Source organism: Ascidiella aspersa, chromosome 2 (assembly GCF_963924565.1).
Source record: "Ascidiella aspersa chromosome 2, kaAscAspe10.2, whole genome shotgun sequence".
Classification (NCBI taxonomy): domain Eukaryota; kingdom Metazoa; phylum Chordata; class Ascidiacea; order Phlebobranchia; family Ascidiidae; genus Ascidiella; species Ascidiella aspersa.
Window position 1 is genome coordinate 19,996,075 of NC_139448.1, and position 56,563 is coordinate 20,052,637.

The following is a 56,563-nucleotide window of genomic DNA, read 5'->3' on the forward strand; positions in this document are numbered from 1 at the left end:
AAACTCAGAAAGGTTGCGACGGGCTGTAATAAATATTGTTCGACAATTTGTTAAAATGTTTAGTTCTTTAACATCTTATTATAACAGTTGTTAACCAGGGGCGGACCCACGATTTTTGTGGCAATTAAAATTTATTTGGTTTAAAATTCCATTCTACATGGAAAAGTGTAGTAAAAACACTCGGGCCTGATAATTTTTCTCATGAAGGATTCCTTTTCAAAAATTTACAGAAAACACCAAATGGCTGTTACTTTTGCTAAATATACATAATTATCCAAATAGTGCATTTTTTTTGTATTCTTCTCGGACAAAATTTCCGTCTTTTTGTGCAGTAGAAATATGGTAGGCCTAATTCAAAGTTAGGTATTGAAATATTTTTATGAAATTACTCGAATGCAACGATTTAATATATGACGTGAGAAGTATATAAAAATATTACTTCCGTTTGGATAACTGAATATACTCAATAAATTTAAGATAACTTAAGTAAAAAGAGCCCACTGGTGAGCAACGTTCTAAAAGTAAAGGAATGGCATAGTGTTTTTAGTGCCCTGTTATAAAATCACTTTGCAGCAAACGGGTGCTCGAAATAGATATACTCGAGAATAAAGCGAGGTATATTACGTTAAGCGCGACTTTCACATCAGGCGGCCAAACCTTAAACACGATTGAAAATATAGTCCTTTATAAAACAGCAATTATCAAACTTTAATGTATTCAGCGCCTACATCAAATTAATAAAAATAGTTGAGAGATAAATAACGCAAAGTAACTATGTTTATATGATAACCAAATAATAGTAAAAAGTAAACTTGAAATATTGTTAAGTGTTTTAAATGTTTTCTACTGCAGGTTGCTTTGTTTTGAGACAAATGGGGTAAAAGTGTAGCGATGGCCCGGTGATCCCAGGACTGTAGTCGATTGTGATTGTGAATGAACAACCTTTGATATATGACGCTGCGGGTAGGCTACGTTAGCCATAACAGCTTGTCCAGCGCTAGATTCCGAAGGTACAAACATAACCGATTCTTTATTGGCGTTGCTAACAACCGGCGAGGATACGGCTGGAACCATTTGCACCGGATGCATAACCGGTATTGAGCTTGTGGGCAAAACGATTACTTGCTGCCTCTCTTGCGCAACACCAGACTCAGACCGCCCAATATCACCAACAAGGGTTGTTGAAAGCAAATCTACTGGTTGGCTAATTGTTTGTCCGTTTGACAAAGGTTCAGTTTGAGGTTGTGATCTCTGCGGTGGGTCTAGGAAAGGACTTTTTGGGTTTAAATTGCAGGTCTGGTTAACCGCAACTGTTTGTTGGACTGACTGCACTGAGTTACAACATAAACCGACTGAGTTTCCATCTGTGCGGTCGATTTTGGCAGAGGACAATGCGTTTGAAATGTGCTTTGGGTAAGTTCTTGTGAGGGAAGGGCGAGTGAGTGTATCGACTGTTGGTGCCGGGGAAAGCAAACGTGGATTAACTTTTACCACGAATTTTCCCAGATTTTCAACCGCCGGACCGACAAAATTTGTAGATGGGTTTGATGTTGTTAGCTGTTGTGAGATTCTGCTTGGAGACAAAACAAGGTTTATCATTTTACTCGAAGATACAGCTCTGTATGGGGGTACACTGGTTTTGTTCACTTTCGTAATGTGCTTATTCAAATCCTCTTGATTTTGCGTTAACATTATAGGTACGTGATTGGTAGTGACCGTCGCTTGAGACACATTTTTGCGTTGTACATAGCTGCAAGAACCCTTAACTAACGTTGTTTTGGTGTTTAGGTTGTTTCCGAATTGGTTTTGGTCGATTGACATTTGATATCGCCGAACAGTTGGCGTTTTTACAGCCGATGGCTTATTTAGGATAGATGGGACGGCTCGTCGCCGAGTTCCACTTAATGAAATATAGGGAACCTTATTGTTAACAATCCTTTGTTTGGATTTGCCAATACCTGCGGTTAAATCGTCAAAGCTTGCCGCAGGCTTCGCATCGCTATCGACCCGAACGATGGGTGCAATGCGACCATCTGTGAAGCGCAATGCCGGGCACACCTTTCCGTTCTGCAAGCGTATAACAACATTTTCAACAGCGTTACCGCCAGCAACGCTGCAGTTTGTAGAAGTTGCAACATTGGTAACGCTGCTCCGCTTTGGCGAAGTCCACATTGACTCTTTTGTAGCAGATTTTAACACTTTGCTGTTGCTTGCGCTTGGTACTCTTTGGTCAAGACGTTGTCTTTTAAGTTCTTTTTTACGTTGTTGTTGGATTGCTTGTTTCACAGCAAGCTTTCGTCTTTTCTCTTGTTCGCGAACTACTTTTCTCTGTTCACGAATAATCGCCTCATTGGCCAAAACGCGGTCTACCACATCTGTGATCTCCACTTGGTCGGACCTAATAAGAGGAAGCAACGATGGACCTTCCTCTGTGCAACTCTTATGAGCGAGAGCAAGTATTCTGCGAAACAACTGAAACATATCTTTAGGGTTAGAATCTAAAATACAGGTATGACCCTTTGTGGAAGACATATATAGGACTCAAACGAAAAAACGTTACGATTTTTATAAGTAATAAGAATAATTTTATAGGACCTTAATTTGTTGCTTGCTTCGCTGACGCGTCCGCCTGTCATTAAGCGTGGCGCTACCCTTGTCCAGTAGGTCACCCAAACGTCCGCGCGCCATAAGTTTCACAAGAGCAGCTGTTTGGTCGGTGAGTGCCAGCTCTAGCTGATAAAGCGCAGCGGGCATCAGACGCTTCCGTCCTGCATGTAAGCTCACGTACAGGAAATCACGCGACAGTGGATGACTAACGTGTTTGCATATACACTAGTGACACTTCTCGGAAAACTTATACGTGACAGGATGCAGGCCAGGGTCAATAGCTTTTTTTTGCCAACGGTAGTTTTTGTGGTGATAATTTGATATAGTTATCGTTAGATATCTGCATTTTTACGGATGAGTAAGGTATGTACAGTATTAAAGTTGGTATGGCTTCGCCCTACATTGATATGTAGAAAAGGTGCAGGGTGCACTGAAGGGTTGAATTCTTATGATACACTTACCTTCATTAAATTCGTCATACATAAATTCATTCGGAAACGTAGGTGAAGAAGCATCGTTATCAGAGGAGTCGCAAACCACGTAATCCTCATCCACTTCATACCTTCTGGGCTTCCTGCGGCTTCTCCTTATCTCAGGATCACTTTCCTCTTCGCTTTCCTCAACATACAGCGAATTGGGAGTCGGGACACGATTCGTAGAACAGTTCTCACTCGTGACGAGAGAAGACTACAGTAATAAGTGACAGAAGAATTTTAGTAATTAATGGTAAAACAAAATAAACGGTAAAATCCTAATTTGTTGTTTTTTAACTAGTTTGACTAAGCATTAAAAAAAAAAAATCGGTCGACCAGTGTTAGTCCACAATATTTTTTTGTATATGGCCGAGAGTAGCAGGGCATGGACTTTGTATCACGCAAGACGATTATAAAATCATTTTTAAACCTTTTTTTAATGGTGACCGCTACAAACGACCCTTTGTGGTCTTAAAGCCTCTTGTTCCTTACATGGTAACCAAATTTGACTTCAAACTTAAACACTACAAAGTAACATGTTACTTTTGATAATTGACATTTCTTTTAAGCAACTTTATATTTAAAACCTTTTTTAAGAAGCAATTTTCGGCAAGACGTCGTGGTTTGACCAGGACGCGTAAAAATAATAATAATGTTGCTTGCAGTTAGTACCTTTTGTAAATTAGTTGAAGAGGGCCTACCCTGATGGAAATTAATCGTATAGAAGTGGCTAAAAAGGGCAAAATATAGTTTTGTTCAACAGTTTATTACGAAGAGCGTTCGGTGTCATCGGCGATTTAAATAGCCGAAACGTTGGTTAATAATTACAATTGGGACACCACAAAATTAAACTTAACAGCAAGCGGACGGCACAAGACTATTGAAATTTTTAGCAGAAATCGTGCATCCAACGATTGTTAGCGCCACCTATAGGTGAGCGCGTAGGTTAAGAAACACTGATATAGCAGAACCGTGAGGCATATATATATAAAATATAGCAGAAATATAATAGAATTTAGACAAGTTAATTTAGACAAGTTAATCTAGCCAATGGAATCAGTTCGGGCAGCTTGCAACTGCACGACTAAAGCAACTGTCATAGGATTGTTTTTTCACAATCGTCGTACAACACATATTTTTTTTGTAAGGGCGTTGGGAAACTTTTTTTACATCATTATTTTTCATGTGCGTGCAGGTATGCTGCCGTTTGTTATTGTTCTTTGTCAGACTGTAAATAAGAAAAAGTTAAATAATTTGACTTTTATGGCTTCTTAATCTTTCTAATGCTAAAGCATTTTAAACTGCTCCGATGAAAACTACGTAACTGCGCGACTGAATAAACTTTTGAAAATTTACAGCTAAGGAGCCGCAGCTTCCAATAAATGAGTGGTCGGTGGCTCCGGAACCGGACCAATTGGCTTAGTGTTTGAGTTGCACAGTCTATGTTTTATTACAGTGGTTCCCGAGCCCACATCACTAACTACATTAAAATTTTGAACCCATAACCCACCATATCCCTAAACAAGGGCAAACTGTTCGATGCCTGAACAGACGAACGACGGCACTTAAACGTAAATGCCAGAACGGCCGATGCTAGAATGCGGCGCCACCATCGTCTCACACAGCTTCCTACTGTTTTAGGTGTCATCAAGGCAATATATATATATATATATATCGATCGGTTTAGGACCTATGCGCCAGGTTTAGGTATTATTTCGCTGAGTTTATGTCATTATTCTTTCGTGCTTTTCACTGTATTTGGTTTTATTATGTCGTTGATCTTAATGCTAGGGTAGGGCTTAGTTATTGATTTGTGATAGATATTGTTGCAATATAGGTGTAATTGTGTGGTATATTTATTTTGGCAAAAATAATTCTAATTCTGGTCTAAACTAAGTTTAAAGATCTGTCCAAATCCACATTCTGAACTGTTTATGATATCGTGTAAGTAACGTACATTATAGTACATCGAATTTTATCCGAGATTAGTACATTTGCAAGACCTTGTTTGCTATTTCTTCCTCCCAGGGGTTAGAAATCGCATCCGGAGATAAAACAGCATTGCCGGTTGTTGTACAACGCAATATTTCATCATGTTCCTTCTTCACTCGTATTTTGGCATCAAACCTCGATTTCTCCAGTCTTAATTCCCAAGGTTCGAGCTCGATCAATAACCACTTGAGACGTTCGATTAGGTTTTTAACGTTCATCACCACCGACGAAGGCTGAAGGACGACAATATTACATAAAAGTTTTTCGTATTTTTATAGTACAATAATATAGGATAAAAAACAGATATTTCAGTAGATTGGTAAGTTTTTTTTCCAGTGTCAATAAAATTGGCTACATAATAAGGTGGACCCACTCAACAGGTAACCGCCATCCACGACTCTATGATTTAGCTTTACCAAGTTAAATACACTGACTTACTGAACAAAAAGTTTTGAAGAGGACACATAGCATATTGTTTAATAGTTAGCCAAGAATTAGTAAGACAAAAAAATGAAATGGCTCGTAAATCTTGCATAAAACACAGGAGCTCAATTTATTTTTAAAACCATATCAAAATTGATTACACAATTTTAAATTATGTAGACAACCTTGTAGGCAGTTGGAATAAAAAATGTTGTTAAAATACCATTTTAGCAGATATTGCTTTATCATTTTCTTCTTGCATTGAAGAAATAAGTTTCCGTAATTCTTCCACACTGTCACACACCATTTCAAACTTTACTGTTCCAAAACTTGTGACCATTCTCTAAAAAATATATATAATTTTTTTTAAATATAACTTAAAACACAAGCACACACAATTATGACAACATTAATTCCACATATATATTTTATTTTTCCATTTGTCAGCCTAAACTAATTTAAATTAATGTGACATTAAAAAAGAACAAATACCTCCTAAAACATGTCGCCAACCGGCAGCCTACAAGCCACATTTGGTTTCTGGTCTTGTCTAATTGAGTTTGAGATTCATGTACAATTTAGGTGGCAAATTTTAGTCATTAATAATTTTTATTGGAAATAACTCTCAACTTTTTTGGAACCCAATATTGTTGCTTTGCAACCTTTATAAAAAATGGTTATGTGTTTAAATGAGAAAGAAACAGTATGATATTGATTTCCGTATGGTGTTGTCTTTAGCAGTAAAAACAGCAAGTTAATCGTAAAGAAATGGTCGCTTAGTGGCCAGCTCTTTGGCCATTCCTGCTCTAGTACAGTACAAGATTCTGTATGTTCAGAAATATGACATTTGTGATATTTTTGTTTTGTTCAGTCAATATACAGGTTTAGCTTTCAAACCTCAGTTGTGTTCTTTGAATGTTTAAATGACTTCTGTTTTGATCGTGGCTTTTGTGGTGTTTTGCTAGATTTATCACTCTCAACTTCTTCCCCATCTCCCTCAACCATCATTTTGCTGTAGTTTACTGTTGTCCGCTTTCTTGAACTTCGACGCACGCTTGGTGTTGTTTCTGGCAGTAGCTGGCTATACATTAAAAAGATAAAAACTTTAATGTGCATCAGTTCCAATCGAAGGTTTTTCAGGTGGTATGTGAGTAGTTTCCATTTTTTCACTAAACCCTAGAATGATTCACAACTTTATATTTTGTTTATCTAGATTGATTTACATTAAAAAATTGCCCCCCCCCCCCCCAAAGCCCATTCTTATTGTTATGTAACTATTCCTGTTGTTTCGAAACAATGCGATCTTCAAAATACAGGCCATGTCAATTTCGACAAGGAGCACTGTTGCTTTGTAAAGCCGTAGAACGCTGTGGGGCAGTGGGCGTTAATTATGTCAAATGTTTGCTCTTGATAGATATCATCTACTGTTTTATAGCTTAAGCTACAAATAGCGCTGAATAATGCTGGTTGTAAGCTAAAAATAGAGAAAAATATGATTCAATTAAATTAGTTGTTCTGCAAGAAGTGGAATGCCTGACACTATAGAGTGTCCAAGTGGTACGAGATCGTAAAAAGGTTGGGAATCCCTGGTCTAGAGCAAAATTAAACATAATTGACTGCAACATGAGTCATTAAATCAGTAAGCACTTGCATGAAACTATTGGTTGAGCTTACCACAGGAAAACAGAAATGTCATTCAAGTGCTGTATTAAAAAATGAACAATATATTTTGTTTTTGTGTATAGAAATGCCAGTTGTAAATCCATTAAATTTATATTTTTTTCTTTACATTGATGGGTATTTAAAATAAACTTATAGTTAAGCCAAAAGAATATGATTTTCTGCTTGGATAATTTTTATTAAACAAACAAATATTGTTTATTGAGTTTACAGGTGATGCATTAAGGTTAGGTAATATCTCATAATATGAGACATATTATGTAGGGCAATTAATTTTTGACTTTGAAAAATTGTTGTTCAGTTAAAATTTTATATAACAAATTTAGTTACGATTTATATTTAACAAATTTTTAACTGTATTATTTGTATATGGCCGTATTTGTCCTAATTCTAAATAGAGAAATCAGGTGGCACTGTATAAAGACAAATTGTATTTGATTCTCGACAAGCTTTCGCACAACCGTGCTTCATCAGGTCAAAGTATAAATGAAAACAATTAAAATGCACGTAAAAGCACAGGCGCAAGTAAAAGGCGATAAGAATGGTGACGTCTAACATATCCACAGGCACATGCTCGCAAAAGCGTGTTACTGTACACTGTGTGATCCTTTTGTACACTGTGTGATCCTTTTTTTTACACTGTGTGATCCTTTGGTTTAACATTTTAACCAAGGATCACACAGTGTAAAAGACCTTAGAGTTTCGGTGATCAAAAAAGTAAGTAACGGCACCCAAGCGAGGCTCACAGTCGAACAAAACATAATTAAAAAGTTCGATGCCATTAATGTGGGGCTCAATCGGGATTTGGGCTTTATGTCACACTACACCTCATAGCAGGCTGTACTACACCCATCGTGCCTTGAAGCGCAGGCATCGTAGCATAATTGTTTTTGCGTCAGTAACACGCTTTTGCGAGCATGTGCCTGTGGATATGTTAGACGTCACCATTCTTATCGCCTTTTACTTGCGCCTGTGCTTTTACGTGCATTTTAATTGTGCCAGAAGAGCTCTACAAATTTGACAATACGGTATACGCGAGCCGGTAGAATTAACCATTTAGGCCTAGTTTATTGAATTAGGTTCAGTTTGAACTATGTTTCGACAAAACTGTTGAACCATATTTGCTGTCATTTTTCGCTTGTGATTTGCAATTATCTCATTTACTATTTTGATAATATGCTCGGTCTTTGTTAATTTTCTGCAATTATTTTGACCTTAAATTTCAACTGTTCACATAACATTTTTCTAAAATAACCAACGTCTTGTTTTGTTTGGCATTTTTATAGTGCTTTGTCTTTTTTAAATATCAAAAATAACTACCGGTAAGCATTTTCTTTGGTTTTGTATAAACATGAAAAAATAACTGATTTTTGTTCAACTGGTAGTCAATAAAACTAAAAAAAAAAAACGTGTGGTTGACAACGCCAAGACAGTATTTTAAACCAGTGGTTCCCAAAACGTTTTTAAGGCGACCCATTTAAAAAAAAAAAAATTATTTTGTATAATCTTGAGACTCAAGCAAATTGTTGTAATATCATACAAGATTGCGTTGCAAACAAACTGCACTACAAAGGTAGTTAGTTTTTACGAAAATAATACGTTTATTAAATCACTAATGAAATAGTTGTACTCGCTGGCTCTCAGCGAGTTTTTGAAATCGAGGCGTTATTTTGTTTGAGCATATAGAGCAGGGGTTGGCAACCTACGGCCCGCGGGCCGGATCCTGCCCGCCAATGTAATTCATCTGGCCCGCCGCCTTTTTGACAAACTAGACACGAGTCCATTTCAAATAGGCCTACTTTTAGACTATTTTACCTACGCAAGTGGGAAATTTTTTCGTGCTGCGCGTGAATGATCTATCTACGTTTGGTTCGTTAACGCTTGGAAGCTAATCGATCAGCGCTTCTTTACTGTTGCGCTGTGGAAGGCTGCCAAGTGCGTTGCGGACAAACGGAAAACGTATATAAAAATATTGGGCATATAATTTTTAAACTTTTTTTATTTGCGGCAAAACAAAAATTTGCAAGAAATTCCGTATACCCCCCAAAAAAATCGCACTCGCTTCGCTCGCCATTTGCGCCCCCAAAACAAAAAGATTAATAACGTTGAACTACATTAACTACAAAGGTTATCTCGTTTCTTTAAAGTAGTTTAATTACACTATTCATTAGTAGTATGGATGACGATCTTTGGACTCGAATTTTAAACCAAACAAACGCTTTTTGTAACATTTTACTGCATGCTCAAGTAATTAAACCTGTTTTTAAGTGCAAAAAAAGATACAAGGCCCGCTTGATTTAAAATTGTTCTAACATTTTAATAACACAATTCTTAGTTAACATTTTGTGCGGCCCGCAGAGACCTTTTTGTGTTTGGTTTTGGCCCGCGACTAGAAAAAGGCTGCCAACCCCTGATATAGAGTCACGCATGTCAGCTTTAACTTCCAGCCGGTTTCGCTGTTTAATTTTCATAATTTGTGATTATGATTTCCAGTTTTGTAAAAAGATACAATATGCCTGAAAACAAGCGACCCCCAAAAATAATCAGGCGACCTAAATTTGGGTCGCATCCCATGCGTTGGGAACCACTGCTTCAAACAATAATAGGATGTTCAAAATCAATGTATTTCGAATAGGTCAACATTTTGTCAAAAGATATTTACCTTTTACATTTTTTTTTTCTTTGGTTGTTTTGAGTTTGTTGCTTGTTAGGTAAAGGAACCCTGTTAAGACCATTAGGCTTGGCATGAGTGCAACAAGCATCAACATTGTCATGATTTCTGGAACCTGCATTTATATATTACCATTAATTGCTTGCACGTGTTCATTTAATTTCCTTATATTTATCACTTTTTCTATTACCTTTGATGGGACAATCAAAATCCAAGATACTTTCAGTTTTATCGAATATAATGCTTTCTTGCTTTTTAAGAGCGGGAATATCTAAATTCCTGCATGCCTTTACAACACAATCTAAAATTTCCTGAAGTACTACTTTGGAAATCTCAGAAGTAGTTTCATTTGTAAATGCATGTTTTTCACACAACGCGTTTTTGTGTTCTGCAGAATTAGCATCCTTTGTATTCGTTTTGTTAGAAATGACTTCTGGCATAGGACAGTCAACAAAATCATAGACTCCATGTTGAAGATGACGATATATTCTGAAATCCTCTCCACAAAATTGAGGAAAGTAAATATATTTATTTCCATAAAGATCTTCTCCAAGATTCATTGGTCGCATCTGTCAGGATATAGTGAAAAAAAATTTTATATATTTAATGTTAATAGAAAATATATGTATGGTTACCTGGTCAGCACTGCAAGACACCAAATTATTTTGAACACCTTGTAGAGCAGTCTGACTATCACAAAGTGCCTAAGACATAAAAGCCAGTTATATGACAGTATATTAGTGAAACCTCATAACATTATAATATGGTGAAGTATGATATTTACTTTTAAAATTTGTGCTCTTTGTATGTAGGAAAGTGATAAAAATGTATTATTATTAGTGTCAAAGGGATTTTTCCAACACATAGCTTGATAAAAATCAACATTTATAAAAAGCTTGTCAGCAGCCACTGAAAAGGAATAACACTTTGAAGCTGTTTCAAACCATTTGTCCAACTTTTGTTTCAGCCGCTTGTTCCATATACTAAAAAAATAATTCAAAATAATTACAGAAAGTCAATCCCTTTATTTTGACCTAAACTAGAAACAGCAAGTTTTAGCTTCATAATTCCTTCTCATCCACTGCTAGCCATGAGCAGTTTTTTAAATTTTACATTTTTTAAATAATTTTTTTTAGTTGTTTGTTGGAGTAATGTCATTTTTTGTTATATAATAGCATGGTTGACATTTTGCATTAGCCCGCTAGAAATTTGCTATTCGCTACTTTTAGAGTGCTAATTGACACACACTCGCCTGACTGGCAAACTTAAGCAAAAAAGGTTGCTGATGGTAAATTATTAGGTAATCGTTATGTTAAACACTTGCCCAAGTGCAAAAAGAAATATCTAAAGGCATCACATATGGCAAAGTTCCTAGGCATTCAACAGGCTGGTAAGCATTTTGAAGCCGACCATAAGAACTGTGGTAGCATTTTTAGGGAGCAGTATTTCCATCTGGAGTGTTGATTGATAGAAGCTGGCAAGTGTGATATATGACCAACTGTTTGATCAAGCAAAAAAATCTAAAACTCACCAAACAGGATCCTAAGATTTGAACGTATTAACTTAAAACTAATATACAAGTTTGTTAAAAACCCTCAGAAAAACCTGTGCTTGGTTGGTTCTTTATTGTTTACATACCTAAAAGACATTGGTGGACGCTGTGCAATAAGACAACGTTCATAGTATGTGCATAGAAATGAAGTCATGATCCTTGCAAGATACAATGAATGTTCAGGTATAAGGAGACCCATTTCCAAATTGTACATTGTAAGCTCGGGTAAACGGAAGTACGTCTCATTTAAATGCAAAAACAAACCTAAAAGTTACCGAGCAAAACTTTTTTATCAATAAAGAATTATGACAAAATTTAGTTTTTGCAAAAAGCAAAATAAATCATACCAATTTCTGGCAATAAATGGCAGGTTTTGATCACTTTCATATCATCTTTTGCTTCAAGGGAACTTACAAACACTGCAGCAATTCTTTGGTAGAGGGCCTGTTGCTGTTTACGCTCCCTGCAACTAGTCAGCTTTTTGTCTTCAGCAACAGCTGTTTCCTCACATCGAACAAAGTCATAGACCAAACGAAGTTGATCATTAAATTCAAAAGAATCGTCAAAACTTCCATTGTTTAAAGAGCAATTTACATCTCTTGTTCTAAAACAATGTAGTTTTTATTTAGGTAGATTTTAAGTTGTATATTACCAATCTAAAGCTATATTTCAATGTTTAAAACTAAGCATAACAAACAAACCTACTTCGCAATAGTGTTGTTATCTAATTTTGTTGCGAATCTCCCATTTGAAGTTTTGGCTATAGTTGATTTGTCTTGAATATCTCTAAAACATATCAAATTTGTTCTTTGTTGCAATTAAAATGGCACCCTTTTGGTGTACATAAAGTTATTATTGTGGTTTCACCAACATATAACAGCTGACCTCATAAGGGTAAATATATAAAAATGGGAAACGTTAATTAGCTTATTATATTTTGTTTGGGGGAAGAATTATTCATAATATACCATACAGGACCTACAGTCACAGCACTAAATAGCAAAACAATTTGTTAACATGTGTATATTCTATAAAAAAATAAGTTCCAAAACGTTTAACATTCCTTACAACTGTCATTTGAAGCAGTTGTAAAATGTAATACATGTCCAGGTTGTTGCAAAAACTTAATATTTTGCCAATGTAGTTAGTACAATGCAACACTACACTACAGAGTACAGACTCCTGCTTTTAAAACGCTTTGGTGTTTCAGTTCTACTTTTCTGGAATAACATGATCTGGTATGCAGTCAGATAATGTACTGCCAAAAAAACAACGTTACTGTTGCCAGTAATGCATTTAAACAATACTTTTACACTGTGCATAACCTTGCTGAATATTAACCTAAAGTTGACCTTAAGTAACCCTGTAGCGCATTTCGTTCAAGACCAACATATTTTTTCAGAGAGAATGTTACTTTTGCAACTTAACACATTTTAGGAAATTGCGAACTCTGCACCTGGCATTACACATTAGTCGCACACACAATCGCTTAACTGACACTTAATATTAGTTGCAGGTTATCGCAAGATGCAAAGTAATTGTTTTGGAAAAATTTAATTACAAATGTTTAACATTGTAAACAATTGCCATTTAAAGACACCTTTATGGAAATTGCAAAATCTCCACAATCTGGCATTACATGTTAGTCCACTTGCACAATATAATTTAATTAACACTTAATGATTAGGCGAAGGTTGTCAGCAATTAATTGGTCGCCTGAAAAAATGCTGATACTACATCACATGGCAACATTTAAAGCAAGTATTGTAATTGTTTCGCTGTTGCTACAGCCGGAATAAAAACTTAACACTGATGTGTGTACAATTAAGCACAACTTTCCGTCCTGTAAAACTATGAAATTATATATAAATGGCAAAAATGGATTCAAATCTTAGGTTGAGAACCAGTTCGCTAATGGTAATTTACTATGATAATTGGTTATTTTAGATTAAGGGTATTTTGTTCTGTTGGCTTAAGCGAAAAGACAAATTTCCCTTTAACTTGACACTGGCACAAGTTTAAATTTAGCAGTTAATAATTCATTGTAAATCTGCCTATCAATTTTAATAACGTAATAGCCAACTAACCTTGTTAACAATGCTAATTTACTCTCAAAAATCATCTCCAGTCTTTTAGCCTTTTTGGAAATTGGATGTTCAGTTGTGTTATACCTGAAAAAGAAATACTACACAATTTTCACAAATAGGGCAAAGTTAGTAACTACCTAGTTTGTTATTCTAACACAGTCGTTCCTAATACTTTTGTTTTTGCGATCCCTTTCAAGTTTCACTTACTTGTGCGACCCCCCAAATATAGTGTATGATACATAAACCAAAAAACACAGTTTAAAATTGGCAAAATTTAAATTGGGAAAAAGAATCTAGACGGATTGTATCAAAATTTGACTAAAATGTCCGGATTTAAGTATGCACAACAATCTAAAGTTACAGTTTGAGCGTCAAAGCATTTTTATTTGACATTGTTTGACTGAAGCTATGCTTGATTCATTATTTGAAAAGTGTAATGGTGACGTCATAAACACGACTGGTTCACTGCAGCAAAAGCCACATAAACAGAAATGGTAGACTAGCGGTTGCTTTTGCTACTTACAACTAAACTTTTGATTCATTTTGCTTATTTCTCATAAAGCTTTTTTTCAAATACTACACTGTGACCCCACAGACAACCCCTTGGGGTCGCGACACCCTGGTTGGGAACCACAGTGCTAAATTCTTATATATTGAATGCCTTAAATTGCTTTGAGCAACTTACTCTGGTTTCGATTTACATTTCTGCTTATGCCATGTGCAATATATATCCCTTTCTTGAACATTAAACCAATGTAACCGCAACAGATTACTTTGCAGAATTCTCAGTTTTGTCATTTGTAACATCTGTGATTGCTAAAATCATACAATGATTTTGATCTCCAAATCACAGGTTTTGAAATTATAGTTTAAGCCTGCTGGATACTGGTCATTACATATTGTTCCTTGCAATGTTAAGACAAATTAGGCATTACAGTTTTCCCATAGTATTTTGTTAACCTTTTTATAAGATCGTGCACAGTGCCAACCAGCACTTCACCTCATTTCACATGACTAAAAAGGATGGGATGTGGGCATTGTTTGACTAAACTGGTTTTGGCTATGCCCTATGCTGCATCCAGTGGATGCATGTTGGCATTTTTTTTTCTTAAAATGTATGCTGCTGATTTTAATTTAAATACTGTGAGAGAATTCTTTATTAGGTGTTTATTTAATGCATTCTCCATAATTTTCGTTTTGATCACAGCTGCTTATTGCAAATCTCCCTAATTAAGTTCTGATAATACGTTTCTCTTTGCATATTATATATTGCTTTATTGAAGCTTTGCTGTGGACATTTCCACAAAATATCAAGCATTTTTTTAAACACAATGATCATAGCTGACAGTGTTTTAGAGGATGTATCAGTGTAAAACACTATGTTGGCACAATTATTTCAGTAATTAGTTCTCTTTTACAAAATAAGGTCTTAAGAAATAAATTTAGTTGGAAGCATACTTTATAGGCCATGCCAAGCAGTTGTTTGATAGAGACTCTTCTTAATAAATATTGCACGTCACTGGCAAACATGTGTCCCCAAAGTTATATGCTCCTAACTTCTTTTTAATACTCAAGCAGATTGAAACATAATAGAAATGTATAATATTTCTGCAATAAAATTCGACTTCAATCTCACCATGACAAACAATGAAAACAAATCATGCCAAATGACAACAGTGGACCAAAACACCACATGTTCATATTGGCCCACCACATAGGAGGGCATAGATTTTTACCAGGGTCGCATGCAAACTATTTTAGCTGGAAGGGACTGGAGTGCAAACAGACACTAAATGGGGCTATTTTAAAAGCAAGTACTTTCAGTGTTTCACCACAGCTACAGGCATTTGTTAAAACCACTTGAATAGATACAAAGTAGGTGCAAGAGAAATGTCAAAACAGTGAATTTTGCCAAAAAAATTACAGTTTCAAATGCCAGATATAAACACTTGATATGAATTTAAATGAGGGGTACTAAAGAAACAATATTTTGAGTGAACATCGCCAGAAGTTAGATCTGCAAATTTTATTTTACTTTATGTAAAACTTTTAAAAGATAACCTTACCTGTAGCAGTTTTCTACCATAAGTCTAAAATCACTTGCAACATCGCTGAAAGATCTGTATTGATTATTATTAAATTTTTCAAGAATCATATTGAGGCACATTGCATGTTTGATTTTGACTTCATAATCCCACAAACCCAGGCCTTTAACATCGACAGGATCAATAAACGGCCAGCATGCAGTTCTAAATAAAAATATATATTATATGCTTCAAAAGGGTTGTTAAATTTTAAACACACAACGACACTTGGGGTGAAAAAAAAATTGCTAAAGTTGGGTTAAACAACACAATGCCATCACACCTAGGGATGTTCAAAGTAGAATCCCAAGGTATTCTAGAATAATAGGTTTCGAATCTAGAATAACGAATCCAGAATATCGAATCCTAGTATAATTTTATTAAATTATTTAACCTCGATTTTGTTTGGGGAAGGGATTTTTTGCTAACATGTGTACATTATAATAAAAAAAAAATCTCCCATATGTTTAACATTCTTAACAACTGTCATTTGAAGCAGTTGTGTAAACTGTAATATGTCCACTGTCCAGGTTGTTGCCAAAACTTATATTTTTGCCAATAGTGAGTACAATGCAACACTGCACACAGAAGTCTCAAGCAATTCGGTCCTGTTTTTAAAACATTGTTGGGTTTTTGTGCTTCTTTTTTTGACTAAAATGATCTGTTATGCAGTCAAATAATGTACTGCAAAGAATACAAAGTTACTATTGACATAACGAATACTTGACAATTTACGCTGTGCATTACTGTATAACCTCGCTGAATATTGGCCTAAAGTTGACCTTAAGTAACCCTATAGCGCATTTGGTTACATCCAGCACCTCTTACAACGTAATGTTACGTTTGCAACTTAACGCATTTAGGGAAATTGGGAACTCCCCACCTGAAATTGCACGTTAGTCGCTCGCCCAATAATACTTGAATGACACCTAATTATTAGACGAACGTTATCGCGAGACGCGGTAATTGGTCGCCCGAAAAAACGCTGACACTGCACTACCAGGTTACATTTAAAGCAAGCACTATAAATTGGTCGCCGCAGCGACCGGCCAACTTACCACACGCATTTGTACAATTTGGCGCGACGGTCGGCGGTAAAACATCAAATTATATCGGTTCCAATTACCCGAAATAAACGGCAGAATTGGATTCGAATCTCATCTGGATTCGATATTCTACTTTGAACATCCCTAATCACACCTAAACTAATTTTTTTATTAATAAATTTTTTAGGTAAAAATTACATTCTTAGCCTAACCAATAAGCCATCAACCATCTTCATTTTTTTATTCTTTACCACATTAATTGCCACATGAAGGTATTACTATGCTCAAATAAGCAGAATAAATTAAATTATAAAGTTCTGTTACGGTTATTCTTTTCAGGTTAATTGATTAAATTTGCCTTAACATTAAGAAAGTAATTACCTTACCCTTAAACCCTAGAAAAATATGTCTCATAATGTAATAAAGTGCAGATCACAGTAGGCTTGAGCAAGTATTTTAGACTTGTCCATAACATAAGGAAAAGTTCTGAAGATTTTTGTAATAATGAGGATGAAGTAAAGGCAAATTAATAATTTTCTTCACAAAAAAACAGAAAAAGCAGATAATTCCAGGCAGGGCGTATTAACGAAATCAAAAATGGGGGTCCTGAATTTCAAACTTAACAAATTCCCCTATACGGACTTGTATTTTTAGCTGCCCTGGCACACAGTCCGCGCAGATGTTACGCTAATCATAGCATAATGACACCTGAGAAAAACAATTTTTAACAGCATTGCAGGTAGCAAAAGACAGGCTTGTAATTTGGCGCAATTAGTCCCGTACATGGAACTTGGGTAATTGCGCTGTTGATTGTCAAAACATGATTCTAGCAAAATAATCAAACATAATTCGCGGTCTTGGTTTAGTTATTCTGAAGTTAACGATTGCACACTAAGCGGTTTTGCAGCTGGTGCCTGGCAGGAGTATCGGCGACGCACTAATTAATTGGTTATAATATGTAGGGCGATTATTTTTTGACCTAAAAAATGAGAAATTTAGACCGGAAACTTTGAATTTTTGACCTAAAAATATATTTGTTTGACAAAATTTTGACCTACTAGAATTAAATTGAATTAAACATCATATTTTTGTTTGACGTATTGTATTAGTGTCTTGGCGTCGTCAAACACACGTTTAAGTGTTTTACTGACTACCAGTCGAACACAAATCAGTTATTTTTTTGAATTTATTCAAAACTCATGAACATGCTCAGTGGAGATTTTTGTCACCTGAAAAAGACAAATAAACTGGTTATTTTAGAAAATGTTTTGTACACAGTTGAAGTACCATAGTTTTTTAATTTTTGCAAACGATTTATGGGCATTTTTATTCGATTTTGACTTGAAATAATTTTGACAAATTTTGACTTTTTTTGACAAGTCAAAAAATAATTGCCCTAGTTATATGTGTTTGCTTTGCGTCTAAAGGTTGCTTTGCTAGACGTTTATTGGCAATTTCCATTTAGTTTTTTCCCATGTATGACATCATTACAAATCACTATTTCATGACGCCATAACCGTCACTATTTTATGACTATCATTATTAATTAATGTCAGACGTAAAATCGGGGAATTTTCTTGAAAAATCTCCCCCCCCCCTTTTTTTTTGAATTTTTGTGTCCTTGGACTACTTAATTTTGGCACTCCTTGGTTCCAGACTTTGGTTCACACCCAAATAAAAAGCAATTTATAAACTTTGATAGGCAAAAATTGGTTTTTAAAGTATTTTAATTAAATATCTATGCAAAATAGATATTTTATGGGATGCCTACCATTATAACTTTTAAAGAATATTGTTTTTATTTCATTGGGTCGGCGGATTTTACAATTTCTGCACCTGGATTTGCAGATAACAAAAATACATGTGGAACCCTGCAACCCTCAAAAAAACAATTCTATTCCCAAGATTCAATTTATTTTTGTGCATCTTTGCAAACAATGAAAAAAGAGCATAAAGAGTAACGCAGAACAAGGAAAGGCCTTAAGGTCATCAAGTCAAGCTCCTTATTTCCTGGTTGTGAACCGCTGCTCTAGTTCTTTTAAGAGGACTAGAGATAATATTTATAATGTAATAATGTTTTATCTACACATGTGTGTAATTTCACGCTGCAGGTGTCAGCTGAACCAGAATATTTAGAATTATGGTTGTAACAAACAATGTCACAGATGTAAGTGGTTAAGTTCTTTATTACTTACAATTTTTGATATTTTGAGTCCTTTTAAAACAACCAAACAAGCACAAGGATATTTTGTCATTTTTACAATTGTTTCGTCATAGTGATAATTTTTGTGGCCGGTTTTACGTATTTTATTTTTTACGTATTTTTATAATATTTATATATTTTTTTTTTTGACGTAATAGTAAGATTTTTCTTGTATACGCTAATGGCTAGCTTAGCTATTTTTCCATAATCAGTTTGCTGTTAGTGTTTATTTTTGAAGGTATTCTTGGTGGAGTCGAACTTGTATCATCTTTCAGTTAGTGATACAAGTTCGTATCGAAACGTCTTAATCAAGATGCTGTCGATCTACTAGATCTTTTTGGCTTTGAAATTTATTATTAAGCTACATTACAGATCCGTGCATAGTGTACCTAAAAGTGTAGCAATTTTCTACAAAACAGATGTGTTTTTTTGACAAGACAATTTTGAGAATTTTCTACTTACTCTCTTTGGGTATCATTTTGTTAAGCAGCCAACAATACTAAACAAACACTGAATATATATCACAAACATTAATAAGAATATTTAGTTGTACAACATTTTATTATATAAACTGTTTAACTGCACTAATTAATTGGTTACTAAATTATAAGTTTTATCAATTATGAAAAGAAACTTGATAAACTTACTTATTCTGTTTTATGATTTCAGATATTATTCTGTAGGCAGAAGAAATTTCGTGTTCTGTATCCGCATTTGAAATAACTAATTCTTCATTGGAATAAGATTCTAGATCATGTTTTTTGTCGTCTTCTTTTGACTTTTCCGTCTCCATAACAAAAAATCAATTTTATTTGCAAAACCTCATTCAATTTTTTACAACCAATTATTCCACATTCTAAATAAATAAAACAAGTAATAACACTGGTCAACATAAATGTTTATTATGGGGGGCTAAATATGAAAATCAGAATATTTTTGTTAGTTGTGCAATATTAGCAACTGTAATAAATGTTAAAACATATTTTACAACTTGGGTGTGTTGGCTAGTAAATGTCAAATGGAGGACAATCGAAATGATGAATACATACTGCACTGAATGACCCAACTGCTTTATCTTTAATATATTAGACAACGTAAGGTACTCTCTTAACTTTGCACTACAAGGTAGTACAGTACATTTTCAAGTGGCACATTAAATAATTTGCTTTAATTTAAAAAAACTTCCATCCATTTTCTGTTGCTTTTAGTATTTATTTTGCAGAGGAGGTTTTGAGGTTTAGTTTGTATATGTCTGGCAATATAAGCAAAAAAATATTTTATCCCACTATGCTAGCCTGTTGTCATATATAAAAGATGTATAAAAAATGTTTGATGTAGGGGGATCGAGTTTTATCGCTATCTAGGTTGGGAAAACTGTAATTGCAATAGCCATCAATTAATCAACTATACCATACTGTTCGGACTAAACATAAAAGCTGAATCAACATCAAACGTAACATGAAAGAGTTAAATATTGGAGTAGCTCTAGTGCCCCCTAAGAATTGGTTGACAACCCCTTAGGGGCCTTCTTAGTAACTTTAGCCAGTTATTTTTACCAACCAACTTTGTAAAAAATTGTTATTTCAAAAAATTGACTGAACTTTCATGTTTTTAATTCTGACACCATAAGGTACATATTTGCAATAATCGTTGATTCACAACACACACTAGTTGGGTTAGTGTTTGGATATCGATGAGTCAAGCATTAAATTAAAACAAATGATGTTGCGGAGCTGGTCTAGAATCCTACCACATTAATGGGCGCTCTTTCATTATTGTTCGGGGTTTATATTGCTAACAATATTTTTGTTAGGGTGCGAGTTAGCGTTTGGGTTTGAGTGGGTCAAGTATTATTATTATATTTATTCCTACACATATGCCAAGAAATCAGATTTCGAAATTCGGCGTCAAAAAAAAACACCGAAAAATAATATGGACAACCTGAGTTAGGAGTGCGACTGTGCGATATTACACCACGACGGATATTACAAAAGGTATTGATCTAAAGCAGAGGTCGGCAACCTACAGCCGGATGGCCCCTCCAATGTAACTTATCAACCCCTTAGACCAGGTCTGTACAATTTAAAATGGTATACAAGGGCCGCAACAAGCAAAAAACAAAACAATCACGCGCGCCGCATGTTTTTACGTCATAACATGACGTCATAAAACATCTAATCTTAAAAACGCCTGTCGTTCTCGAGCGGCCTCGTGCGGAAATGTTACGAGATTCGCATATTACTAAAAAAAAATGGAATTAAAAGTCTAATCAAAGAGATTTAAATCTGATTTCAATTAACAAAGAGTAAAGTTAGCAAAAAAAAGTAGCTTGGAAGACCTTGGCCTGCTGACTCCGTGTCCTGGTGACCCCTTTTCTTTTTGTGAGAATGTTTTCACAATCTCACTAATCCACGTATAACTCTGTCGTGGCAAAAATTATCCACACATTTTATATGCGATTTTATTGAACTGTGGTATTGATTAAAAACGGGACTGGTGAGCTGAAAAGTTTGCCAACACCTAAATTTGTTTTTCACTAAGTTATTATACGCCTTCAGTCTCTTTAACTATCATGCGGTTATTTCTCGCCAGTTTACTGAACATTATAAATAGCCGAGGTGCCTTGAAACTGTCTATGTCCCGCGTCCAATGCCGCGGCCACAAAAGACACTCGACCTACTTGTAACCCAACCTTTGTACCGGACGTATAGAAAAAATTATGGAATAGATGCTTTTCTAACACGATAACATAACAGACTCTTATTGTAAAACATTCCGAGTGACACACAATATAACGAAGTCGGTGTTCATTAGTTACGCAAACTTTAGCAAGCTATTTTTACCAACCCACTTTGTTAAACAAATTGTTATTTTACAAAAATTTAAACTTTGAAGTTTTTAATGCTGACAGCATAAGGTAGAAATTTTCAATAATCGTAGATTCACAACACACATAATTTGGATTAGGGTGCGGTTTAGCGTTTAGGTATGGGTGGGTCAAGTTTGCATAGGGTCGGATCCATAAATTCTCTTTGGTGGGGTGATTGTTTACTTCCTGAAGATTTGCAAACCTGATTTTTTGATTAATTAGGCCTACCTTGGCTTTAATTAGCGTACCCTGTGAAGAAGGCAGTTTGAAATTTACTTGCGTTTGATTTTCCGCTTTAGATGGCATAATTGCGTTATTAGTTGGCCTTGGCCTCCAAAAGGCAATATGTTTTGTCTGTCAAGAGCAAAAATACTGATCTCCTTCCACGGTATTCTTGTATTACTTTTTTGATAAGACTCCTGTGTTTTTAAAGAAGCTTTCCAGAAGAAACATAGAAGACCAATATTTGCACATTTTAATGATGGTCTTCAGAGTTTTTCATGTAATTCAAAATTTCCTTCATTTAGGCTAGAAACTGTTTAAAAGTAATAGCAAATGGATTTGACTATAATTTATTGACTTTAGTCGATGTAGATGTATTTGTCAATTTGTGAAGGAATTCGAAGGTGATTACAGTCTTGTTCGCGTGTTTTTGGTCATCGGCCTATATAAGTATTTCAAAGCTCCACCTAGCCTACGTAGGCCTATGATTACGCTTCCCTTCCACTATAAAGCGAAAGTGGCTCACCATAATGGTCTTTGAAGACCCCAACTGAGCCACGGCAAACAGTTTGGGAACCACCAGCCAAAGTAGTATATGCTGCGCTATAAGTTTCAAACGAGAAAAGAGTTCTTTTTAATGAAGTCGTAAGCATTTATCGTGTAATACCAAAAGTTATAACTATGTATCGTGTAATACCAAAAGTTATAACCACTTTGATCAATTACTACATTAATTCAGTTCAATTACGATTATTCCCTTAAATGTTACAATTACGGTACATTAAAATAAAAACTGTAATCAATTACACCAATTAAAATTTTTGGCATTGAAACGTCAATTTTCTCAATATCAATATGTATTGAGCCAAAATTTTAGCAAATTACAATTACAAAGAAGGAAAATGCCTCAATTACGTTAAAACCTGTACAATTACAGTTGATCCAACTCTGCTATGCACCAATTTTTTGCTCACGCATAAAACATATTACGTATTGAAGAAATTTCACACATTTTATTTATGAAAATTTCACACCAGTAAATCTGAACAATTTTAATTTAGGCTTAGCTCATAAATATAAAGGGTTGCCCGTGCTAAATAGGGTATGTTCAATTGTTTATCTTATATTATGATCAGGGTTTTTTGCGATGCCGTTTCGGTATGTTTGGACTTCGAGGATTAACTTAATTCCAATTAAATTTCACAAATATCGTTGAATTAGTTTTATAAGTTCGGAGGCCAATCCAAGTTAACTGATTGTACATCGAGATTAATAATGTCAACTTCAGCTCCAAGTAATTCACCTAAACTAGGAGTAGTGCGCCCGAAGTCACCATGGACAAACTCTTTTACGTATGTACCAGCCTGCGTCGACAAATTTAACTTGAAAAGACGATTGTCATTTTTTTTGCCGGTCTCGGTTGTCAACGAATGAACCATTCGAATCCTGGTTGCCAGAGGTCGACGGTGTAAAACGCGAACGGGCGTTTTCTGCTTGAGTACGATATTTTTAGTACTAGAAATTTGCTGCAGTTTATCAATTTGTTCACGTGATGGCTGTTGAACAAAGCAGCATAGCGCGGTATATGACTTCGTCTTTTGCTCCTCGCCTTCTTTCAGCTTCTTGCTTTGCTCTTTGTTTACGATCTTAAATATATTAAAATATAAATAGCAATATTGTACAACTTCTTCAAAACTAAAGTATCATTATTGTAAAAATAAGTTTGAAAATAGGATTACATTTATTTATGATAATCAGAGTGACAGAATATGTTCTAGCGGAATAAAAATCTAACCCACTATTAAATAAAAGCAAGAACATATACCACACGGACACTTAGTACGCTAGGAAACCAAACAAAAGATAAGAACATACTTTAATGGAACTAATCGAAACGTCGGTAGTCTGTTCATTTGTAAAACTTTGTAATGCAAATAACTTGTCATCATTCATCTTAGACTGTTTCGGATTGATAAGTTCAATCAGAAAGGGGCGTCCATTTCCAAGCATTCTAACATCAACATCTTCACGCCCAGAACTTGAAAAGTTGTAACTATCAGCACTAAATGCTTTTTGTATTGGTAACGCCACATATTCCTGAAACCAAAATAACACAAACTCTTATTTAGTTTTATTATGGTATTTAAAAGACAAGTTAGGCATAAATAACTAAAATAAAAGGTGTACAAAACGTATATTTTAATTGTTGCCTCATGCCAAATATAACGTAATATTTAACGCTATTTTTCACTGTTAAATTGGTTCCGGATTTTTTCTATGATGGACGTCGTTTATGCGTTCGTTTCAAAAATCATCCAATTGCTGTTACACGGCCCTTATCATTAGGAGGTTTTAGGTTTGTTAGCGATCTTCGGAAATGCTAGTATATCAAAAAAATCGCGCTCGCTTCGCTCGCCAGGTGCGGACACAAAAAGGTTAACAACGCCCAACTATTAACTTTTTTCGCGTTTGCGCCAAAACTTTACTGCCTCCTTAAATGTAATTAAACACGTTTCTAAGTGCCAGAAAGATAGAAGGCTGCCTGATTAAAAGTTGTTCTAACATTTTAATACCACAATTCTTAGTTAACATTTTGCGCGGCCCGTAAAGACCTTTTTGAGTCTGGTTTTGGTCCGCGATTAGAAAAAGGTTGCCGACCCCTAATTAGATCAACTTATGACACCATAGTGACAACACCAATGTATTTTTTCACATGTTTTGAAGGTACAGTGTATAAGAGATGTAAACCGCAGTGTATAGTAGATGTAAACCCGTAGCTGTTGCCAAATAAATGCTGGCTTAAGATATTATTCACTATGTCTGTTACTCCAGTGCTTCCCAAGCTTTTTTATTTCGCGACCCACTTTTTAATGAAAGTTTTACCACAATGACATATGACCAAACAAATACAGTTGCATAAAACCTGCGTCTTTACTACTGGTGACGTACTGAAATAGTTAATGCGACACAACACGTCTAATTATTACGTATTTGTGATGTTGTTGCATAAATTTTACGTAATGAGAATAATGCAATAATTTCCCGATCTAATCGCAAACTATAACATTTAGATATGCTTCGCGAACCAACAATGGGTCACGACCCACAGGTTTAGAAGCACTGTTAAATAATCGATATGGATGTTGTATTTAGAGTCCAAATGAGCATTCAAAGCAATTTATACATCAATTTGTCAGTTTCTGACGGAATAGTTTTGAATAAATTCGATTGTAATAATTTATCATTTTGTAGATATTTTGCCTATAGATAAAAAAAAAATACAAGTTTGCAACACTGGATGACCACGGAACAGGTCGTAAATGGCGATAGTTTTCACAGTACCGGAGTAAATGTGGACTTGCTTGTGTATTGCGCGATCACACATAATTTGCTGTAATGAGTGGCGAAAACAACAAAGCGCATAGGTCAGTGTGCAACAGTTAAACTAATTGTAAACATATAATAATTTAGTGACCAATTCTGAGGTGAGTAAACTTTCCATCTCGTGAGTTGCATATTAAATGAGTAGTTTAATAAATAGTCGCTTACGAGTGGATTAACGTGTGAAGAATTTGGCAACAGCAAGTATGTCCAAATTGTTTGCGTATGAGTATGTTTATCGGGTTGCACAATTAATAGACCCTATTTAAATTACTAATTTACCTAGATGAACGATAAAATATATCGCACTTCCAAAAAGTACTTTTTACAAGTTTTCTGTGTGACTAATCACTATAAGCTAGCACCCGGACTCTTTCAGCCAAATTAATTTAGTTAAAACATTTTTTGCGGTAATCGCAACGTTGTAAATTTGGCTTTGTAATTTGGCGATTGTGTAGTAAGCAACACTTTCTCTAAATTTCAACAAGATAAATGCCAGGTTTCTTTTAGCCTTACAGCTATGGCGTCAATAGCCTTCACAAGTTGTTTTGTAAAACATCTCATTCTTTCCTATACCAAATAAGTAATTTTTTCATGCGCACATTTTTGCCAGTTTTTCATTAGCATATTTGCGCACAAGTTCAATGATAGCAGCAGTATCTTACAACGTTACTTTTTTTTTATTTGACAAAGCTTTGTAACATTATATTTGAACATTTCTCACCCTCACCAAACAAAAATGCCCCAATCCAAAAAAACCTCAATCCACCAGTGGAACACATGTAAGCCTACCATATGTGGCCTACAAAGAATGTTTAAAAAATGTGGCTTTGGTCCACCCTGAATAGTACCACAGTATTAATACTAATGACATAACAAAGGCAAACAATCAGTAATATTCAATGATAAAAATATTACCTAAATCGTGGACCAACAACTTAACCTGACAGAATAATTCCAAAACTTATACATAAGCCTTTGATACATGCATATGTATTTTAGGGTTGGGCATTTGACTGGTTATATAAAATCCGGTCAATTGACCAGTCAAATACTCGTCAAATTGGTCAAATGCTAAACACACTATCATAATGCAATGAAGTTAAAAATAAAGCTTGATTTTAACTTTAAATAAATATATGAACGTTTTGGCTCAAGTGCAATGGTTTGTAAAACAGAATAAATTATTTTTTGACTATCAAGTATTGTAGTGATTTTTACCATTACTACAACCACCAAGTTAAGCCAACAAATTTATAACCACGATTTAACAACAAGTAAATACATCAGTAAAAAATATTTTGTACTCATCATGACAACTTTTGTCACCTGAATTTTCTAAATCAGCGTGGTCCAATATCTTTTCATCGCGGGCCAAAAACTTTTTTTTTTTATCTTGCGAGCCAAAAAAAATTTTTTTTTATCTTGCGGGCCAATGTTTTTAATAGCGATTTTTAGGCTTATTGCTTTATACATAGCCCATGCTTCTGGCATATATACTAACTTTATGAAATTTACACCTTTGTTGAGCTACGGTCGGCAACACAATTGAAGTTAACGCAATACGATAAATGTTTTATTACATGTGATATTATACACTTTTGCTTAGTGGTGCTACAAATCACAAAGGATCATTCACAAAGTTTTTTTTGTCAATTACAATAACAAAAATTTAAGTAATATTGCTAGATGAAAGCAAAGCTGACTATCAGTTCGCGGGCCAAAAAAGCGTAACTTGCAGGCCAAGGGCCTGCAGTTGGACCACACTGTTCTAAATCATCACCAGGATCCATGGGAGATAAGGCATTTGGTTCTTCCAAATTTCTAAGTAGCCTCAGATGGGGGGTATACCCCAACTAGTATTTTCTTTTATGATAAACACGATTCATTATATATATAAGTGCATTTATTCTAAATAAATAAAGCTACTTTGCTATTAGAAACACTTAAATTCCCCAAATTGATTTCTTCTATCTTCGATCTTATTGCTGGAATAAATAAAACCAGCATAAAACACAATGCTGTTTATCACGTAACTTTTATTCTGTAGTTTCCAAATAAATGGTCAAATATAAATAGAATTAGTTATTTGACTTTAAAAGTAAAGATAAACAAAAAACATTTGATATCTATTTCAGACAACTTACTTGAACAGAATATTCTAGCTTTCTTTCCCCTTCTATCAACCACGGTGTTTGGGGTAATTCACGACTATACTTGTTGTACCTAAAATTAAAAACACGCATTTTCAACAATAGGTTCTATATGGAGAACACCAGCTCCATTTTCTTAACATCTCATTTACCTAGACAATAAAACTGCAAAAACTAACATTTAATTGTAAAGGAAAATAAACACTTTACTTTTTGATCTTGGTCATTACAAACCTTCCTCCAACATACACTGGTGTGTGAAAAAGCAAAATTTTTTCAACATGGGATGATTCCCCAATCAGGCTGCATATTTCTTTAAGCGTTGCCTTATCCAATTGCTCTATTGCAGAGATAACTTTGGCAGCTGTATAGATTGTGTTATTTTGACATGATTTTTGTCGTTTTCTATGAAACAGTTGTTATAATGTAAAACAGCAATATAATTAATTTTTCACAATAAAAAATACATTAACGACATTAAGTATACAACCTTTTTTGCTTTATTGTAGGCTCTTGAATTAGACTTGCAATTCTTGGCAAAACAGATGTTTCAGTTTGACTGTGAGAGATATAAACTGCTACTTCAAGAGAAGAATCCACATTTTGTACAAACTTCACGTTTTTTGATATAAAAAATTCCATCATAGCCTAAACAATGAAGTTTAATTAATGTACAATCATTGCAGCCTTTTAATTCAAGTTACAAAAGCTGATGACTTGAATCATATTTACATTTAAATTTTCCTATTACCTAAAAAGACCTCTTTTTACTGCAATTAATATTTGTAGTTTAGGATTGATGGAGTGTTTAAGGGTTTTCATTTACATTTTTGAGTCTAAAAAACAAAACCATAGGAGACTGAGGACCTTTTGTTGTAAACAAGTCATCATATAAATGACTTAAGTTCCAGTTAAGTCATTTGTAAAATAACTTAAGTCTAAGTCAAGTCATATGTAAAATAACTTGAGTCATTATACCACTGGTGATCTTTATACTTGGTCTCAAACATAGTGTATGTGTAAAAACAACATAATACTTTTACGTATCACTTATTTTGTTTTTACATACCGCTTTAACTGCTAGATTATGAAAATTAAACACAATTACCTTATGCATAAAAGGCATTTCAAAAATGTTTATGATAATTCAACATACCTTGAATATCTCCTTAACTTCATGACCACATTTAGTTGTATGAGGAAATTTCTCTGCAAAATAGTTTTGACTATACTTTGAAAATATGTGTAATTGAACTGGAAGAAAGTATTGTGCCTTGAAAGTAGTAAATTGGTAAGTATTGTTAGAGAGGGAATCATTTAACTGTGTGATACAGTTATTCAGAAATGAGGTTGTCAATAGTCCAAGACAAGAGTGGCAACACTCAAGTGCAGTATTAACTTTATTGTCTTTGTTGTCAGCATATTGGAGTGTGGAAAGAAATGCAACACTTGTAGAACATTTTTTAAAAAGGTATTTCACTATTTCATCCTCAGCTTGAAAAACCACCTCCCAAGAAAAGCAAATATGTTGTAAAATGCAACGAGGACAGAACTTGGTCAGTACATGTTTCAACAAGATGTGATCTTCAGAATTTTGATCTCCCACTTTAAATGGCATGTTATAGCTAGCAGATCAAAAGTTAACCAATGAAATTATCTGAAATCATAAATTGCTATTTTAAACTAATTTTTTACACATTACTTACTCCCCAGTCTCCATTCTGGAGACGGGCTCAAAACCAAAATGTGCACATTGTGCGCACAATGTGCACTTGCTATATGTGCACCGCATTCGAAGGTGCACATTGTGCGCACAATGCACTTGCGATATGTGCACGGTTCAGTGCACATTTGAAGGTGCACATTGTGCACTTGCGATATTTGCGCCAAATGTACATTAAATATGCATCTAATGTGCACCTCACTTGAATTTGATGTGCTATTAATGTGCCGGTGCGGCAAAGGTGGCTAAAAAGTTGCACACTCTTTTTTCCGTGATCACTTTTTCCACCGCGTGTGATGGTAAGGCGCTATTTGTCCGGCAGCCGATTATTATTATCGAACTTAAAAATAAAAACAGACAGACAGGCAGATGTAGGATTTGTACTTTTCTTACTTACCAGAAGATATACAGATTGTCACAAATTTAATTATTGTAGACCCTTTGTTCCGGACTAATGCGTTTGTCCGCGGGAATCGCCGTTCGGGTCAGCTACCCACCGACTTGGTTTTCCCTCAGGGATAGGACTTTGTGTGAATTTCGAAGTCTCAGTTTTTCTAGCGCTGCGTGACAACTTTGTGTGCGGTTGCGTTTTGGATGGCGTTGTGTTGCATCGTCATTCGTCGGGTGGATACCGAGAGAATCGGACGCATTTTGAGCACGGTTTGCAATTTGGTTGGTTGGAGGCAAGAATAATTTTTGAATTGTAAAGTCATTTAAGTTAAGTTACGTGACGTATTAAAAAAACAGCAACTCATTGATAATATATAGAAAAAATGAAAAATCAACGCTTTATTTAATCAATATTCATATTTTTGTCATAAAATTACGAACATGGCGTTAACTTAACTCTGTAAAATACAAATTGTGACGTCATGCTGGAGTGAACCGCTTTTGTTTACAGGTTGGGGTTCGGTTAAGGTTTATGTTCTTTCAAATTATTCCGTTCAGTTCCAGTTCTGATTCGGTAACAGTTCAGCATTCTTTACCTTTTTGGATGTTGCATAAATGTAGGCCTTACCTTTACTTTTTTTTTTCAGTAATTTTTTTTTTTTTCTGTAATCTAACATTATATAGCCTATTTTTTATGTTTCTGTAGCATTTTTCTACGTTCGTCTTTAACTTTTCTTTAGTGTATTGATTTTTAATTTTTTTATTTCGATAGCCTTTCCTTTTTTATTCATTTTTTATTTATTTTTACTATAATTTTATTTTCCTTTGTCATTTGAGGTTATATTTAATTCGTTTCTGTCGCATTTTCATATTACCTACCTATCGATAGTATTTCGTTTATAATCTTGCTTGAAGTATTTCGCAAATATTGCTGCTGCAGTTTTCCGTTTAAAATTTTTCTATTCAACCATTTCCAACTTTTTATCTTACGATTGGTATTTCGCCCTGAAGTGAGTATTGTTTTGTTCCCTAATTGCTTTTGTGCTAAATGTGTGCCGTGACGCCTTCAATTTTCTGGTTTTATAAAATAAACTTTTGTGTTGAAGTTTTTTAAATTCGATAGAGCCGCCAATTACGAGGTCGATAGAGCCGCTAATAACGAAAGTTATTTGAGAATTCATTGATCATTTAAAAACAAACACAAACAACCTATATCGCTATTCAATGTTCAACTAATTCTAACCATTTTTTTTCTAAGTTAACAAAATTAAAATCCAATAGTGCAGTTGAATTAGATTAAAAATGGTCAAACATAGATCTTTAAATACAAGAAGTGTTGCCTTACGTTTAAAATGTCCTATCAACATGCAATTGGTTAGGGGTGCCCAAAATGTGACATTTTTTCCGATAACCAATATCGTGAACAAAAAGTATCACAATCCGATACCCAATGACGTCATAACCGTGCCCACATAAGCAGAGTAGTTAAAAATTATGAACGTTTAAAAATACTTTTACGGGTTTTAAGGCTAAATTTGCAGGTTTAGTTACACCCAGTTGTTAACTTATTTGTTTGGTAAATTTACCCCATATAATCGAAAATCCATACAATTGGGACTCAATTAAAAAAAAAAGAATTATAAAAAGAATCGATCGAAAAATAACATGCATAATAAATCCACTCCATATAATCGGAAATCCGAACTCAAATAGAAAATATATCATAATAAAAAGAATGACACGAAAAATAACATGTATTACTTGATCTTTTTCATACAAAAACATCATCGGAAAAATTGTTTAATATGAAGTTATTTATTTTTCTGTATAACGTTCACTGATACATTGTAAGTTGCACATTGAGCGATAGTACACAATGTGCACTTAATCGTCACATATCGCAAGTGCACATTGTGCGCACAATGTGCACATTTCGGTTTGCGTACATATCACAAGTGCACAATGTGCGCACAATGTGCACCTTGGAATGTGCACCGAACCGTGCACATAACGCAAGTGCACATTGTGCGCACAATGTGCACGTTTTGGTTTTGAGTCCTGTTGCCATTCTGGGCAGGTGCATTCCCCAGTCTCCATTCTGGGCAGGTGCACTCCCCAGATTATTTAAGATAATTTTTAAACGCAGACTGGCCGTAGCATTAGCTCAGTGTTTCTCAAACTCGTTTGAGTCCATGTAAGGTTCTGGTGAGTCCGCAAGCACATTAACTTAGCAACTTTTTTTGGCGCTCGTCTAGAATCCTACCACAACGAACATTATTTGGGTTAGGGTGCCGGTTAGCGTTTGGGTTTGGGTGAGTCCAGGGCGCTGGTCTAGAATCCTACCACAACGTTGAAATGATTATTAAGCAATGCATAATATGTGGGTTAGGGTGTCGGTTAGTGTTTGGATGTGGGTAGGTCAAGTGATATTGTTTAACACTATTACTGGACTCGGCGCTGGTCTAGAATCCTACCACTTTTTTTTTTAGCGGCAAAAGGTACAGTAGCAAAATTTAGTTTTTTAAATGTAAATTCCAAAGGTAACAATAAAGCTGGTTAGGCTGGCCATATTTTTCCCAAAGGCGAAAGAATTTTCCCAATAAATTTGTACAGGGGTGTATTATCTTGCAAGTGGCGACACCTGGCGTATTTTATTGAAGGTCACGGTCATATATGTTTGCATTTTGCCCGAAAATTTAGAATTGTGTAGCTGCCCTTGTGCTGGGTCTACCCTAATGATAAACACACCGTCAGAAAGAGCCAACCCTCTTCTGTACAGCGAGAGCCAAAATAAACCCCTATATGCATGGTGCGACGCCTAGCGGAACTCTTAGCGTACCCTATATTATAAAATACTTGCCACTATGTGGCAGCACAGAAACTCTGGTCGAGTCTTGGAGTAGCCTTATTCTATTCCTAAAACGTAACTATGAGTGCTTAGTGCATTAGCCTTTCTTTACAGAGTCCATTCTTTGAGGGTAATTTGGCTGGAATATCTACGGCCGCCTAGCATAGGAAATTGCATTGACGTGCGCAAGTCTAGAATCCTACCACAATATTTCGGCTTTTTGCCCAAATTTAGAATTGTGTAGCTGCCCTTGTGCTGGGTCTACCCTAATGATAAACACACCGTCAGAAAGATCCAACCCTCTTCTGTACAGCGAGAGCCAAAATAAACCCCTATATGCATGGTGCGACGCCTAGCGGAACTCTTAGCGTACCCTATATTATCAAATACTTGCCACTAGGTGGCAGCACAGAAACTCTGGTCGAGTCTTGGGGTAGCCTTATTCTATTCCTAAAACGTAACTATGAGTGCTTAGTGCATTAGCCTTTCTTTACAGAGTCCATTCTTTGAGGGTAATTTGGCTGGAATATCTACGGCAGCATAGCATAGGAAATTGCATTGACGTGCGCAAGTCTAGAATCCTACCACAATATTTCGGCTTTTTGCCCGAATTTAGAATTGTGTAGCTGCCCTTGTGCTGGGTCTACCCTAATGATAAACACACCGTCAGAAAGAGCCAACCCTCTTCTGTACAGCGAGAGCCAAAATAAACCCCTATATGCATGGTGCGACGCCTAACGGAACTCTTAGCGTACCCTATATTATAAAATACTTGCCACTAGGTGGAAGCACAGAAACTCCTATCGAGTCTTGAGGTAGCCTTATTCTATTCTTGAAACGTAACTATAAGTGCTTAGTGCATTAGCCTTTCTTTACAGAGTCGATTCTTTGGGGGTAATTTTGATGAAATAGCTACGGCCGCCTAGCATACGAAATTGCATTGACGTGCGCAAGTCTAGAATCCTACCACAATATTTCGGCTTTTTGCCCGAATTTAGATTTGTGTAGTTGCCCTTGTGCTGGTCTACCCTAATGATAAACACACCGTCAGAAAGAGCCAACCCTCTTCTGCACAGCGAGAGCAAAAATAAACCCCTATATGCATGGTGCGACGCCTAGCGGAACTCTTAGCGTACCCTATATTATAAAATACTTGCCACTAGGTGGCAGCACAGAAACTCCGATCGAGTCTTGAGGTAGCCTTATTCTATTCTTGAAACGTTACTATAAGTGCTTAGTGCATTAGCCTTTCTTTACAGAGTCGATTCTTTGGGGGTTATTTTGATGAAATAGCTACGGCCGCCTAGCTAGGAAATTGCATTGACGTGCGCAAGTCTAGAATCCTACCACAATATTTCGGCTTTTTTGCCCGAATTTAGATTTGTGTAGTTGCCCTTGTGCTGGGTCTACCCTAATGATAAACAAACCGTCCGAAAGAGCCAACCCTCTTCTGTACAGCGAGAGCAAAATCAACCCCTATATGCATGGTGCGACGCCTAGCGGAACTCTTAGCGTACCCTATATTATAATTTCTTGCCACTAGGTGACAGCACAGAAACTCCGATCGAGTCGTGGGTAGCCTTATTCTTTCCTAAAACGTAACTATGAGTGCTTAGTGCGTTAGCCTTTCTTTACAGAGTCGATTCTTTGAGGGTAATTTTGCTGGAATATCTACGGCCGCCTAGCATAGGAAATTGCATTGACTTGCGCAAGTCTAGAATCCTACCACAATATTTCGGCTTTTTGCCCGAATTTAGATTTGTGTAGTTGCCCTTGTGCTGGGTCTACCCTAATGATAAACACACCGTCAAAAAGAGCCAACCCTCTTCTGTACAGCGAGAGCAAAATTCAACCCCTATATGCATGGTGCGACGCCTAGCGGAACTCTTAGCGTACCCTATATTATAAAATACTTGCCACTAGGTGGCAGCACAGAAACTCCGATCGAGTCTTGGGGTAGCCTTATTCTATTCTTAAAATGTAACTATAAGTGCTTAGTGCATTAGCCTTTCTTTACAGAGTCGATTGTTTGGGGGTAATTTTGATGAAATATCTACGGCCGCCTAGCATACGAAATTGCATTGACGTGCGCAAGTCTAGAATCCTACCACAATATTTCGGCTTTTTGCCCAAACAACAAAACGCTCTTTCTTTAAAACTACCAATTTTCTGGACTTCAAACCGCGCGTGTGGTTTCAGCAGACCGTAGCACACTTCGATCTGAAACGAATAACTGATGATGACACAAAATATTACTACGTCGTGTCCGCGTTTTTGGTTTCAGGCACACTTTGTTGGAAATTTATTTTAGCGAATGGCTCCTGCCCCCTCTTTGGCGTTGATTTTCTCAGAGTTCACTCACGTTGGGGGAACTGCGGCGCCGACGCCTTAAATGCTATGTCGTTCACTAGCATCGCCTTGCATACAGCGTCACAAGCGCCTCAAGGATTGTACACAGTAGCAAAGTTGAAAAGTCGCTACAATGACATAATCATGGAGTTTCCTCAGAATTCCTGTAGGCTACAAGCTTTTTGCAAACCTTGACGAAACATGGTGTGGACTTCATATTCTTACCGCAGTTCATTCGATTCACGCAAGAGCACGAAGACTGCCACCAGAAAAATTGCAACTTGCAAAACCTGAATTCAGCAAAATGTTGGAAATGGATTTTATTCGGCGTTCCGCAAGCTGTTAGTTATTAATCACCCTTGCCCTTGTGGCGATTATCGTCGACTTAATGCAGTCACAGAATCAGGTCGCCACGCAATTCCTCATATACAAGATTTTTCTGCGCTCCTGTCTGGCGCAAATGTATTTTCAAAACTTGATCTAGTACGCTGGTATCTCCAGGTTGAAGTGGCACAGTGGCACAAAAGTGGCACAGTGGCACAAAACAAGAATGGAGCAGCACCACTTCCTCAAAAGGTATAAATCATCAGATAATGTCCTGTACCATCTACCATCAAACGGATGGAGTGGATGCTTCGGATAAAGCTATTGGCGGCGTTTTGGAACAATAAATTGATGGTGTTTGGAAACCGTTAGCATTTTCAGTCGTTATTTGCGGCCACCAGAAACGAGGTACAGCATGTTCGACAGGGAACTAAACCAGGCGGTCCAAAATTTTCGGTCCTTTTTAGAAGGGTGTAGGTTTACCGCATTTACCGGCCACAAACCTTCGCGTTTGCAAAAGCATCTTATCCATGATTTGCGCGGCAACAACGACATATTTCTGAAATTGCTGAGTTTACTACGGATGTACAGCATATTTGTAAAAACAACTGTGCGGCCGATTCACTTTTTCACTTGTCATCCATAAATCTTCGTCAAAATGATGTACTTAACATCGACTACGCATTTTGAGGTGCGGCACAACAATGTGCGGAAGTTGAAGCTTACACAACAGCTATCTATGGACTATATATCGAACAGATTACGCTTGGCTCGTCAAGAGTTGTTTTATTATGTGATACGTCCACCGGATATCATCGTCCCATTATACTACAACCTTGTCAGAGCAAACTTTTGGCGTCAAACATGGCTTATCGCACTCGTCTATTCGGACCACTAGAAAAATCATATCCTCAAAATATGTTCGGCACGGCCTCCACAAACAAGTCGGTTGGTGGGCTAAGCAATGCAGCTCCGCTGGTAAGGTACGCAGATCCAGGTAAGCCTTTCTATCATGTGAACATATATATTGTTGGTTCCCCGCCTTCATGTCAAGTTTACAGCGTTCTATTAACAATGGTGGATAGATTTAAACGTTCGCCGGAAGTTGTTCTTATGCCAGACGCAACGACCGTTACTTGTACACGTGTATTATTAGCAACTGGGTAAGCCACTTCGGTGTCCCCGCGGACATTACATCAGATCGTGGCGCCACCAGTTCACTTCACAACTATAGTCAAGTATAATTAACACGCTCGGTGTGAAAATTCATCGCACCACTTCTTATCATCCCTAGTCAAATGGACTCGTCGAGAGATTCCAACGCCATCTAAAGTCTGCGTTGATGGCTCGCCTAAACGGACTCAACTGGGTTGATCAACTTCCATGGGTGCTACTGGGCATACGGGCCGATCCAAAGGAGGACCTACACACGTCGTCGACAGAACTGGTATATGGTACCCCACCCGCAGTTCTGGGAGATTTACCAGGTGTACCATCTGCACCAAGCTCCACGCCTTGCAGCTATTCAGAGGCAGTAGGTCACTTGAAGCCAACACCCGTGGCATGACATACGGTGCGCTATAATTGAACTTGCTTTACCAAAGCGTTAATAAACGTGACCAGTTGCTAGAAAGTGGTCAAATGGTTAACGAAAGCATAAGAGAATACGTTTGCGAAACGATGGCGAACAAGCGTACCCAGACGGCGGCGACAAGCCTACAGTAAAAAATGACGTTATGTATGGTTCTACTGCGCGGCTTGAGCGACAGAACACTCGCCACTGCAATTAGTAAGAACGTGTCAAAAAAGCGCGACTTTACTAAAGCCGTAAAGATGGCTACGCCCAGAATTGCGTGCCAGCCCTCACAGAATCTAGGCCAAATTAGCAATAATGCTACGACGGAGAGTGTTTTCCGTCTTATACCCATTCAACCCGGCGCCTCCCCTCCATATGGATTCCGTACCTCTCCCTTATTGGATGAAACGGTTGTCCGGAGGTGGTAGCTCTCCCATATTCACTCTAACAAATAAACGGTAGCTTAAAGCATTGACATGGGTATAACTTTATTCTGAGTTTCTTGCCTGAAAAAAAAAATAAAATAAAAAAAAAACAGCTTTCCGAAAGGAATTCCAACGCCAAATAGGGGATTTTATGGAAACGATCGACCATTTACGACAAGAGGTAGCCGACCTTCGCTCCGGCTATTACCAGCCACTGGACCAGGACGCTAGCAGGTTTGACCTCGGTGATTTACCTAAACAGTCTATCGTACAAATCGCATCTGGTCAAAGGCCTCATTCCTTCGTTAATATTATGATAGAAAACCTGTCAGTGCGCGCCCTTGTTGATACGGGCTTAGCAGTTACCACGTACGAGAAAGGTATGGAACTGTTTGAAGGCTAAAGTTAAACGTAACCTGTCGTAGTGTCCCGAAATCCTGTCATTTTCCCATGCCACAATAGGTCACAAACTAAACACACCCATGTTATTGTAATGACCGCGGAAGCGAGGACTTTTCCTGTTCTACCCAACAGAGCGTCAGCTTCGTATGCCCAACTGAAGAAAACCACAAGAATTTTACAGACGAAATTGAAATTGGTGGCGGTCTTACAACAAGCGAGCTCGCACGGATACAGACCTTTTGCAACATGGTCACAGATCGTTTGCGACCCACTCTGCAGAAATAGGACGAACTGATCTCGTCGAACATGTGATTAACACCAGAGATGCTCGCCCAGTGGACCAACCCTTTCGTCGGATGGCACCACCTGAGAAGAAGAAAGTGGACGAAATCGTCTACGAGATGAAGACCCAAGGTTTTATACGTCCATCGTCATTCCCATGGTCGAGCCCGATAGTACTCGTGAGGAAAAATCAGTTGAAACTCGTTTTTGCATTGATTATCGGGGCCTAAATGAGGTGACAAAGAAAAACAGCTACAGTAGACCGAAGCCTCGATATTTTATCTAACTCCACCTATTTTAGTAGCCTACACTATTTAAAATCTGCGTATTGGAAAATTCCTATGGATAAGACTTCCCGCGAAAAGGACCGCTTTCGCGAGCCACATGGGTATGTTCGAGTTCAATGTGATGCCAATGGGTCTTTGCAATTCCTCTGCTGGTTTCCAGCGACTAATGCGTATTGTTTTGAATGGCATAGAACGGCGTCTTATTTTGCCATTGGATGTGTGTCACTGCAGTGGAAAGAGGGAAAAGAACATGTCATAGCCTATGGCAGCAGAACTAAATCAGGACGAAATTATTCCACCAGGCGCAAAAATTTATTAGCGGTTGTTTATGCCACCAAGTTATTTCGCTGCTATCTCCTAAGACAAGGTTTTACTTTGCGGACTGACCACGCTTCTCTCAATTGGCTATATCAGTCCAAGGACCTCTATGACCAGTATGCGCGATTGGTCCAGCAACTGTTTTAATGAAATACATCAGTGTCAAACATAAAAATGCAGATGGTCTTTGCGCACGCCAATGCAATTTCGTATGCTAGGCGGCCGTATATATTCCAGAAAAATTACCCCCAAAGAATCGACTCTGTAAAGAAAGGCTAATGCACTAAGCACTTATAGTTACGTTTCAAGAATAGAATAAGGCTACCTCAAGACTCGATCGGAGTTTCTGTGCTGCCACCTAGTGGCAAGTATTTTATAATATAGGGTACGCTAAGAGTTCCGCTAGGCGTCGCACCATGCATATAGGGGTTTATTTTTGCTCTCGCTGTGCAGAAGAGGGTTGGCTCTTTCTGACGGTGTGTTTATCATTAGGGTAGACCCAGCATAAGGGCAACTACACAATTCTAAATTATTGTGTGTGGTGTAAGGCGTCGGAATGGCGTTCGAATAAATTTTAGTTGGCCATTATAAAATGAAAAGCCATCGGAAAAGCTGTCAAGTACGGCGAATAAATTGGCAAAAAATCCTGGATCGTCCTTATTCGGCGCGTAAACGTTAACAATTACTATTGGGGTTGCATTTATTGTAATTTGGAGTGCACAAAAACGAACAGTTCAAAACATTTGTGAATTGTGTCGGATAATCCCGAGCCGTAGCATATCATCGATGTATTATGGCATATGCTTACCTATGCTAAAAGACAATTGGTGTAGGTTTTGGGGTAAATGTGTTTGTCCGTCAGCATAATGCCTGCTTGATAAAGTCAACGTCTCACAGAGATTCGCCGAAAATATCACAAAACCAGTTCTGAAGTGCTACCATTGCCTGCGACCTCCTGCGAAGTTCCGCGGGGCGTCAACTCATCGTATCTCGCCGAGGTTCAACGACCAGAGAAGAATTTATTTAACATGCTGGCTTTGAATGTTTGATTCTATCGCCCGAAAACGTAGTAGATGATGTCAATCTGGTCATTCACCCGGAATAGCCGTTTCAATTGCAGAAGTAGCTTGTTGCTTTCCGTCTAAAGCAACATACGTGCAGTTCAAGGCGAAAATCCCGTAGGATCTTGAGAGACTTCCCTGAAGGCGAACAATGCATTGATATAGGCTTTCTGTTCAATTGTTCGGGCCGATCGCAACCCTGGCTCCAGCTTTGAGCACCCTTTTGCACATCGGATGATACGGGGTTGTGCTGGATAGATGTTTTATTATGCTGACAGTCCTAAGGATTCTTGCTAACAAAATACAGCAGCTGCCAATTAACACACCCAAAATACATTTGTATTGGATAAATAAAAGATATAAACAAGACTATAAAATAAGAAAACGGTTTATATAAGGTTATTTTGTTACATCATACATTCGATTCTTGTTCCGGTAATGTATTTCACAATTTGCTTGATTTCCTGTCGGTTAGCTGACCGTCATAAAATATGGCTTTGTCTCCATGGTAAATTTCGATATACAGCAAGCCAATCCAAAATTTGGCATCAAAATCGTATAATTTTTTATTTAAAGAAATCAATTACTAAAAAAATACTGTAAAACGTAAAATAAAATACCGCGAAATCCAAACAAGAACGCAACGATATTGCAATAACAATAGTATACTCACATGCAGTAGGCTATGTGTATTATTAGAATAACAGATAAGTAAATGAAAAATAAATAACAGGCGTAGTATATATCAAACTAGATTTTTTTATTAAACACAGTGGTTCTACTGAGGACCCCGACTGAAGTGACAAGAAGGATTAGGAAAATAAAAAATGATTTTATTTAATTTTAAGTTAAAAAATTTATTCGAACGCCGTTTTGACGTCTTAAACCACACAGTATATTCGGTAGAGAAATTCGCCCGTATATGCGACATTATGCGAACGCCCGTATATGCGACCTAGCAAAATATATGGGTAATTTACTACACCACTAGATTAGTGTGACGTCACGATGAAGACAAGATATGACGTCATAACTGACAGGCAACACAAACATTTTATAATGGCCAACTAAAATTTATTCGATCGCCATTCCGACGCCTTACACCACACAGTATGTTCGGTAGAGAAATTCGCCCGTATATGCGACATCTCCGCCCATATATGCGACATAAACGCCCGTATATGCGACCTCGGCTACCAACCCCTCTCAAAGTTTTAGGTATAATAACCAAGTTTTTACGGCACTAATATTAATGTAAACATCTGAAGCAGCTCATTTACGGACAACCTTTCAAATTTATTTAAGCTTGAAATACATCAATGTCTGTTTGATTATATAGTTTTAACCAAAGAGAAAACCGTCTTCCCCGCGCAAAATCTAAAGTTTCCAATCTTGCTCGCACCCTAACCCAATTATTGTGCGTTGATTTAATAATTGTGGTAGGATTCTAGACCAGCGCCGAAATTAGTCCGTGGGCTAAAACGGTTGAGAAACATTGCATTAGCTTATGGAAGAGACTATTCACCCGGACACTAAAGTAGTTCAAGTCGACATATCATCAATAACAGGTACAGGCGTAAAAGAGCGATTCCGTCAACAAGCCTATAGCCCTACCTATAGCATCGGCCATCGGTGGTCGGCAAACTTTATTCGTTGCGGCCCAAAATTATCTTTCGAAAGCTGTCAAAGGCCCACTCTAACTGACAATTGTACGACAATAGGGATGAATGAAAGGAATTTGGGGGCGAGGGCATAAAAATGTTTAGTAAGACCATAGAATACTAATTACGTAACAACACCAAGTTAGGCTACATCAGAAAATAAATAATATTAAAAAAACTGTTTTTTCTCGAGCGAAATCGCGAATATGCAGCTACAACCTAATCTTATCGAGCGAAAAAACGTCTTTAATTATTATAGATCGGCAAAACGTCAATTTACAGGATAGCCTGAGTCAGGCGCGGATCTAGGATATCAGTTTGGGGAGGGCCATGAAATTTATTCACATATGACGTCACAATTTTTTCAGATATGACGTCACAAAAGTATACCATTGCGTGACGTCATAATTCAGGTAAAAATAACATCGGCTGGCCGAATAAACTAACTCCTGCAAAATAACGCGAAAAACAGACCTTTTGAAAGCACGAAAAAGTAATAAGGTTAGCCTCTACAGTGGGCCGGTTTCCTAGTTTGACCCGGTATGAAGAATATCGCTGAAAGACGCTACCATGTCTATTGTCTACACTCTACACATCTTGCTTTTTCCCGAAAAGGCGAGAGCAACCGCACATGCTTCCGAAAAAGCGCCGAGGTCACGTCGCAATAAAACCATAGCGTTGTCTGCTGCGGTCAGCTGTGGTCCTTCATGACACTTCTCTCCATTTTTAAGTTACTGCAGTTGGTTTTTGCCAAATAAGATTGCTGAAATGAGCAAAACTCTATGCAGAGTTAATCCTAACATTGGATAGGTTATTCAAATCCTTACACAAGGGTCGGCAACCTTTGTGTAGTAGTCGGGGGCTAAAACCAAACTCAGAAAGGTCTCTGCGGGCCGCACAACATATGTTAAATGAGATTTTGTGTTATTACAACTTTATAACAATTGTGAATCAGGTGGGCCTCGGATTTTTTTGCACTTTAAAAACGTGTTTATAATTACTTTTAAGGAGGCAGTAAAGTCTTGGCGCAAATTCGCTAAAAAAGCGTATACTTGGTTTAAAATTCGAGTCCACACGTCGCCATCCCCCTACTACTATTAAAAAAGTGTAATAAAACTACTTTGAGAAAACGCGATAAATTTGATAGTTAATCTATTTTAGTGTTTGTTAACCATTTAGGGCAGACCTGGCGAGCGAAGCGAGCGCGATTTTTTTGGTATACCGGTATTTCTTTTGAATTTCTTGTTTTTGTTACATTTAAAAAAAATGGTTAAAAAATATTTGTCGATTATGTTTGAATACGTTTTTCGTTTATCCGCGACGCACTTGGCAGCTTTCCACGGCGCAACAGTAAAGAAGCGCTGATCTAGTTCAAAAAGAGCATCAAAACGTATACACACTGGATGTATAAAGATCATTAGCGCGAAGCGCGAAATTTTTTTGCATTTACACACTTAAAATAGTCAAAAAGTATTTAAAATGGACTCGTGTCTAATTTGTCAAAGAGGCGGCGGGCCGGATGAAGTATATTGGCAGGCTGGTTCTGATACAGATTTGCATTAACAACAAAAAGTGTACTTGGTATAAGTTAGTTATTCTATAGTCGAGGTCAGCGTACGGTCACTTAAGCCGTCTCTGCAAATCTGAAAACCGCCGCTTTGCCCGAGTGGGCGAAATGAATTTTACCATTTTTTTTGAAATATTCATTATATGGCGCCATTAAGCTCGTACACCACTACAAAGCTTAAAAATATGTCTTATTTTGGCGAAAATAGGCCATATTACCTAGGGAACCGCGAAAATAAGCTGCCTATTAAGTAAAAAAAATGTTCATATTTTTTAGTTTGGGGGGGGGGGGGCATGGCCATATCGCCCCCCCCCCCCCCTAGATCCGCCCCTGGCCTGAGTGACGCACGAGGCACATAAAATAAATTGGAATGTTGCTTAGAAATAACCGCCTCAGGGCGCTGGTCTAGAATCGTACCACATTTATTTTAATACTAACAAAACGAGTTGTCAAACTTGAAATTGCAAGAAGCCATGAATATGTAGGGAATAAATAAAATAATAGGCTACTTAAACCAAGGAGTCGAACCGTTTAACTTTTCTGGTTCAGCTCCGGTTTCGGTTTCGAGCCATTTAAAAGTTCTGTTTCAGCTCCGGTTCGACCGTCGTTATTTTAAAACCGGTTCATAAAGTTCCGGTTCGAATAAAATATAAGTTGCGTTAAGTCTAAAAATGTGGGTCAATAAATGTAGAGAAGGGGAAAACCGGAACCTGTGAGCCACTTTTTGAACTTTCGCCCGGAACTTTTGCGTTTCTAACCCGTTGTGGCTTATAATTGGACAAATGGTGCTTTAGAGCTTTAGGTTGACTGTGTTGAAGTTTTAAATGGTTTGCGTTCAAACCTTTTAATTGAGAAACTGAAACGTCGGGGTTGTGATTCTAACTGGCATATCAGTAGTAGATAAATAAAGCCTTTAAACACATCTTTTTCATCTAAAGAGGGCATTTTTTGGCTTAAAACAGCAAACTAAAAACCAGGCTCTTGAAATCCAACTTGGCAATTAGACATTTGGAAACATCTTATGGTGCAAAGATTCCATGTCAATGTTTGTAAATGCCTGTAAAACATATTAAACTTATATATTACATTTTCTTACCTGTATTGTAACATTTTAAAAGCAACTTGATGTTATCCCTTTAGGCTTGTGTCTTTAACATATATTGACATGATACTTTCATCAACAGAGTGAGCTTCTGCTTACAATTTTTTTGATTAAAATTTATCATTAGCATCTTTGACAGCAAGCTTCATAAAACCTGCTAAAAAGGTGCCACATAGTATTTCTGCAATATTTTTTTAATAGACATTTTGTATTATGTTATGTAAACTGTAAATATTACTAATATGTATTACATTAGCTGCAGTTACCAAGAGACCAGTGGCTCAAAGGTACCTGTTTTTATTGTCTCATCGGTCCCGCATCACTAATGCTGACTATCTTAGCAAAAAAAAGGTTTATAAAAACTTTTAAATTTGTAAAATACTGGCTAATCTGACAGAGTACTGTCCCTACTTTGTATATTAAGTAAAGATAATTTTAATAATAACTCTTCGAAACACAGAAAACAAAAATAGTTAACCCCAAAAAATTTAGTTTCAACCTGACAAAATGAATTTTTCTACCTAAATTTTACAATATACGATCAAATCCCGTTTAATATTTTTTTTCTAAAAGTGTGATTGCTGGATTGCTGAAGCTATTATAAGGCGTGTGTGAAAATTTCAGATCTCTAACGTGAATATTAGATGGTATTTGGGGCATTTGAAATCGAAAGGCCATATGTCGAATTTGAGCAGTTATGAAATTTTTGATCGCATATTAAAGCAAGGCCCGATTGATATTGACTACAGGCTATGGCTCATTTTGAAGAGTATGTCTTTTAGTTTATTTCGTGAAAAAATTAGCGAGAAAGTTTGAAAATTAGGTGTTAATATAGCTGAATATTAATGTTCATAAAAATGAATATTAATATTTTTTTAATATTTTTTTCTAAAAGTGTGATTGCTGGATTGCTGAAGCTATTATAAAGCGTGTGTAAAAATTTCAGATCTCTAACGTGAATATTAGATGGTATTTGGGGCATTTGAAATCGAAAGGCCATATGTCGAATTTGAGCAGTTATGAAATTTTTGATCGCATATTAAAGCAAGGCCCGATTGATATTGACTACAAGCTATGGCTCATTTTGAAGAGTATGTCTTGTAGTTTATTTCGTGAAAAAATTAGCGAGAAAGTTTGAAAATTAGGTGTTAATATAGCTGAATATTAATATTCATAAAAATCGTTAAAAGTGTGATTGCTGGAAAGATGTAAGCAATATAAGGATTGTGTAGAAATTTCAACTTTGTATCGTCACAACTTTTGGAGATATTGCCCAAAACCAATCCAGCGCGCCAACTTCGCCCAGGTGTTGATTGTGTTGTTAGGAAGCCATTATAACATGCTTGAAAGAGCTAACTAAGTTGGGGCGCTAAAGTGTTGAAATATTAAAGTTATTGGGGGTGGCTCATCGGTCCGGCCTGATCATAGGTCCCGGTTTTCCCCAATAATCTTTGAATTGTAAGTCATTTAATCTAAATTGTGTGACGTATTAAAAAACAGCAATTCATTATTAAAATGTCGAAACAATAAAAAATCCACGTTTTATTCAATTAATTTTCATATTTTTCATAAAATTTCGAACATGGCGTAATTTGACTCTGTAAAATACAAGTTGTGACGTCATGCTGGAGTGAACCGCTTTTGTTTATAGGTTCGGGTTCGGTTAAGGTTCAGGTTCTATCAAATTATTCGGATTAATTCCGGTTCAGATCCTTAAAACTTACAAAAAACGGTTCAGGTTCGGTTACGGTTCGGAAAAAATTTATCCCAAACAGGTTAATAAAGTTCCGGTTCGGTTCCGGTTCGACTCCCTGACTTAAACCACTCAAACCAAAACGCTACCTCTCACCCTAACCCAAATATTGTTAGCAATATAAACCTTCGGACGAAAATGTGTTTAGCCGCGGGCCGCATGAGAAACCTAAAATGTTGTGGCGGACCGGGTCAAAAATGAATCTGAAATACACGCAAATTAACGTCATACTCTGACGGTGTAAAACAAATAATAAGCTAATACGAACTTGTTATTACCGTATACGTTTGGAGTTGTGCGAAATGTGCAATTTAAGTCGAATTTAGAAGTCGCACAAAGCACGAAAAAATTGCGACTATGTTCTTTTTAAAATGCAAACTTTAATTTAGAGGGGGACGTGAAGCATGCTGGAGCACAGATAAAAATGTACTTTGCTTGATATATTGGCGTTTATCAAGTTTGTTGGGCGCGTTGACCCAAAAGTTAAGATTAAAATACGTAAAAAATTCGTACAAAAAACATTTGCTTTTTAAAGCTTTAAATTACCGATATTCACTTGCGGTATACAATGGTCATATATAAAGACGATATAAATCAGGAGAAACACACAACATGGAATTACCTAAATTAGGTTTACAAAATGTGAATCCGTTTATTTTAGTGTTTAGAAAACGGTCAGTATATTTCGTTCTGTTTTAAAGACGGAATAGTTTCGACGTGCAAAAAATATATAAATATTAGGCTAAGTTTGTTAAACTTTCGTTGGATAGAGTGCCACAGTGCCGAGGACGCTATTTGTTTGTAAAGTTGCCAAAAAAAATGGCGTGGAAGATACGAGAAAGACAAATGAGATTCGCGCGAACCGCGAAAACATTTTCCGTTTAGCCTATGTATTTTAAGGAACATAAGCCGCGGGCCTGATAAAACTGCTTGGCTGTCCGTATGTTGCCGATGTCTGCCCTTATATGCGTTTATGATAATTAACCTATACCTCGCTTTAATTAAATTACCTCGCTGTAATTAATTGCTGCAATTAAATTTTGTGGCAACACGCTTTAGCACGATACAAAAATACAGTAAATTCTGGTCAATTGACGCTTCCAGCAACATGTTGACAGTTGGATAAATACACACAGGCAAGCGTGACGACGCAGCCGGCCAGACTGTTTCAACTGAATGACTGGGGTATGTGACCCGATCATATGAAGCGCAAGCCGCGACAATTGTAGTATTTGCTGACAGGGTACGTAACACACCGCGACGTATTAGAACACAAGTAATGAATAACGCTGTATTGCAACAGTCGCGCTTATATACAGGTACAGCAATACGTCATAAAGATCGCACACAACAATCCTTTCTACATCTCCCTTTCTAGAATATCGAACGTTATACTTATAAGTTCAGTCGCTCGGGCGGCTTTACCGAACGACCAGAACGAGTATACAGGTTCAACAGGGATAGGAATTACATCGCGTCTATTTCTGCGTAGCATTCTAGCATCATCATTAACAACATAAGAAGGTGGTAAATTTTAACATTGTGAGGTAACAGTACACTTCTTATATGCGTTATCGTGATTTATCCAAGCGTAGGGGCCTGGAGATAGGGACGGCAAATCTCGACTGCGATGACGTTTATCGAAGTCTCGTTTTTGACGACGTTTTACTTGCTCGTCCGCGCTGCGAAACGAATCTAGATAAGGCCATTATTGTGGCACCAGATGTTGTGGGAGTCATGGCACCGTTGATCTCACTCTTTTTCCCATCGACAACTCCGCTGGTGACCAACCACATTGCAACAGTATTGCCCGATATTCCAGCAACGCGATATAAGGGTCGCCCGATTTATGCAACAAGTTTTTCACCGTTTGCACCGCTCTCTCCGCCTCTCCGTTGCTCTGCGGAAAATGTGGACTACTCGTCACATTGCGAAATCCAAAACTATCAGCAAACTTTGCGAATGTCATCGATGAGAACCGAGGGCCGTTGTCGGACATAACCTCTTCTGGAATCCCATGTCTTGCGAAAATGGACTTTAAATGTATAATACGGTTGTCCGACCCGATGTCTTTGTTTAGTAGACCTATTTCAATAAAACGGGAAAAGTAATCTACGACAACCAAGTAATGTTTATTGTTAAAGTAAAATAAGTCACAGCCCACTTTCTACCATGGATAATCTGGGAGTTTCGTTGGTATCATCATTTTCGGACCGCGGCTGTGTAACTGAGTACATATCTGACACCTATACTCACGAAAGATTCAACATCGGAGTTTAACCCCGGCAACCAAACCGCTGATTTGGCACGATTACGACATTTTGTAATCCCCTGGTGACCCTCGTGGATGCTGGAAAGTACACTACCCCGTAGATCCTTCGGTATCACCAACCGATCTCCCTTCATCAACAGTCCTCTGTGGTAGGCGAAGTCGGAAGAAACCCTTTTATAAGGAACAAGGTCACCAATAACTATATCTGGCCACTTACTTTGACAGTGCTCGATAATTTTCAGGCATGTTGAATCGATTTGAATGGCTCTACGAATTTCTTGGAGTCTCTTGTCGGTGGCTGGCAAAAACTTTATAACGGCATCGATTTGGCTTCCACCAAATTCGTAAACTGCAACTCGTCTTCAGTCTGGCAAGAAATAGGTGATCGGGACAACGTATCCGGAGTTAAAAAAAATTTACTTGCGACAAAAGTAATAGTAAAATCATACCACGCCAATCTCATTCGAAAACGCTGAATTCTCGGAGACAATTCGTCAAGATTTTTCTTCATAAATAAACTGATTAGCGGTTTATGTTCGGTTTCAATGCAGAATCGTAAGCCTATTAAAAAATCTCTAAACTTTTCACATGCCCACGTTACCGTCAAAGCTTCTTTGTCTATCTGAGCATACCGTTGTTCGGTTGGATAAAGTGATCCAGAGGCATATGCTACAGGCTTCAAGTCTCGAGTTTTCTAAATACCGCTGCGTCAGCCAGTCTTGCTAATGTTGCATCCACAGTTGGCAACCTGTAATTTTCTCGACATACGCTTTGATTCAACTTTGTGTAATCCACACATATACGCACCTTTCCGTTATTTTTCCTCACAACAACCATTCCCGAACACCAGTCCATTAGTTCCGTTACCTTAGAAATTACTCCCGTCTTGAATATTTCCATCAATTCAGCTTCGACCGCATCTTTAAGCGGAATAGGAACCCTGCGGGGACTGGACAAACAAAATGGTTTCGCATCCGGATAAGTTTCACCCGATATTGCTCACCTATAGTTGACCCAACACCATAAATAACGATGGGAATAAATTGCGATAGCTCCGCGTTGCATCAACCGCGTTTAAACATGACGTTAATCCCATTCTTTTAATAGCCGGCCATCCTAATAAAGGCTGCTTTAAATTAGGAAAAAACATAAATTTATTCCGTAAGAGAAACATACCCATGATATAAGGTGGCAATAAATCTTCCTTCGCTCGGTAAATCTTCTTTTTGAGGACCACGCAGCGTCTGGTTCGGCGGAAGAAGTTTTACATGTGGAATTCTCCTAAAATCTGCGTAGGAAATTACTGATTCATCTGCGCCAAGAGTCCAATCTGCAATGTATTTGGACTGGCGCAGTTCTCCCCGGATAAATGGCCAATAAAGGAATCTTTAGTTTTCATACCACTTGAAAGAGCGTTTACCTGCGAACCATTACATGCCCGCTTGTAGTGGCCCCGCCATCCGCATGAAAACAATATGCATTTCTAGCGGGACACACGTGGTGAACGCTTCTGTAATAATTAGCGCACGACGCACACTTCTGCCTTAGGGGTCCCCGCTCGCGCGAGGCGTATATACCTTTGCATCGTGTCGATCTCAACCTGCTTTACGTGATGATCGTTGGCCTGCAATATTTTTTGTTGCTTCTTAGCAAAATTTACGTTTCGAACCAGATTTACTGCCTTAGTTAACGTTAGTTCTGCGTCAAGTTGCAGTCTTTCAGAAAGAGTTTTATCGCAAATACCCACTACTATGCGATCACGAATCATTTCATCTTTGAGAGCCACAATAGTTGCATTTATCGACTTGTGAATACAATAAAGTTATAAAATCATCAACAGTCTGTCCGGTTTCTTGGTAAATGCGATTGAAAGTGGACCGTTCAAAAATAACGTTAACTCGAAAATTAAAGTACTCTTTAAATCAGGGGTGTCCAACACAACCATGCCAGCGTGCCAATTTTTATCTTATAACTTCTTCCCGTGCCAAAGTTTCGTAACCGAACCAATTCTTTTTAATCATAAAAGCGCTTTTGGCGCTGGTCTAGAATCCTACCACAGTTATGAAATCAACGCACAAAATTGAGTTAGGTTGCGGGTTAGCGTTTGGGTGTGGGTGGGTCAAGTATTATTATATTCTTTATTTAATAATAATACTTGACCCACCTTAACCCGCGCTTTTTTACCAAAAATAAGAACGTTTATTTAAACTTGAAAAAAAAACTGTCTAGTAGAAATGCGCATCACTACATCAAAGTGTCTTTCGGTGAGCTGACTTTTGTATGTTCACACCAAGCTATATAATATTAAGTGAATGCTAGCCTCCACACAGTATAATGTTACTAAAATTAATTGTTGGTTGTCGTGATTGCCGCGATTGTTTTATATTCTGAACAAACAATGGCAATTTGCTGTATAACAAACTTAGTATTTTCTGACAATTGGCTGAATAACAAATTGAGCTTTTTTGACAATTGGCTGAATAACAATTTTAGTATTTTTTGGGGAGGGCTTGCGTGCCATTTTTTATTAGGTCGCGTGCCACATTTGACACGCGTGCCGCTTGTTGGACACCCCTGCTTTAAACTTGTTAATAACCACATCATAAGTGGAAGATTCATCTTCAGACAACGAAAACGAGGACAATACGTCATCCCCCGTGTCTCCCAGTAAATAAAGAAACAAGTTTACCTGCTTTTTCTCTGATTCACTACATGGACCCGACGCTTGTCGATACCTTTCGAAGCGTCGCAGCCAATTGTCCCATCCTTCCGGTTGGTTAAAATTAAAAGTTTCCGGTGATGCAATCTGGCTATTGAAAGCAGGGAGTCGAACCGTTTGACATTTCCGGTTCAGGTTCGGTTACGGTTCGGAAAATATTGACCCAAAACCGGTTCATAAAGTTCCGGTTCGGTTCCGGTTCGACTCCCTGATCGAAAGACATCTTGTGCAGTTGAATCATAAGAGCAAGAAGCGTTGTGCTTTTGGGCTGAATAGATTTAATTAAACATTAAATTATCCGCAAATTGGGCCTAAATAGAAACTTTGAGCCACACTATTTTAAAAATACAGTACAATAAATATACGGCTATATCTCGCGACCCACAACCACAACTACATGATAAAGGTTAAATGGTTCCAAACTATAAAAAGGTCTTAAAGCCAAAATAATACTAAATAGGGCCAAAACAAGGAATTTATTAGATAAAAAAGGCCAAATGCATATTTGTCTGTTTTATATTAAACGGAAATAAAACATACGAAATTACTTTAAATTAAAGATTTGGCGGGGGAAAATCCGATGGGAAATTATCCTAGTAGGAAATTAGGCTACTTATCAAGGTCTGAAATGAATGGTCGAACAGGAAGAGTCCTAGCATCGAACAGACGCTTTGTTATAAGAATGTTAAATATGAAAGCAATGAATCGAGCTAAATTCATGCATTCTTTCGAACCTTTTTGTTTTCGCGACCCCCTTCAGTTTTTGAAAACCTATGAGACCCCAATTTTTTGTATTACACACAAACTATATACAATCATATGCAATTCGAAAAAATGTTCACATATTTTGACAGATTGTTTCAAAATTAGGCGAGAATGTCCGGATTCGACATAATAGAAAACTTTGCGCTTCTTGACGTAATATTAAAAAATTGACATCCCGAACTGTAAATTTGTAAATAAATTTATATTATCACGTTTTTTCCTGAATTGGTCGAGTGAGAAAAAAATGTTGTTACAGGAAAATTCAATTTGGTATAAATGTCGACCGTTACAGAGAGTTTTGAAATGTCATAGAACGGGTCCTCAATTGTGTACATAACCGTTCATTCCCATTTATATTGGAGTTTAAACCAGGGGTTCCCCAACTGGGGTCCGCGGACCAATGCCTTTTGTGACATCATAAAACACCTATTATGCGGTATTGTACTACCCTGCTATCAGCGAATCGTTCGCATTGGTTAGAAAGTTGTTACATTAGAAAGAATAGTGACTGCACTAGTGTACTAATGTCAACTGACCCTTGAATTTTTATAGGGCCACGAAATATCAAAATAATTTCGACGGGGCAACCAGGCAAAAAAAGTAAGTTTGGGAACCGCTGGTTTAGACAAACTGTTATGCTGAACTAACTGAGGCTATGCAATGATGATGTCATAAACACGAATGGTTCACTGAAACAAAATAATGAAATTTACGCAATTGTTAAACTAGACGATGGTTCTTGCTCCTTGTACTTAAAGTCTACCTTAATTTTCTCTTTTTTAAACAAAATGAAACAACCCATCATGTTGTGGGCTCGCACTATTGTACATTACGTTGTAACATGCTAAACTGCCAGCCTCCTGTTATAGCCCAGCCCTAGCCCAGGGAGCGGAACCTTTTTTTTTTTTTTAATTTGTTTTTAGCATTTGTGAGCAGTACCACAACAGTCGATCACAGGCATGCCACGCCTTCAATCGTCATGCACTTGTTGCGTTTTGGACTTAGGAACTGTGACCCCGTCAACACTAAGCCTGTTTATATGCACCTTTCTCAGGCAGATTAGATTAAGGTTCAAGCCGGCTTGAAAAGTAATCCGTTCCAGCGTCGTAATTACATGGCGCGAAATTCAAGCCAGCTTGAGTGTACAAACTGCACTGATATGCATTATTACGTAATATTCCAGTAAACCTCTAACGCACAACCAATTTTTCGGCTTAGGCTACTCCTTGCGGTAGCAATTTATTGCTGCTTGTTCGTTTTTATTAACCTAACATTGAAAAAAACCCAAGAATTACTTGAGTTAGGTTTGCCGATTAAGTACGTTTTTAACTGTCTGTATTGTGCTTCAGTTTACCTGGCACACAGAATGTAAGTGCAGGAAAGTTAAGCTTGTTTGTGCTGTCCAACGCTATATACAAGGCAAAGTGGACAAAAGAAGGTGATAAGATGTACCAAACATTAATGAAAACTGTATTTGGCGCTGGCCTAGAATCCTACCACAGCGTTGAGACAATTATTAAAGCAAAGTACAATATTTGGGTGAGGGTGGGCCAACTATTACTATTTAAACCTACCCAAACCCGCATCCTAACCCAAATAATGTTATATGTTGTGGATTCTAGACCAGCGCCTATGTCACAAATTAGTATCTGATTCTAACGAGTGTATGTAATGTTCTTTCCTTATGCGCTAAACTTGTTTTGTTTAAGACTAGCCGTTCGTGTTACGTCATAATGCCCCAAAAGTGGCGTGATGTTTACTGCGTTAAAGCAGGTCATTCAACATCAAACAATTCCGGCCGTCAGCGAAACGAACAGATTAAGCGGAGAACGGATTGAAAACCACTCCTTTTGTCAGATTAGGAAACGAGAGAACTTAATTCATTCCAGCGCCAAAACGAGAGAGAATGAATTAACGAATCAGATTCGAATCCGGCTTAAACGTGCATATAAACGGGCTTACTGTTATTTCGGTGAACAGCTTGCCGGCTGAATTGCTCATGCTGTCATTTTAATTTCCCGTCGCGTGTTGTAAAATTCGTTCGTCGAATGGCCGATTTCCTAAGTCGTGTTGTGTATCATGTTTCCTAACGAATTAGTAATTACTAACATCTGGCCGATATAGGCTATATAAGAAACATTTAAAATCGTTAAATCAGCAGTCTCAAACTGTTCACTTTTGGAGTCTAGATCGCGTACGTTGAAGGTAATTATTGTAGGTATATCGCAAGTACCTGTAAGTACTGTTTGTCGTTTCTTTATTTGCAATAAATAGTATTCCATTGTGACTGCGCCCCACACACTGTTACGCCACAAACGATGTAGTTAATATTACGTTTGCTATACATCAATGTAGTTTTACTACTATTCGACAGTTTTTGCTCTTTGAATGGTTTTTGAGTATTGTGTTAACACTCAGTCAGTTGCTGCTTGAAGGTTTGCTAACATTGCTATTTGTGTTCGTTACGGCAGTTAATACAATGACAAAACCTAAACAAAAAAGTTCAAACTTTCCCCCCCCCCAAAAAAAAAATTTCGGCTGGCTACGCCACTGCATCCAATGGCAGAAAAGACTAGACTTTTAGACCTTGAGGTCGTGGCAATGCACAAATTTGAACCTTTAGGTAACTCCCGGCGAAAATAAAATGAAAATATTCGCTTAAAATTCACAAAAGATTACGGTACTAAAAGTGTGAGATAGAATTAATAACACTTGACCAACCCTAACCAAAACGCTAACCCGAACCCTAACCCAAATAATGTGCTTAATGTAGGCCCTAATAATTATTTGAACGCTGGAAAAAAAAACTAACAAACTCGGTGGGCAAAAGATAGTTTCTCGTCCAAGGTATAGGTATATTGTTACGTCACAAATTGAGGTATTGGGGCCTTAGGCGTTTATGTAATTGTTAATTCACAGAACATTATTTGGGTTAGGGTGCTGGTTAGCGTGCACTAAAGTCACTGTTTTTAAATGAATTGACTTGACTTAAGTCTTTTGGAAGTTGACTTGCTCTAATTATGACTTGACTGGGACTTGACTTGGGCAACCGATGACTTGAACTGGGACTTGACTTGTTATTTATTCAAAAATACTTGACTTGGACTTAAGTTATTTTGCGAATGACTTGACTGGGACTTAAGTTATTTCAAAATGACTTGTTTACAACACTGGACCTCAAAGTCAAAAAGTCGGACTTTTTGATCCTTTGGATGCACTAAATGATCGAAACGGTTTGCTAGCATTGTTATTTGTGTTCGTTACGGCAGTTAATAGAACGGCATAAGCTAAACAAAAAAGTTCAAACTTTTTTGCCCCCCCCCCAAAACATTTTTCGGCTGCAAACCACACTGATTTGAAATAGGTCGATTAAAAAGCCAACATAGTAAGCGTGAAAAATACACTGGCTTAGTTTGCAAATTTGACGAAGTGCCATGGCATGAAAACGGCATTTTGTGCACAAAGGGACAAAGGGAGCCACAAAAGAAAAAATAGAAATTCAAAAATAGAATTCAAGCACGGAAAAATTGTTTTAAACATTTTTTAAATCAAAAGAAATGCAGTTCGAAAGGGGCCATGCCCGATTGCAGAGTAAACGTTTTTTTTACTCTTTGATTTAAATATTTCTTCATAAATATATAAAAAAAAAAACTAATAGAAATCACCAAAGTTTCTATAGAAATCACTGTTGTTTTGCTTAATTTCCCGCCAAATTTTCCCGGGTAAAACGGAGAGATCCAGAGTGGTTATGGAAATCCATTTATCGTTCTCACTCAATGACAATTTTTTTGTTGTTGAGTGCACCGGGAGTGATACTGTTGTTAGGTTCGTAAGAAGTTGCCGGAGGCTTGCCTGGTGCTGTAAGAGCGTCAAGGATTTCCTGTGTTTGTGTTTCTTAGGCCCTGATTTTTGGAAGAGGCTTGCACGCGCGGGCCGCGGACAACAAAGTATAGTTAAAATCGACATGTAATTACTAACTAGTGCAAGCGTAAAATAGCCTATCCGGTCAAATAGCCTATAGGCACCTCCTAAAGTGATTAACCAGGCTAAGATAGTAATTTCAATGGCCAAGCATTGTGTCACAGGTTCACACCCGACATGGTAACTTGCACCTAAATTTGAATCAAATTGTTGAATTGTGCTAGATTTCCGTTTCCCGAACTTAAGGTGTGCATAAAACCTTGATTTCACACCTGTACACTAGGGCTCCTCTCCGGGAATGTTTCGACGGGAAATTCCCGGGATTTCCGGCGAAATAATTTCACACCTGCACACTAGGGTTCCTCTCCGGGAATGTTTCGACGGGAAATTTCCGGGATTTCCCGCGAAATAATGATCCCGAATCACGGGAATTTTTTTCTATAATCCCGGTTATTTGGCAACATAGCAAAACTTAAAAAAAATTGTCATTTTTGACTAAGATAAAGAAAAAAAATGTTACTAAACCTATTAAAGTCGTTGCTTGAGTTGCTTTTTTTGCGCTTACCAGCGGAAAAACGTAATTAAATTTATTTTACCAATAAAAATGCGCCTAGTATGCCCGTGTTTTCTAAAAAAACAAATAAGGGTGCTGACTTTAATACGAGAACGTCTTGTAAGATTGTTTCATTTGTCAATCCCGTTTCCCGGGAGTGAAAAAATCCGGGAAAAAGAGAAACCCTACTGCACACCTCAAAATTTTGTGCCGAACACCCGAGATCTTGGCATGAAGTGCGATGAAATACAGACTGACTGTACGGGCCTGCATTATTTTACAGTTGCCGGCCACTGTGGAAAGTATGGCACAAAAGGGGTTGTGACTTATTAGTGACATCCTGTCAGTGTCACCGAATTGCTGAAAATGTGTTCAGCCGCGCAAATCTGACTCGAGCAAACGCGCAAAATTTCAGCCGCGCAAACTTCTGTATGAAATTTGACAAGCACAAAAATAATTGGCGGGCCGCATACTGAAGTTGCATAACATTTTTTAACGCTAGTCTATAAGACGGATATAATATTATGCATCATAAAGAATCCCCTGCGAAACGCTGAAAACGCACAGTTCGGCGTTTTGGTCACGCATCAGTGGACAACGGTCACGTGTATAGTGACATCAAATTAGGCAATATCGAGTAATATTGCATATAAAATGCTACACTATCAAACTTTTTAAATATTTAGCTGCGCCCGCACACCAACCAAAAATTGCGCAAAAGTATTCTATGAACGCTGTAAGTTTAATATAATTTCGCAATTTACAACCTTCGGTAGCCTGATGGTTTATTTTCAGCCGCGCAAGTTCAAGTCGAAATTTTAT

The 56,563-nt window shown here is 37.2% G+C and overlaps 2 protein-coding genes across 3 annotated transcripts; both read right to left on the reverse strand.

Moving 5' to 3' along the window:
• Positions 1–249: 249 nt before the first annotated feature.
• Positions 250–19,670, reverse strand: LOC146164253 (uncharacterized). Of its 2 annotated transcripts, none has more exons than XM_083381350.1 (16): positions 19,466–19,670; positions 15,552–15,734; positions 13,486–13,569; positions 12,104–12,184; positions 11,746–12,002; positions 11,485–11,662; positions 10,631–10,829; positions 10,482–10,550; positions 10,037–10,415; positions 9,838–9,961; positions 6,393–6,576; positions 5,719–5,838; positions 5,084–5,305; positions 3,069–3,294; positions 2,596–2,768; positions 250–2,472 (listed from the first exon to the last, which is right to left on the reverse strand). In XM_083381350.1, the coding sequence occupies exons 1-16, from the start codon at positions 19,609–19,611 to the stop codon at positions 844–846; spliced, it is 4,254 nt and encodes a 1,417-aa protein (XP_083237476.1). In that variant the 5' UTR covers positions 19,612–19,670; the 3' UTR covers positions 250–843. The 2 variants fall into 2 exon arrangements, with proteins under 2 accessions (XP_083237476.1, XP_083237477.1); XM_083381351.1 differs by having other exon boundaries at positions 2,298–2,461.
• A 2,965-nt stretch (positions 19,671–22,635) lies between these two features.
• Positions 22,636–31,731, reverse strand: LOC146164254 (tRNA pseudouridine synthase Pus10-like). Its single transcript, XM_083381984.1, has 8 exons — positions 31,621–31,731; positions 29,150–29,159; positions 28,600–29,068; positions 27,934–28,091; positions 27,678–27,848; positions 27,438–27,516; positions 23,785–24,006; positions 22,636–23,555 (listed from the first exon to the last, which is right to left on the reverse strand). The coding sequence occupies exons 1-8, from the start codon at positions 31,637–31,639 to the stop codon at positions 23,133–23,135; spliced, it is 1,551 nt and encodes a 516-aa protein (XP_083238110.1). The 5' UTR covers positions 31,640–31,731; the 3' UTR covers positions 22,636–23,132.
• Between the last annotated feature and the right edge of the window lie 24,832 nt (positions 31,732–56,563).

Coding starts and splice junctions, on each gene's coding strand:
- LOC146164253 (XM_083381350.1), bottom strand. CDS start 19,611: ATGGAGACGGAAAAGTCAAAAGAAGACGACAAAAAACATGATCTAGAA. Junction 3,295..5,083: donor AGGAAGAAATAGCAAACAAG/GTCTTGCAAATG, acceptor TTATTACTGTAG/TCTTCTCTCGTCACGAGTGA. Junction 2,473..2,595: donor GAAGCAAGCAACAAATTAAG/GTCCTATAAAAT, acceptor GATATGTTTCAG/TTGTTTCGCAGAATACTTGC.
- LOC146164254 (XM_083381984.1), bottom strand. Junction 28,092..28,599: donor AAGTTAAGGAGATATTCAAG/GTATGTTGAATT, acceptor TTCATTGTTTAG/GCTATGATGGAATTTTTTAT. Junction 27,849..27,933: donor CCTACAATAAAGCAAAAAAG/GTTGTATACTTA, acceptor ACTGTTTCATAG/AAAACGACAAAAATCATGTC.